This window comes from Centroberyx gerrardi, chromosome 19 (assembly GCF_048128805.1).
Source record: "Centroberyx gerrardi isolate f3 chromosome 19, fCenGer3.hap1.cur.20231027, whole genome shotgun sequence".
NCBI lineage: Eukaryota > Metazoa > Chordata > Actinopteri > Beryciformes > Berycidae > Centroberyx > Centroberyx gerrardi.
This window is the reverse complement of record NC_136015.1, coordinates 27,665,285-27,737,373: the sequence shown is the minus strand read 5'-3', so window position 1 is coordinate 27,737,373 and position 72,089 is coordinate 27,665,285. Positions and strand designations below refer to the sequence as shown.

At 41.6% G+C, this 72,089-nt stretch overlaps 4 protein-coding genes and 1 pseudogene across 4 annotated transcripts in view; 2 read left to right on the top strand and 3 right to left on the bottom strand.

Annotated features, from left to right (window-relative positions):
* The window catches only part of LOC139924983 (uncharacterized), a 10,117-nt gene extending 2,423 nt beyond the window's left edge, over positions 1-7,694 (top strand). Inside the window, exons 2-4 of the mRNA XM_071916223.2 lie at positions 1,995-3,027; positions 7,079-7,173; positions 7,342-7,694. Coding sequence (XP_071772324.2) covers positions 1,995-3,027; positions 7,079-7,173; positions 7,342-7,694 — 1,481 coding nt within the window. The remainder of the gene's footprint in view (positions 1-1,994; positions 3,028-7,078; positions 7,174-7,341) is intronic.
* Positions 1-20,767, top strand: part of LOC139921417 (uncharacterized) — a 37,683-nt gene extending 16,916 nt beyond the window's left edge. The window contains exons 2-7 of the mRNA XM_078290216.1: positions 12,775-13,076; positions 14,437-14,544; positions 14,701-14,769; positions 15,976-16,139; positions 17,378-17,574; positions 20,744-20,767. Of these exons, the coding sequence (XP_078146342.1) occupies positions 12,835-13,076; positions 14,437-14,544; positions 14,701-14,769; positions 15,976-16,139; positions 17,378-17,574; positions 20,744-20,767 (804 nt within the window). The 5' untranslated portion in view covers positions 12,775-12,834. The remainder of the gene's footprint in view (positions 1-12,774; positions 13,077-14,436; positions 14,545-14,700; positions 14,770-15,975; positions 16,140-17,377; positions 17,575-20,743) is intronic.
* Positions 20,768-31,060: 10,293 nt separating this feature from the next.
* On the bottom strand, positions 31,061-31,876 carry LOC144542910 (uncharacterized). The gene has a single exon (XM_078290510.1). It carries the CDS (start codon positions 31,859-31,861, stop codon positions 31,106-31,108), a length of 756 nt encoding a protein of 251 aa, XP_078146636.1. The 5' UTR covers positions 31,862-31,876; the 3' UTR covers positions 31,061-31,105.
* Positions 31,877-38,459: 6,583 nt separating this feature from the next.
* LOC144542915 (uncharacterized) lies at positions 38,460-42,057 on the bottom strand (annotated as a pseudogene).
* An 86-nt stretch (positions 42,058-42,143) lies between these two features.
* Positions 42,144-55,789, bottom strand: LOC139924985 (uncharacterized). The gene is made up of 7 exons (XM_078290525.1): positions 55,504-55,789; positions 54,113-54,187; positions 45,542-45,570; positions 44,860-45,022; positions 44,246-44,775; positions 43,690-43,714; positions 42,144-42,199 (listed from the first exon to the last, which is right to left on the bottom strand). The coding sequence occupies exons 1-7, from the start codon at positions 55,787-55,789 to the stop codon at positions 42,144-42,146; spliced, it is 1,164 nt and encodes a 387-aa protein (XP_078146651.1).
* Between the last annotated feature and the right edge of the window lie 16,300 nt (positions 55,790-72,089).

Below are 72,089 nucleotides of genomic sequence, written 5' to 3'. Positions count from 1 at the left end.
ATAGACTTTCTGTAATGTTCAAACATTTCATCTCCATTGTGAAACAAAGACAAACCTCTACTGCCGTTAATGTTTACGCAGGAGGATGAAAGCATCTGTTCATGTCACATGGCAGACAATTATCTTATTAATATTTTTGTGGGGTTTTCATTCGGTTGGTGTGGTTTTGCATGTGGTTTACTTTGATCATTTCCTTTTGGGGTGTTATCTGGCTGGATTATTGTTGCTGCTAAACTCTGGCCTAGAATGGGACTGGGTTTTCTCTATTTATCTTCGTCTCTTTATCTTGACCTTTTATCTTTATTTATTCTGTCGTTTTTAAGAGACAGTTGACAATTTTAATAAATTCTGTAGCTATCTACAGCTATCCCAGTCTCTGCCTTCCTTGGGGTTACAAACAGCTGCTCTCCACCTGATGGAGCCTGATTCAAAGTGTTTTCTATTTCTAAATGAAGTTTCTCCAAAACTAGGTGGCGTTGCTGCAACACTTAAAACCCTTTTAGTTCCCGGAGCCTCGGCCACTTGACATTCACGCATTTTCGCAAGTTGAGGTTGAAGCACCGAACGCCCCGGCCGCCTGGACGCTCACAGTGCTTTGAGCTTTTTGTGGTGTTTTTTATAACGGCCTCTGTGCTGTTCATTTCTCAGAGGCCTCCTCTTCCATTTGGGACTGGAGGAATCAACATGCAAACCAGTAATCTTGACTCTACTCTTATGACTCCTAGATCCAACTTATATTTCACCTTTGTAACATCCAGAAAACGTTTATCCTCAGAGTGCAGTAACCAGGTTCCCGCTGTGCTCACCGTAGCAAACGTACATTTCTCATTTCATTGTTGTCATTTTGTGTTACACTGTCACCATACTGCTGACACTTCCTGTTCGCGGTGCGTCTCCTCCTGCTAGCAGGGATGGGACGGTATTTTTATGCGATACGATTTGATAAGTGATATGTGGTTCACAGTTTGCCACAACCATGATGGGATGTAATACATAAACGTTCAATGACAACAAAGTCTGACTGTGCAGAATTCTGTTTATTTCTGAGACTCAAATCTTTCTAGCGATGCCATTGGCTGCTAGAATGTAAACAACAATTTAAAAATGTCAATACAAAGTGACAATAATAATATAATAATAAAAAAAATAATAATTTGGATGGAGAGCTTGTGAAATTGTGATGGTCAAGAGTCTCATTAGTGATTACTACAGCAGAATAACATGGAGCTGATATCACCATTCATGTTCCTGACAGCAGAATAACATGGAGCTGATATCACCATTCATGTTCCTGACAGCAGAATAACATGGAGCTGATATCACCATTCATGTTCCTGACAGCAGAATAACATGGAGCTGATATCACCATTCATGTTCCTGACAACAGACGGTTTGTCACATTTTTATATTGCGATATATTGAATTTAGATACCGGCCTGTCGTCCCATCCCTCGTAACGAGTTTCACTCCATTGAGAATGGGGCTCGGTGTCATTTGAAAATTGTTGGTACCGGTACCTTGAATTCGATACCAGGACCAAAACGGTACATTTTCCAGATACCTGTGTTGAATCAAAGCTTATTATGTGATACAAATTACAATAACTTTATTTTTTTTTTTTTACTGTAATCATATTATTTGTGTCATTTTCCCACCTAAAAGAGATAACATTTGGACTCTTAAGTTTGAAAATTTTATTTTTCTTCTTCACTTTAATAGTATAGCCTAAAAAAACATATTTATTTTTTTTAAATGAAATGTCACAATATAAAATAAAATCACACTTTTGTTAATTAAAACTGTCAGATTCAAGTTCATACTAAAACTATTGAAGCTATTTAATAGCATCATTTTTTAATATTTAGAACTATCTCAAAAATACTTAACATTTGTAGAAAAATGTGTAGAAAAGAAAATCAAGTGCTGGTAGGTTTTCTAGTTAACATGAAGTTTGGCATGACGTTCTCTTTAATGTCTGTGTCTTTGTATTTCAGCCTTATCTCCAGACGTCCAGCAGCTGATTGTCTGTGAAGAAGAGGTTCCCCCTGTGCAGCAGGTGTGGAGTCCCAGACTGGACCAGGAGGTCCAGTCTGGGACTCCACACATTAAAGAGGAACCAGAGGAAATCTGGACCAGTCAGGAGGGAGAGCAGCTTCAAGGGCCGGAGGAGGCCGATGTCACCGAGTTCCCGTTCACTCCTGTCCCTGTGAAGAGTGAAGATGATGAAGAGAAACCTCAGTCCTCACAGCTTCATCAAAGCCAAACTGAGGAGAACAGAGAGGCAGAGCCTCTAGCCAGCAGCTCAACTGAACAGATGAAAACAGAAGCTGATGGAGAGGACTGTGGAGTATCACAACCAGCCCTTGACTTGGATCTAGCTAGTTTTTTAAAAGCAAGTAGTGATGGCCAGTTCCTCTTTTCACAATGTTTTAAAACTGAGGCTGAAGACAGTGATGATGGTTGGAATGCGACAAAGGAACCTCAGTCAGGTTTTGACACCATGAACAACAATGTACGTCATAAGAGATCTCGTACCGGGGTGAAACACGTTAGTTGCTCAGTTTGTGGTAAAACATTTCGGCACAAAGGAATTCTGCAGAGACACATGACCAGTCACACCGGGGAGAAACCATTTGACTGTACAGTTTGTGGTAAAAAATTTGGGCAAAAGGGAAGTTTGCACACACACATGAGACAACACACTGGGGAGAAACCTTTTAGTTGCTTAGTTTGTGGTAAAAAATTTAGCCAGAGTGGAACATTAGGTTCACACATGAGAATTCATACAGGGGAAAAACCTTTCAGTTGCTCAGTTTGTAAGAATAGTTACAGTGAAAGGGGGGCATTAGTCAGACACATGAGAGTCCATACTGGAGAGAAACCATTTAGTTGCTCAGTTTGTGGTAAAAGTTTTAGCGAAAAGGGAAATCTGAATAAACACACGAGAGTCCACACAGGAGAAAAACCATTTAGTTGCAATGTTTGTGGGAAAAGTTTTCGTTTGCTTGCACATGTCAACACCCATAAGTGTTCTGGTGAGAGCAGCAGCAAGTGAAGCTGTTGAGCAGCAACAGAACAATAAACTAGAGACACATCATGATAGTCCATCATTCAGGAGGAAACCCAAACCCTTCTAGTCTATCATTGCGCTTACATGCACATAGTATCCCAGATATTAACGCACATCCTGTTTAAGGTCTTATTCAGGATGTTCACATGCACACAGAGTATCTCTAATGTCCCTGCACCCATACACATCTGTGAATAATCTGAATTCTCCACTTCCCTCTTCTGACTTGAGACTTAACACGTCATGCAAAAGCGCACCTGCACAAATTGCGACTTGAACTTGGGACTCGATCACATTAGACATTGGCTACACATCTTTTCAGTGTTACCATAAATTTGTACCTGGTTGGTTAACATTACAGGTCAACATGAAGACATGAACATTTATCTTGCAACAAAACCACTGATGGGGTGCTGTTCAACTATTAAACTGTTAAAATACAATAGCTTTATGTTATGCTAATTTTCTAATTTGCTTGTTCATTTCTGGTCTATTTTTGAAATGCAAATAAAAAAAAAAAAGAATTGACTGAAATGTAGTCACCATTCTAACTAATGAACTAGCTTTTAATGTGTTCAATGTAAATTTGTATGTTTTCTTTTTAAAGTAACACTGAAAGGAAAAATTACTTTTTCACTTTTTTTTCCGCATACCATACACCTATTTAACAATTAATTTCACTTATTGTATTTTTCAAATCAAGATTTCATTGCTTTTACTTCCTGGAAAACAGAAAATCTTTAGTCGTGACTTTGTGTACCAAAATATCCCATCAAACAAAACTGTTTCTCTCCCTAATTGATCTCCTATTGATTTACACTTTTGAATGATGCTGCCCCATGTTGATCCACATCGAGGAAGATGATGCTTTCATTGTGACTTAGATTTTGTTCTTGCATGGATTACTTGACTCGGACATGAACTTGGTGACTTGGATTCAAACAGTGCGGACTTGGGACTCGACTTGGACTAGAGGTTTAGTGACTCGACTACAACATTGGCTCATACACATCTTGTGTTAATGTAAGAGAGACAAAACGATCATTGTCACGCTTTGGCTCAAATAAAGGTTAATGGCAAACTGCTGTTTTCTTCTGTCAAACTAAATTCTTATACTGAAATAAATATACAAAAAAATAGATTTCATGTTTCAAGGTTATTGGACTTTAAAGTGCATGGAATACAAAAAGGACTTAAAACACACCTGGTATATAAGTACAACATTGAGATGTCATAAAACAACATATTTACTCCACATCCCCCTAAAGGAATCATTTCATTTCTGAGCACTGATTTGCTTAAAACGGCCAAAAAGGCTTTTATTTTGGAAACTGTAACCGGAAGTGGTATTCTACATTTTAGCTGACTAGACACTGCTGCTGCTAGCTTAGTAACGACGTCAACTCAGTCGCACAGTAGAAAACCATCAGTATTTAGTTTTCTACTCTGCCAGTGGAAAATGTTTCCGCTGCAGAGTCTGAAGCTGTCGGTCCAGCGGCGGCTGACGGCGGCCGTCGAGGAGATATTTGGGCTTTTGGAAAGAACTATAACGGAGTATGAAGAGGAGACGGACCGCCACCGCAAGCTGCTGGATCTCGTCCTGAAACCTGAAATTAAGCTGCGAAGAGCAGGTTAGTCCGCATGAAGCTCCGGAGCCGTCCGGTCCTCTGGTGATGCTGGAGAGAGTCAGTGAAGCTGAATCATCCTCCGCCTGTTGGCCTCAGCTCGCGCCTCCTCTCACCTGCTGAAGTGCGTTTCATGTTCGGTATTTGCCGGAAAGCACCGATTCTTCTCGGGTTAGTTTTGCTCGTGTGTAAAATTGGCGAACTGGTCTGTTAGTCCCGCCCACTTCTCTGACTGACAGGCGGGACCCAGCATCTCACAGACTATAATCTATAGGAAACCTCTTATTCAAGCTAATACTGACAACTCCACAGGCAGCGTGGCTTATTGCATAATTGCTCAGTTGTTGTCCTTGTTGACCTGCTGGGTCAAAATATCTGACAGACAAACAGCCTGAATACTGAATAAGATGTTTGCTGTAGATTTGTTTGTAAAACACTCAGATTGAATGTCCGCTCCATTATTTATTATTTATTGCAAAGACAAAATATAAAATGTACTACAACAGTAGTGCAAGTACAAATGTAAATCTGAATTGACAATATAAGGCAGTACAGAGGTAAAATAATATAGACAATAAACAAAACAGAATGGAAGATATACGTAAAGGCAAACAAATAGGAAATAAAACAAAATAAAATGACATCATGTGTGTTAAAAATGTTGTTGAAATACTTCAAATTAGATTTTTTTGTTGCTATGTAGTTTCCAGAATTGAGGAAAATTCAAAATTCATTTTAAAACATGGAATTTAGGTGAAGCCTTTGATAATAAAAATATGTGTGTGTAAAATTTAGTCATCAGTATCATTAAATTAACACTGACTTCCAAACTCTTGTTGTTGAAAAATGAAATCTTTGAAGTTCAGCGTAAACTGAATATTTCTTACAAAGTGTACCTGAAGATCTTTTCATTTAGAAATGAGAACATTGTTTGGATGAATGTGATGTAACATTTTAACGTGGACTTCTCCAACTTCTTCATCAGGAATACAGTGAAGATTTGTCCTTTAGGGATGACTTGTTTTTTATCCTGAAATACCTCTGTCACTTGTTTATTTCTACATTTAAGATCTTTAAACTACACTAGACTGTAGACTCCCAACTTTAAATTGATAATCAAGCTTTTGTTCTATTCCATGACTTAAATGACTTTTCATTAAAAAGAGCAGCAGTGATGGCTCTTACAACTGCTCCAAATCCTCTGTGTTTTCATGTTAGCATATTGTGTTATGAAACAGATCGCTCACATGGTCAATTCCACGTTCGTGCCAATTCTGTAAGAAGAGGGAATTATTTGTTATTCCAGGTGAGGTGATGTCATGTACAAATCATCATTTGTATGCTAAGAGAATTGGAAGAATTTGGGCAACTTTGATGGGCAATAACTACCTGAAAGAACAAATAATAAGCTACCTAGTTTTTTTAAACATGATGTGGAATAAAATACCAGATAGTCAGGTGATGTAATACATCTCTTTACCCAGTTTACTTTGAATGTAATATTCATATCAGAAAAGTCTAACATGTCAAAAAACCCTATACTTCTTCCCACAACTTCCATAGATGCGTTTTTTTGTTTTTAAAAAAGCATTGTTTATTTCTCCAGAGGAAATGTATGAAGATATTGTTATCTTATACTGTATATCTTTACAAAGAGAGAGCAGGGTAAACGAAGCGTGAATATGAGCTAAAGTTAACAGGTTTCTTTAACCTCTGATTGGATATTTGGTTTGTGCCGCCCATACTGTTACTACTGCAGTTCCAACATCATGCAGCCCTAATTAACAGGCTTATCCTGAACACTGTTGGGTACTGAAGAAAACCAATTGCATGTTAACTGTTATTGTTTTTCAGTCTTACCTCCAGACGTCCAGCAGCTGCTGGTCAGTGAAGAAGAGGTTCCCCCTGAGCAGCAGGACTGGAGCCCCAGTCTGGACCAGGAGGACCCAGAGCCCCCACACATTAAAGAGGAACAGGAGGAACTCTGGACCAGTCAGGAGGGAGAGCGGCTTCAATGGCCGGAGGAGGCCGATATCACCGAGTTCCCGTTCACTCCTGTCCCTGTGAAGAGTGAAGATGATGAAGAGAAACCTCAGTCCTCACAGCTTCATCAAAGCCAAACTGAGGAGAACAGAGAGGCAGAGCCTCTAGCCAGCAGCTCAACTGAACAGATGAAAACAGAAGCTGATGGAGAGGACTGTGGAGTATCAGAACCAGCCAGGAACTTAGATCCAGCTAGTCATTTACAACCAACTAGTGATGGCAAGACTTCAGACTCTTCTGAACCTGAGACTGAAGACAGTGATGATGAATGGAAGGAGACTAGAGAACCTCAGTCAGGTTTAGACTCACTGAAAAACAGTGAAGTCATACGTCATAAGAGGTTTCATACCGGGGATGAACAGTTAAGCTGCTCAGTTTGTGGTAAAATATTTGTCTGCAAGGGAAATTTGCGGAGACACATGAGAATCCACACAGGTGAGAAACCATTTAGCTGCTCAGTCTGCAAAAAAAGATTTAGCCAGAGTGGAGATGTAGGGAGACACATGCGAAGTCATACGATGGAAAAACCATTTAGCTGCAAAGTTTGTGGTCAAAGATTCAGCCAGAGTGGAGCGGTGATTAAACACATGAGACTCCACACAGGAGAGAAACCATTCAGTTGCTTGGTTTGTGGTAAAAGTTTTAGTGCAAAGGGAACTCTGAAAACCCATATGGGCTGCCATTCAAGAGAGAAACCATTTGGCTGCACATTTTGTGGTAAACGATTTGGCTGCAAGGAAGTTCTGCAGAAACACATGAGAAATCACACAGGGGACGAGCCGTCTGACTGCACAGTGTGTGGTGAGACATTTGGTGTGGGACTGCTGCAGACCCACATGAGACTGCATGCAGGGGAGAAACCGTTCAGCTGCTCCATCTGCAAAAAAAGATTTAGATGGGGTGAAGACATAGAGAGACACCTGAGGAGTCACACAGTGGAAAAACCGTTCAGCTGACCGTTCAGAGACGCATCACGATCGTCCATCATTCAGGAAGAAAAGCCAAGAATGCAAAATGAAATGAACATGAGATTGAGAATGAATTTAATTTTGTGTGCTACTGTCCGTGATTTACGTGTTAAATTGTTGTGCAAAACCTCAAAACTTGCTTCGGTTAAGTGATGCGGATAAAGTCAAACCGCTCTCTGGCAGTGAGATATTCACATTAGCAGAATTTTTATTGAAAGCGTGGAAGAAGCTTAAAGGAAACCTCCAAGTCCCATATGTTGATTTCGGATTTTTTTTCTTTTCTATTCTTTTGTTTCTTTTACCCATTATGAACGCAAAATAATGGAAGAGGAAGTCATTTTTTGTGAAGGAATAGTTTACCCAAAAATAAAAATTCGGTCATTATTTACTTTTTTTAATTTTCTGAGATCTCAAATATTTTGCCACTATGAGAACAGGTTTGCAGTGAAGGAGAGACTTTCACTTTGCCCCTACTTAGATGCTAAAAAAACACATCAGACCATCCAGTAGAGTTGTTTTTTTTGTTTTGATATTGAAATTTTGACTGCGATACCGATTTGAAGATGAACTTTGTACCTCGATATCGGTACCAAATCTATATCACAGTAAATGACTGCTAACCTAGAGGTTCTAATAAAATGAAACGTAAACTTAACATATCTTTTCAAAAGATATTAACACAATATCTGACTTTACAAAGGTTCAGATTTCTATCACAAAACCACACAGTGCAGCTTTAAACTGTGTGCACAAATACATGTTGATATATTTACTATTTATTATTAGAATTTTACAGAATCACAAGGAGGATCAGGCTTCAGCCATGAGGTTTGTATTCAGTTTAAAATGGGACCTGAATGAAGTCGTGTGTGTGAACAGCAGCACTGCGCTTGTTAAATCTTAAAAATCCCCTCACACACTCTGTTGTCACACCTGTCGGGATCCGGATGGTTCGGACAGATGCTTTGTTAAATTAGATGTGTTGCATCAGGTCATCAGCTGGGGGACTGAGCTGCACACACACACACACACACACACACACACACACACACACACACACACACACACACACACACACAGCTAGGCACGGCCGCCATGTTCCCTTCCCTTGAATCTTTAAAGGCATGGTCTTTATTTTCTAGTGGATTCAGAAAGTATTGAATTTAGCAAAATTCTAGTATAGTACTGTTTTACATTTTTGTACTATTCATGTCATTTGATTTACCGTAAATACAACCTGCCGATTTGCGGAAGTGCGTCGGCACAAGCATGCAACGGAAATATATTTTCCATGTATGTAGATCTAATATATTTACATTGTAGGTTTTTCATTATTTGTGTCAATTAAACAGTGTTCTGACAATATTTTCAGCTTGTAATTACACATTACACTGATATGAAGAGTTGACACAGGCATGTTTGAAAACAGTATCATCTTCATATGTATTGAAAAATATATTTAATAATGTAGTTGCAATGTATTACTGAATATATCAAATTATATATTTTCTATATATTGACAAATATACCAATTATTGCCGCTTTTCATGTATTGTAAAATATATTACCATATATTTTCCTAAATAAGATATATTTTAAGTAATATATTTTTAAATACATATCAGTATATTACCAATGTATTATCAAAATAACACATAATATATTATGTAAATATATCGTTTTATATTGTTCCCATATATTACACAATGTATGCATGTATATATTCCAATGTGCATTTTATATATTTACCAATATATTTAAAAATATCAGCAGCATATATTGCTAATATATTAACAAGATATTTTATGATGTATTGATTTATATGTATTACTACTTATTCCCAAATGTATGAGTTCATATATCAACTTATACATTTTGTCATATCTAGCACATTCACTCACTTGAATACCAGTTTCTTGAACACAAAGGAATAGAGATGTGACTGTAAATAAAAAATACTCGTAGTGCCAAATTCCAACTGTTCCAAGTTTATTTTACAAGTAGCCTACAGTACAAGCGCCATATTTAATCATTGTTAAAGGTCCCATATTGTGGAAAATGGGATTCCCCTTGCCTCTTTGAGTATAAAGGAGTCGGATGTGCTATCTAAACAAATTCCAGCGAGTTAAACACATGAACGCTTCCAAGTCGTAGCAACATGTCGGCTTTCCTAACGCTCCTTCCCACATGAAGTGAGCGCAGGTTTGATAACTGCGGCTCCATGAGGAACCGCGCCACCTGCTGGCTGAATGTCAATACGACGACTCGTTACCTCGAGGGCCTCGACCTCTACCGTAGCACTGCCAGAGAAATTAAGCAGCACTGGCCCTCGACACGCTGCGGTGCGTCACCAGACAGCCAAAGATGTCTTAAACCCCGCAGAATAAAGTTGGCCTCGGATTTCAGATGGCAAAGCCTGGCGGGTTTTTTAATTGAATCTAGTGGATTGGCCAGTTCTCATTTCCAGCTGGAGCGAGTCTGCAGGATGGAAGTTCAGCACAACTCTCCCATGTCACATAATACAGTTAAAAGTAGAATAGTTTATAATAAGTTTAATTCATTCATTTGATTTTTATCAGTATTATTTTATTGCCCCCCCCCCCCCCCCCCCCCTTAGTGTTTAAGTTATGCAAGTTCCCCTGATTCATACTCCGACACAGTTGGTAGCGGTAATACATCAAAAAGTTGTTTGCCAACCGCCATTAAAGAAGAAGAAGAAGAAGAAGAAGCAGCTGCGAAGCTAGCTACCAGAGACTTCCGTGTCCACTCATGTGAAAATGTCCAGAGTCCAGAAGCTGAGAGCGTCGGTGAAGCAGCGACTAACTGCGGCTGTTGAAGAGATATTTGGGCTGTTTGAAAGAACGATAGCAGAGTACGAAGAAGAGATTGATCGCCAACGCAGGCTGCTGGAAGATGTTCTGAAGCCTGAGATCCAGATCAACAAATCAGGTTTGTAGAAGGTTTTTCTACATTATACTTACTGCACTGATCTCAGTAAAGTGACAGATCACCGCTTTTACATTATTTTACAAGCTGCTGTCTTTAAACCAGCTGACTGAACAGGAGGGACAGAGTCCATCTTGTGTTTCCTTTCATTAGCTAACAGCTAACAGTTAGCTTCCCACAGCTACTCCAAGTTAGACAAAGTTAATCAGACCGAGACTGGAAGTCAAGCGACTCTGCCTTCAAAATAAAAGCTCAAAATCAGTCACTTTTAGAAAAAGAAAAGCAGATATTAGTATGTGCAGAATAACAAATACTGCTGTCACAGTTGCATTTGATATACATGTCATGCTTCTTTGTTGTTGTAAAGAGATGACCTCGTTAACTTCAATAAGTAGAAGAACGCTGAGATGGAACAGGAGCTAAAGGCTGAAATATATTTCCGTGTCCAAGTGATGCCGCAGCTTGCTTGCAGTGTGTAGAGTCTTGAACCAGGTCCCAGGGGGGCCGAGTGTGTGCAGGTGTCCGTTCCAGCAGACTACAGCAGGTGATTTCACTGATCAGCTCCTCCTCTCTGGTTGAAGATGTGCTAATCTTTGGTTGGAATGAAAAGCTGCAGACTCGGCCCTCCATGGCACACGGTTGAATAGCTCTGGTCTGTGGCATTTTATAGTTCTGCGTCGGTGGTTCTGTGCATAGACCGCCAAAACACTGGATGGCAAGTTTTTATTACGTTTTTAATTACAAAGTGGCTCAGCGGACCAATCGCAGCGCAGTGGTCTTGTGTCGCCTACAGAACTGGCAGGGGAAGTTGTGAAGTTCTGAAGTTGGACTGGCCTCCATGCACAGTGTTGGCTCTGGAGCCGAACTCCTCGATAAGCGGCGGTCTGTCTCCTCCTCAGGAGCCGTGCAGGGTGAGATGTGCAGGGTGAGATGTGCAGGGTGAGATGTGCAGGGTGAGATGTGCAGGATGAGATGTGCAGGGTGAGATGTGCAGGGTGAGATGTGCAGGGTGAGATGTGCAGGGTGGGATGTGCAAATTTCCCACTGGGATCAGTTTCATCCTGATCAGTTTTCATCGCCTGTAAACGGAAATGGAAAGTTGGAGAAACCATGGAGACGGAAGAAGAAATTGAGGTGTTGTTGTCGGGTGTGAGTGGAAAAGGAAATATAATTTTTAAAGGTTTCCAAGGGGGGAAAAAATAATGGCAAGAAATGACTGACGCTGTCGGTGTTGTAACATGAGACACGCGCCTTGGATGAGATTAAAAAGAAATGGTTTCACTTAAAGTTAACAGAACTGGAAACGGGAGCAGGAGATCCGCTGCAGGTGGAGGCGGGGGAACAACAGGAGACGCTGCGCTGTAACTAGTGTGGAAATCTATTTTTATTTTAGTCTGTTCTGCAGAATATGCAAATTTGATATAATGTAGAAACATTTGCAAGTACTTCTATCTGGAGTGACAACAAACAAACTCCAAACCTGTGACTGGCAGTGTGGATATAAAAAGTGATAATGAGAATACAGTTGCTATTCATCGCAAAATGTTGTTTTCACAGCAGACATTAGGCCTAAAACTCATATATAAACTCTACATATGTTTTGTAGTGAACCTGAAAGTAAAGGATCATACGGATTGAATGACGTTGCTACTACCTTTAATTATAGAATAGATGTTTATTGTCCTCAAAGAGGAAATTTGTTTCCACAGCCAGTACAGGTGGAACACAGATACACTGAAAACACCAACACAAGAAACACATTTACAACATTTAGCCACAACCAGGACGCTTTAGAAGGAAAAAAAGGTGACTCTGTATCTATACTGGAGCCTGTAGCGTATTAAAATTCATAAGGCGGACTGAGCACGAGCACTAAGAGAGACAATGTTTGACCTGCGCGTTTTCAGTTGAGGACAGAAAGAGAAAACAGCAGATTGTTTGTTGTTTTTAGTTGTTAGCTATGTATTATTATTTTTTATTCAATTATTAGCCTAATATAAATATTCATATTAATATTTTTTAAATTAGTAGTAGTAGTAGTATTCTATTTGTTTAGCCTACTTTACTTCATAACAATGTCCATTTACTCAGGAAATGATGCGTTTGACGTTTCCGGCAACAGGATGGAGTGTAACAGCGGTTCAGCCTGAGCGGAGCGGAGCGGAGCGGAGCGCGAGCCACCATGACCGACGAGACAAAGAACACACCGGTACTCATACACGCTCGAGCTCTGTCGCCAGAAATCTTTAGGAGAAAGAAACGGATTAACCGCTCGGAGGAAGGCAAGCGCGCGAAGAAGGAAAGCGACCGGATCCGAGCCAAGAGCAGAGTGAACATCGGCGGCGCGCTCCCGCGGTGGAAGGCTCTGAAAGACGAGAAGGGGCTGCGCAGGGACGCGGACGTGGCTCAGTTCCTGCTGGACTGGTGCGTGCTCACATCGATTATCATTCACTTTGTAACTTTATTATTATCACGTCGGCGCGGTGTCCAGAACAGCTCGCTGTTTCTGTTGCTGGGTGACGTCGCCAGGCCCTCGGTAACTTTTCGAGTCCATAGTCAAGCCAGCAGCAACGTTTTCGACTTCCGGTCTTCACATTTCAAAATAAAACTCGCAGTGTTCACTACTGTTCTTTAGCCCTGAAATGTCCTTAATTTCTCATTACATAAACATGAATTATCCATGAAAAATATCATAGCTTTAATAAAGTAAGGTTAGTATCATGGGTTTATAAGGGATTTATTCATGGGTTGATTCACAGAGACTCTAGAAATTAAGGGATTTTTCCTGTCTTTTGTGCAGGTTTACAGGTTATTAATGAGTTATTAATGGAAAGTTCCTGTCTCCCTGAATTTTATATTAAATTAAAAAGTAAGGAGTCAAAAATTAAGAGGTGTTTAAGGAGGTTTAGATGGAGTCTCCTCCATTAATAACTCCCTTAATTAATTTTAAGAGCATTTTGCATGAATTAAGGGGTGAATTAATGTAAATGTAAGGGTATTTTAAGGGATTACTGGTTCGTAGAGGTTATACAATTAGCCTACTGGATTACTTTCAAAGCTGACTAATGTAGGGAGTTGTGTTATATTCACAAATAAACAGAATCACTGAAATTGCTAAAAAAAAAGTGTTTTCCAGCAGTTTTTTTTCTGATTTTCACACTGAGGGTTTCTGCGAAATGTCGTTTCTAAAGCTTCGTAAAATGTTAAAAATGTCCCAATAGCGCAACACACATTATCCTGTACTCCTAAACTACAGATATTGAAACTAACGTCTTGAATACGTTAATGTGATGTTTCTGTTGATATATTTGTTTTATTTTTACACTATTAATTCCATAATGGCTTCTCAACAACTCAGAAAATACCTTGCATTTTAAAGACGACCAAGGGAGTATTCGGCCACTAGTAGGGGTAAAGGGGATTTTGCTCCACCTGGAGTTCATTACATTCACCTGCTGGGACAAATGTAATCAACTACCAGGCAAAACAGAAAACCAGCAGGGCTCAGACCTTTCAGTCCAATATTCATTTATTGTTTTTCTAATAAGAAACAATTTGTGTGCTTTTAATTTGAAGGCAAAGTCACTGAACTGGATGTGATGCTGCTGCGACCTGCTATAGAACTGACGGGGGGGGGGGGGGGGGGACGGTGAGGGCTTTACTTGGTGAAATTCAGTTTATAGCTAGTTAGCTGTGGCTGTGTTGTTTATTGTCCTACTTGCTTGCATCCTTAGCTGCACATATTGTGAACCACATCATCACTTTGTCCACAAACTCTGTTCAGTATTGACGGCAAGGCAGTTGAAGAGGGTTATGAAGACGGTCCTTTAGTCCTGCTGCAGCGCGGGGAGACGCCTGCTGCGCTGTCCAGCATCAACACCGAGTCTGAGAGGTAGGAAAGGCCTCCATGTTGTACATTTACTGACCGCCAACTGGAAAACAAATGCTCTGAACCTTCAGTCTGTTATGTCCTGTGAGGTAGAATGTAGTTTTACTTTGACAGACCGTGTATTTTATTCATTAGACAACATCTCTCCTTCACCTGCAGGGACGACGACGTCTCATCAGGCATTTGTGCTCTCGAGGAAAACCAAGAAGAAGCTGATGTGCAACAAAGGTAAACAAAAGATTTGTCCTGCTTTTGGAAAGTTGACTGCACAACGCACTTGTTCTTCTTGGTCTGGTAGCTTGTAATACTGTTTGGCTGAGATTATCATGTATTTAACATGCAGTGTGCAGTGACTGGCAGGGACACTGGGGACGTTACTGTAAGCAGTCACTGTTTGGGCGATACGACGTTATCACTTGAGAATTTATTTATGGCTGCCGACAGTAATTATTACTGTCTACAGAGACAGTAATATCTACAGTACTGTTTCTGTAGACAGTAATATCTACTGTAGATATTACTGTCTCTGCAGACATGGTCTGCAGGCTTTAGTTCTGGTTTTGCCGTTGCTTGTTGGTTTGGGGGTGAAGGTGCAGCTGCTGTGAGTCTAAATCATTGTCAGAAAGCTAATGTCTGAAATGTTTGCGTACTTCAACATTATAGAACTTCCATCCTTCAGTTGAAAATCCAGCTGAAAGAGAGAATAGCTACACCGTTGATTTTAAAACTACAATATGCAACTTTTTGACATTTGACAAAATAAGAATAAATGAATAAATAGCATATGTCATACCTTATGAGTCTGGGTCTGTGTGTGAGTGTGTATGTGCAATTTGTATGGAATGATTGAATATATTGAAGTTGAAACTGATTATAGAAATCAAACTCATGATGCTCTTACCAAGTTTTTATCCTATTAAAACCATATTGCATTGAAAAGTCCTAGATATTTAGTTTTCTTTAAGATATTAAATTGATACTGGACTCTTGATTTGTTCTGACTTGACTTGCTGTTCTACATTTAGACTTGAGACTTGACATTAATGACATGGACTTGACCTGGTAATCTACATTTAGACTTGAGACTTGTGCCTCAAGACTTGAGACTGACTTTTGACTTGAGCAAAGTTGACTTGGTCGCACCTCTGTGGACAAGAGTCAGAAAGAAACACTGGTGAATATCGGCATGGCTTTTTTAATTGCCGATTCCCTGCCTTCATTGTCTCCTCCAACAACAGCTTAGCATCAGGCTAGAAGGCGTTTCACGGAGGGCGGGACTAACGGTATACTTCCTGTCTCAAGACAAAAAGGTTGCTTATTGTATCCTAGACCGCAGAATCCCGCTTGACTTCCCTGCCTCCCTGTTTTAAGGGTTAGTGCTTCTGTAGCTGTTTCCTTTACTTCTGTTTCCTGTCGCTGTGTGAAAATGACCAGAGTCCAGCAGCTGAGGGCGTCGGTGAAGCAGCGACTAACTGCGGCTGTTGAAGAGATATTTGGGCTGTTTGAAAGAACGATAGCAGAGTACGAAGAAGAGATTGATCGCCAACGCAGGCTGCTGGAAGATGTTCTGAAGCCTGAGATCCAGATCAACAAAGCAGGTTTGTAGAAGGTTTTTCTACATTATACTTACTGCACTGATCTCAGTAAAGTGACAGATCACCGCTTTTACATTATTTTACAAGCTTTTAAACTAGCTGATTACAATAAATACAATAAACTTATTAAAATATCAATTACAAAAGTGATCCGAATGTTGTCCTCTTCATTCTGCCATCGCAGCACAAAGTAGCTCTAAAATAGTCACCAGAAAAGCTGCTTTTGTTTCAGGGTCTGTTTTGTTATTTCTGACTAAAAAATACTTGAATACATGACGAGTTACATCTGTCAAACTCTGAAGTACGAGCAGACGAGCGCATGAAGACAGCAAGATGGTTTCCCTTCTGTTGACTCAACGGTTAAAGCTCCATATTCTACTGTCCAGAGTTTTATTTTGTGTCTTTCTGTCCATTCAAAGCTGTGTGTGTGGTGTCATGAACCAAAAACACTCTCAATCCATTTCTCCACGTTCATTTTCCAGCATCTCTCTGAGCCTTACCAAGAACAGGCCGTTTCTGTCGCCGTGTCTTTAAGGCTCATTAATATTAACGACCCTCTGTTCCGATTGGCTAACCGTTTCGAGAGCGAAACGTGAGACGCCGCGGCCCGGCGGCTACAGGTAGGGAAAACTCTCCGGTAATAAACGATGACGACCGCTCGACCGCTTTGAAAAAAACACTTTGTTAGTCTATTATTTCTTACAGAAATGATAATGAGCGAACCTTTGTGACGCCACAAAGTTACGGAAGTCCAAACGGCTCGTTTAGAGGCTCGCTTTTCTAATATGGATTGTGTGGATTTAGTTTTGATACTTTCACCATGTTTAGATACACATCCAACTCCTTTATCATCACAGAGGCAAGGGGAGTCCTGCTGTACACCATGTGGACCTTTAATATAATGTGTTTGTTAGATCATTGCATTTGGTTTGTATTGTTTATTGCTATTGAATTTAATCTAGCCTATTTAAAACATGTGTCCAGTAAATGTTCTATTTGTCCGGGAGGTGACTGATGGGTGTTGCCCTACATTGCATCCCTCATGATGTCACTATTGCAAATGTGCACATCGCAATGACAGTGTTGAAGTAATACTGTATATCGTTCAGCCCAAAAGTATAATGTATCTTATTTATTTATTATTTATTTAATGTAAAAAAGTTGCATATTGCAGCTTTAAATGTAAAAGCAGCAACAACCTTATGTTAACTCATTTTATTATGTTTTGTCCTTCTTGTTAGATGCTCCACAGCTGCTGGTCAGTGAAGAAGAGGTTCCCCCTGAGCAGCAGGACTGGAGCCCCAGTCTGGACCAGGAGGACCCAGAGCCCCCACACATTAAAGAGGAACAGGAGGAACTCTGGACCAGTCAGGAGGGAGAGCAGCTTCAAGGGCCGGAGGAGGCCGATATCACAGAGTTCCCTTTCACTCCTGTCCCTGTGAAGAGTGAAGATGATGAAGAGAAACCTCAGTCCTCACAGCTTCATCAAAGCCAAACTGAGGAGAACAGAGAGGCAGAGCCTCTAGCCAGCAGCTCAACTGAACAGATGAAAACAGAAGCTGATGGAGAGGACTGTGGAGTATCAGAACCAGCCAGGAACTTAGATCCAGCTAGTCATTTACAACCAACTAGTGATGGCAAGACTTCAGACTCTTCTGAACCTGAGACTGAAGACAGTGATGATGATTGGAAGGAGACTAGAGAACCTCAGTCAGGTTTAGACTCTCTGACATCAAAGAAGAGACGGAGAGTTGAAGGACCAAGTTTGTCTGTCAGCAGAAAGTTCAGGAGAACAAGTTCCTATCGTTGTGTGAAAATAACTAGAGTCCAGATGCTGAGAGCGTTGGTCAACCAGCGACTAACTGCGGCTGTGGATGAGACATTTGGGCTGTTTGAAAGTGGAAGGACAAAGTTTATCTGACAGCAACAAGTCCAAGAGATTTATACAGTTGTCCCTTGAACTGAAATAATCAAAGCAGACTTCATCCCATGTTTACTGTAATTTGTTTTCCGACTCAGTCGTCTTTCATGGGATGTGTCAAAGTCCATTCCAGTGATCGTGATTTGTGTGGAAAATATTTAGAACATTTGAATAGGGGACCTTAAAAAGCACATGAGAACTCACTTTTTATTTGCAAAGACAAAGGACCTGTTCATAAGTCAAATTTAAACACGTGAGAAACGCTGCAGATTCCACACTGGAAAAACCGTTTGTGGGAAAAGCTTTCATTAATGTATTTCCTGTCATCTTCTTCCTTTCTAATACAACAGTACCTGTGTTTTCTTACTTGTAATGAACATTTGTTAAACTTTCATCATGTGTCACGGCTCAGAAACCATAAGTGTGTTGGTGAAGCTGCAGAGCTGCTGGTTGAGCTGAACTGTTCAGCAGTAACAGAACAATAAACTAGAGACACATCATGATAGTCCATCATTCAGGAGGAAACCCAAACCCTTCTAGTCAGTGTTGCGGTTCGGGATGCAGCCAGATCTGAATACTGCTCATACACATCTTGTGTTAATGTTGGCTAATGTGAGAGAGAGAGTTACTAATGCTGCTCTTTGGCTCAAATTCAGGTTTAACATTCCCATTCAGCTTCTGTTCACCATGCTTGGCTACCGTTGGTTTTTTATTCCCAAATACTCCAAAATGGTTTCTTTTGGTGTGAGAAATGGAGACGGTTCTCTTAAATTCTCTTACCTGCAATTAGTAACTTCCAGTTTTCTTTTATTATCAAAAAGTTAAACATGACAAAATCGTATAAATATTTGGGCATTTATGTTGACAAGCAAAATAATTTTATGAAGGTACCACAGTTCAACCATGTTGGCTTGTTTCTTGGCAGTTTCTGTACCTGCAGACGAAGTGCCGTGGGTTTTTCTTTCTTTGGGGAATTCATGCCTTTATTTCCTCATATGTAGCTTACATGACCGGCAAGGAATATCCCTCATAGGCCTATATGTTTTTAGGCATTGTACCTGCCTCTGATTCCCAGGTCACATGGGAAGAATTAGAACAGGATGATGTCTCCTTGCTAAAACTTAGAAGCATTCACCTGTTTAACTTGTTGGAATAGGCTACACACATTGAAAATAACTTTTACTTAGAAATTTAAAATCAACCATAAACAAAGTGCAGCTTCCATTACTCACTTCTTGTAAGTAGACTTGACTGTAGTACTGTGAAAGTAACCGCTGATGTTTGTCTTGGACTGCTGACAGCGATGGATTCACTGCAGTGTTTACTTGTGAAGACACACTGACACTAAAAGTGACACCAAGTGGGAGAAATCAGAGCTTACAAAAATCCAATTTATCCTACTTGTAATCACCATTAGGAGGCGGGTGTGAACAGTTTTTTTTTTTTCCAGTCGGCACGTCGATAAATCCGATATTCCATGAACGCAGCATGGGCCCCCACATGTTGTTGTGGGATGTCACGTGAGTAAATCAACATGGCGGCGTTCATGGTGAATGGTAAGAACAAGAGATCACTATGAAACCAAACCCCTCAATTTTATCCCTGAAATGTCCTTAATTTAATTACATAAACATTAATTATCCATTAAAATAACAGCTTTAATAAAGTAAGGTTAGTATCATGGGTTTATAAGGGATTTATTCATCGGTTGATTCACAGAGACTCTAGTAATTAAGGGATTTTTTTTTTTTATACCTGTTTGTACAGGTTTACAGGTTATTGAGTGGAAAAGTGTCTCCCTGAATTCTACATTAAATTAGAAAGTAAGCAGTCAAACATTAAGGAGAAGTTTAAGGTGTTTTTTTTTATGGGATCTCCTCCATTAATAACTCCCTTAACTCTTTAAGGGGATTTTGCATGAATTAAGGGGTGAATTAATGTAAATGTAAGGGTATTTTAAGGGACTATGGTTCGTTGAGGAAGCAATATGTTTCAAGCTTTTAAACAGACTGTCAAGTTTCTGTTTGTGTATAACATACTTTACATGTTTGCCCTTTATACCTTTTCTCCTCTTCACATGCCTTTGTGAGAGATGTATAGCAGTGATTCTCAACCTTTTCCATATCAAGGACCCCTAACTTAGTCCACATTAGGGCCATGGACCCCCAAATTGATGAGATTTTGTCTCGCGGACCCAAATCTGCGAAAATGTTTGTTAGATATGATTTTGTCCAGAATCCCATGACAATCTGTATTGTAGGTAAAGAGGTAACAGTGAAACTATGATCAAAATAGTCTATATTTGTTCTACATTCTCTAATTGTGCTTCTTGTAAATGAGTTTAACAATTCATACATTTCCTGGGGACCCCCTGGAACTCCCTCAAGGACCCCTGTTGGTCCCCGGACCCCACGTTGAGAACCACTGATGTATAGCAGCTATTCCAAAGCTTTTTCTGCTCCAAAAGCAGCCAAACAAACGCGACTTTCATCCGGGCGGCCATGTTGTTCCCACCTCAACCACTTGAACGCGCTGATGGCTCGTGGCTTCCAAGTGGGAAGTTTCCCAGTTCCCAGAACGCAGCATGAGCGCGAGCCAGAGGCGTGGCTACGCGACGGTTAATTTAAAACCAGTAAACTAAACTCAACTAGATCTCTTTTCTGTTCCTGTGTGAAAATGTCTGAAGTCCAGCAGCGGAGAGCGTCGGTGAAGCAGCGACTAACTGCGGCTGTTGAAGAGATATTTGGGCTGTTTGAAAGAACGATAGCAGAGTACGAGGAGGAAGTTTCTCGTTCAAAAGAGCAGAACGACCGACAACGAAAGCTACTGGACGCTGTTTTAAATCCTGAAGTGCGGTTACACAGAGCAGGTTGGTGACATTTAAATGTTATTTTCACATTTCTCTCACGCATTTTATGTTGTAAGTAACTGCAAAGGTAGCATCATTGATCTCATTAAATGACCAATGTCTGGCAGGACGCTACTGGACGCTTTTGAGTCTACAAACACAAGCTTGTAGGCTGCTGGATGCAACTTTCTGGTCTTTCTTACACACTTGATGTGATTTCTTTGATGACTGAAAATGTAGCGTCACCGATCTCATTGATGTTACGATGGTAACAATCGTAGATTAGCATACAGTCAGGGTTTTCTTTATGTGTGTATGCGGGTATCAGCTTTTGGTCACTAAAGCAAAGTGAACGGTGTTGGTTTCAGCACATTTACATGTTACAGCTTCATACCGGTTCTAGTTTCAGCCTCATGTAAAGCCAAGCTGGGAAAACAAGATGAGGCAGCGGCCGGCTAGTGGGTGAGCGAGCTAACTTTGGGCTTGAACAGTGTGTGATGTGACTATCAGCACGAGCTGAGTGGTGACTGGAGGCTGGGGAAGGCAATATTCGGCACCGTTTTATACCAATATTACAAAATACCGTTTTGTAATATTGGTTGAAATTCTCTTAACATCCGGTCAGCTAACAATGAATCAAATGCTCCAACAGAAACTCCAGTCTGTGTCCCAGGCTGGAATCAGACACTCATCTCAGAGCGCTTGAATCTTAACAACCAATCAGGACAGCTCTCTGCAAGGAGGCGTCCCGCCCCCACCTGTCAATCACACACGCACAGTCAGTCTAGTCCAGCGGTTCTCAACGTGGGGTCCGGGGTCTCTTGATGGGGTTCTAGGTGGTCCCCAGCAAATTGATGAATTGTTAAACTTCAACATTATTTCATTTACAAGAAGTTAAACAAAGAATGTAGAAGAATTATTATTTCGATCATAGTTTCTCTGTTATCTCTCTACCTGCAATACAGTCATGGAATTGTTGACAAAATCATATCTGACAATGAAAATATTGTCAGATTTGGGACAAATTCTCATTAAATGGGGGTCCGTGGCCCTAATGTGGACTAAACTGGGTCTTTGATATGAAAAAGGTTGAGAATCACTGGTTTAGTTCTGCAAACTGCAGAGAAAACAAGGAGATGAGGTGAAACAGTCAGAATCCAAACTGAATACTGGGACTGGAATAAACTTGATGTGTAAGAAGCCAGTTATTTCCCCCAGACTGTTCAACAGCAAGGAGCCACGTTCAGCTCAGTCAGCCTGTTAGGAGCGGAGGCTTTGACACTGTGGGAGATAATCTGTGGGACAAATTGCCCGTAGAGCTGAACAATTAATAAAATTTAAAAAAAATTTTAAATCGAAATCTCCGTATGAACATCTGAAATTTCCAAATTGCAGAGGCTAAATTGCTTAAGAGAGAGGGAGGAGTCCGAAATGGATTCTGAGTTTTAGAGCTGCAGGTAATCTTTGGTACAATATTGGTGAAAACTATTGGCTTATCACCAAAAGGTGCATAACTTCCTTGCGGGGTGTCAAGACACGGAGGAGGTCTGTCTCCACTGAGCACATTTTCTAGTTATGAATTGCAATTGCAGTTTAAATTGAAATTGCAATATTCTGTCAAATAATCGCAATTCAATATTTTTTTTGTCAATATCTTTCAGCTCTAGTTGCTGGTGAATATTTCAGTAACAACTAGACTGAGCTAGCAGAGCTTTGTTTTGTGTTAAAGGTTTGGATTTTATCAGGTTTGCCAATTAACCTATTATTTTCCAAGTGATTCGACAGCCTCTGCACCACTACACAAAAAAAAAATCCCTTTTACATTAACGAGACAAATAGGCTGAAACTGATTTATAAGTGTAGAGTTTTTCTCTCTGGGAATTAAAACCCCCCCCTGCTCTGTGAGCTAGGGATGAACTGCTTTTCCATGCTAGCTTCATTAGCTTCCATAGATATCTCAGTACATCTGGTGTTCTGTATAGACTCGGTACGGGACACCACTAGGCCCCGGGGCTGAAGAAGCCCTTGCATGTCTTACTACATTTTGCACCTTGCCCCACTTTGGCGCGCTGACATCTATTTGATCATCTATTGCCCCGGTGGGTGGGATATCGCTCTACCCTCTCCCTGTCTGTATAAACCTTGTCTAAGTCTTCTAGCTCCTGCCGTGTTGCTTTCAAGCTGCCACTCTTGTCTTTACTAAGTAGGGCCTTAACAAATTGTATGGATCTTTATAAAATGCTCTCCTAGCTTGTTCTTTCTTTTTTCTGTTTTTCTGCTAAACAATCCCCTAGCGCTGTCTGAACGACATTGATGCCGTCTTTCTCGCTATCGCTGCCTCCTTTCTTGGATAAATCCATCAGTCTCCTGTTGTCACCTAACTAGAGTTAACTGGTCCTGAAACTACTGTCTTCCTTTTCTCAAATGCCAGACCATAAATCATTATAAGTAAATAGACTGTCTGTGTTCACATTACAACTATAACTATAAAAACATCCAAAAGGACAACTATAACTATATTCTTCTCAGAGCGATTTCTTTTTTTTTTTTTGGATGTGGAGACAACGATAAAACATTTTCAACCAATCAAAATAAAGTTCTACAAAGGAAGGAGGCGGAGAATTAGTTCGCTGCAGTGATGGAGCTGCTGAGGAACCGATGACAGAAGTCCAGAGGAACCCGGCACTGTCTGACTCTAAACGTGTTGAAGAGAAACGTGACAAACCGGTCGGGGTCAGAAGAACTCTTGGGATCACCGGACAGGCTGTTAACTGACCAGGGCCCTCATTTATCAACACTGCGTAGAAAAGGTTCGAAATTCTGTCTTTAATTTAGAATGTGCATAAGTACAAAAAAATCTGTATTTATCAAACGTGCGTATGCACAGCTGTAAGTAACCTGCCTTGATAAATACCACACTTCCTAAACCACCATCATGCTCGTGCACAGCCACTCATTAACATAAATTTACGGCCCCAATTGACCATATATGGTGACAACCTTCCCTTTAAATGCAGCAGGAAATGTCATTGATATCTTTTCTGTGCTGAGCACGGCTCAGACAAAGAACGCAGGAGGAAGAATTTACAGACGCAGACATTGAATTATTAAAAATTGGTAATTGAGGTTGTGGCACCACAAAGTACTTTCTGGAACACTCGATGGTAGATTGATAAACAAGCAAAAACATACAGTCTGTCAGCAGGTGTGAGCGGCGGTAAACAGTTTTATCAGCAGAGCAGTGGCAGGAAAAAAGAAAAGTTTTGACCTGAATCAAAATAATTATAGTCAACAAGAGGGACATTGCTGCAACAGGCGGAGGACAGACTGAGACCAGCCTGTCCGATGTGGACCGGACACTCCGGACACCGGATTGTGATAATTTTCATTTTAATATATTTCTCTAAGCCTGCAGGTCCTCCCTGAAGGAGAAGGTGGGGCAGAGGTCCAATAAAACAAAATCTACTGAGTCGCCCCTCATCGCTTTCAATTGAAAAGTTGGTGCACAACTCAACTCAATTACTGAAGCCTAAGGAATTTTATATTAATAATTATGAAAATGCCTATTCATTTGATTGTCTGTTCCTGTCGTTCTTGGTGGTCTTTTCAACCGCTTGGTGCTGCGTAAGCAGATCAGAGCTGTGCTTAAATTTGCGCACGTTCTCAAGCATGAGTACAAATTGATAAATCCGACTCTTTGCATGGTTTACACACATATTTGTACTACTTGATAAATGAGGGCCCTGGAAGCTAGTTAACTCGCTAACTGCTGTATTTGCTAGTGTGGAGGAATAAAATAGACCTATAACCTTTTTGTAACAAATGATTCATTAAAGTAATAGTCAAAACAAATCATTAGTAGTAATCACACCATTTTATTATATACAATGCATGTACATCTAATCAAGGTAGAACTAGCTAAAAGACTAATTACTGTGAAAGCAATCTTCAGCTCAGGGACTCAAACAGCAAACTAATGTCTCTGTGTTAATCATAAAAATATGGACAATTTGTTAGATATAGTCCAGACCTTGGCTATCTAGGAAATTTGTGTGACTGGACCTGCTAGAATTGTATTTGAATACCCCTGCTGTATGGAGGCAATGCACTGTAGGGAAGCTTGTTAACACTGTTATAGCTGAAGGTGAATTGTATCTCATTTGTCCAATTTCCTAATTTGAGAGTAAAAGAGAGACATTGTAAATTAATGTGAAATAGCTGACCATTATTATATGTAAAACACCATTTTCTATATCTTTGTAAATAGTCAATGTAGCATTTTTTTCTCCCTCCCATTAGATGTTCCACAGTTGCTGGTCAGTGAAGAAGAGGTTCCCCCTGAGCAGCAGGACTGGAGCCCCAGTCTGGACCAGGAGGACCCAGAGCCCCCACACATTAAAGAGGAACAGGAGGAACTCTGGACCAGTCAGGAGGGAGAGCGGCTTCAAGGGCCGGAGGAGGCCGATATCACCGAGTTCCCGTTCACTCCTGTCCCTGTGAAGAGTGAAGATGATGAAGAGAAACCTCAGTCCTCACAGCTTCATCAAAGCCAAACTGAGGAGAACAGAGAGGCAGAGCCTCTAGCCAGCAGCTCAACTGAACAGATGAAAACAGAAGCTGATGGAGAGGACTGTGGAGTATCACAACCAGCCAGGAACTTAGATCCAGCTAGTCATTTACAACCAACTAGTGATGGCAAGACTTCAGACTCTTCTGAACCTAAGACTGAAGACAGAGATGATGATTGGAAGGAGACTAGAGAACCTCAGTCAGGTTTAGACTCAGTGGAAAACAGTGAAGTCCTTGTACGTGAGAGGAGATCTCAGACCAGGGAGAAACGCTGTAGTTGTTCAGTTTGTGGTAAAAGCTTTGTTTATCAAGCAGACTTCAAGAGACACATGAGAATCCACACAGGGGAGAAACCATTTAGTTGCTCAGTTTGTGGTAAAATGTTCGCCCGGAATGAAGCATTAAGGGCACACATGCTAATTCACACAGGGGAAAAACCTTTCCCCTGTTCATTTTGTAAAAAAGTTTTTGCTTACAGGGCAGCACTGGTTAAACACACGAAAGTCCACACAGGAGAGAAACCATTTAGTTGCTCCGTTTGTGGTAAAAGCTTTCTTTATAAAGCTCTTCTGAATATACACATGAGAATCCACACAGGGGAGAAACCATTTTGTTGCTCAGTTTGTGGTAAAATATTCAGGACGAGTGGAATACTAAGGTCACATATGAGAACTCATACAGGGGAAAAACCTTTCAGCTGTTCGATTTGTAAAAAACATTTTAGCCAGGGAGGAATATTGTTTAGACACATGAGAGTCCATACTGGAGAGAACCCATTTAGTTCTCAGACCAGGGAGAAATGCTGTAGTTGCTCAATCTGTAGTAAAAGTTTTTTTAATGCAGGAGACTTGAAGAGGCACATGAGACACCACACAGGAGAGAAACCATTTACTTGCTCAATCTGTAGTAAAGCTTTTCGTAGTGCATCAGACTTGAAGAGACACATGAGAATGCACACAGGGGAGAAACCATTTAGTTGCTCAGTTTGTGGTAAAGTATTCAGCCGGAATGAAGCATTAGGTTTTCACATGAGAATTCATACAGGGGAGAAACCTTACAGCTGTTCAGTTTGTAATGACCGATTTACTCGGAGAGCGATATTGCTTCAACACATGCGCAGGCATACTAGGGAGAAATCCTTTCGTTGCTCAACATGTGGGAAAAGTTTTAGCGAAAAAGTTTATTTGAAGGGACACATGTCAGTCCACACAGGAGAGAAACCCTACGGCTGCAGTGTTTGCGGGAGACGCTTTCGGCGGCATTCACATGTCGCAAACCACAATTGTGCCGATGAAGGCAGCAGCCGAGTAATTGTTCAGCAGTAACAGAACAATGATGCTGCATTCAATTGCACTCGGAAATCTGAGAAAAACGATTTCCGACACGGAAAAGTGCAACAGAGCGATTGTTCAAGTCTAAGTTCCCAGTCGGAAATTCAGGCAAGATCCATTCCGCCCGAGTTCTCCGATATAAACGCAGCTGACGTCACAGCAGTACGGTGTCGCATCAATTTGTACTAGTAAAACTTTATTCTACATTATGTAGTTTTTGTGTTCTGAAAATGTGTTGGAAAAACTTTGTAGTTTCCATTTGTAACGTGATTCCGTTGACTTGTGCTTCGTTACTGGATAGAAGTCTTTGTTGTATGAACTAGCCTGCCGGTTAAAAGATGAGAGATTTAGAAAAGTGGAGGCTGTTCAGGATGGTTGGAAGATGGAGGTCATCAGATCACATGAAAAACTGTCAGAATTACAGAATCTGACATCAAGACTTTCACTGATAGGAGAAAGTTCTGACTCAACAAATTAAATGGCAAATCTGTCTGTTTGCTGGACTTCAGTATCTTTCAGAAGATTCTTCAGGAGTTAGTCGGCTCTGCTCTGTCGTGTCTGTTGACAAAGATAAAGGAAAATATAAACTTTTACCTGATTATAAACTGAAGAGTCTATTGCAGTGAAACAAAGTAGAACTCAAGTTGCTCCTTAGTAGCGCACAGTTAATTACAATCAGTAATGGAGAATTGATTTTATACTTAGATGGAATTCCTGTCATGTTTAATTCAGTGTGCTCATATTCATTGTGAATTTAAACTGTAATTGGACTGGTACTTGTTGAGTTATAGAGTTGTTAGTGTTCTTCCCAAACACTTTTATTGTTTTCTTGTTCTTTCTTTAAATCAGGCTGAATAATTGTATATTAAGCCAGTGGTCACATGACAGCTGAATAACTGTTCTACCATACGGAGCACAAAAACACAAGCCTTTTCTTTTTACTTTACTTTTTTTTTTAAACTTTTGTACTTGGTCTGGTTTCACTTGTTTTAAATGTTAAATTCGCTGAGCCTCATTTCCAGTCAGTTTATTCATTTAACATTAATCGTTTCAAATTGACCTATATTAAATGTTTAAACTATCACATTATACATTTAGGTGAAGTTTGAAAAGGCCTGTACAAATAAAGGTTATGATGGTGCTGATGATAATTATTGTTATTGTTATCAAATTGATGTATATGGTCTGCCTGTTCACACAACAGAAATCAGTGATGAGAGTAAATTCTTGGTACAACAGAGAGAACGTTCCTCACTGTGTTGTTACTGTTGACAGAAACAGACGCGTTGACGTCACTGTGTTCTGCATCAACATGTAAATTTGTCTTCTCTCTCTCTACCTGCCGTGAAATACACTGTTAGCTACGTTTGTATCAGGCTTTATAAGAGACTCCTAAGTCGTCTCTTACAAAATAAAAATTCTGCCTATCACACTTGATCCCGGGACTGTTTCCTTCTTTAGACACTGAATCAGAAGTGAACAGGGAAAACTTGTTATTTCACATGGAATGAATTACAGAGCACCGGAGGCTAAAATCTCTTCTCACAGTTTCTATCAGTTATTGGATCAAATATGCTTGATGTGTGTGCTTGATTTCAGTAATGGTGCCACTGTATCATTGTTGCACCATTGCTGTTTTACATGCTATTTTTTATTTTATTGTTTATTTTTACAGCAACAATGCACAATTTAAAAAGAAATTGCACCAGAGTTGCATTTGCATCTGTTGTCCCTGATGTATTTGCTTGTAATCAATCTCATTGTTAGGTAGAATAATTATGATCATTCATATCCTGCTGTTACAGACAGCTGGTTAAGTATAACACTCTACAGGCACATGGGCAATATGCAGAAGTTATGACACTTTGATTCAGTTTTAAATTTTTATCAAATCACAGAGCTTGTTGTGTTTGTTGTGTTCTTTTATTTTTCTATTTTACTTGATTTGATTCTTTTAATGCAATATATGAATTTTATCTTTTTCACTTTGTCTCGATGCTTTTAATGTTTTATATAAAGCACTTTGAATTGCCTTGTTGCTGAAATGTGCTATATAAATAAACTTCCCTTGCCTTGCCTAACTAATCACACTGTTCTGGTCAAATTCATGTAGTTGATTATTCATGACAGATTTTGTACTTGCAGTGAGAAAATGAACAAACGCTTTGTTTAGTAAAAGATGTGTATGAGCAGTATTCAGATCTGGCTGCATCCCGAACCACAACACTGACTAGAAGGGTTTGGGTTTCCTCCTGAATGATGGACTATCATGATGTGTCTCTAGTTTATTGTTCTGTTACTGCTGAACAGTTCAGCTCAACCAGCAGCTCTGCAGCTTCACCTGCTGCTGCTCTCACCACAACACTTATGCTTTTTGACATGTGAATGCTGGCGGAAACTTCTCCCACAAACACTACAACTGTAGGGTTTCTCTCCAGTATGGACTTTCATATGCAAAACCAGTTTTCCTCTGTGGGTAAATTGTTTTTTACAAACTGAACAGCTGAAAGGTTTTTCTCCTGTATGAATTCTTATGTGTGTCCTTAATGTTCCACTCCGGCTGAATATTTTACCACAAACTGAGCAACTAAATGGTTTCTCCCCTGTGTGGATTCTCATGCGTCTCTTCAAGTCTCCTTTATGACCAAAACTTTGACCACAGTCTGAGCAACTAAATGGTTTCTCCCCAGTATAAGATCTCTTATGACTTATAAGGACTTCATTGTGTTTCACTGAGTCTAAACCTGACTGAGGTTCTCTAGTCTCCTTCCTTTTTGTCTCAGTGTGCTCATAACAGAACATTAACAGCAGGGACCACAAGCATAATATAACATGAAAACATGAACAAGCGCATAAGGCACATGATAAAATACATGACAAAAACCGCGCCCCACCCCACCGGCCACCAGCCATACGGCTTCTAAAACATACATCGTTAAAAAAATGTGTTACAGGTACATCTGCTGTTTATTTATCTCATCTCATACCCATGTTGGTCAGAATACACAGGCGAGACTAAAAGACCTGTGAAAACACGGATTATAGAACATGAGAACACAAAAGTGCCATTCGCAGAAACAATGTCAAATCACCTACAGCCAAACATTTCCATGATGCCGGTCATTCTGTCTCAAACCTCCTACTGTGTCACAGAGCAGATCAGCAAGACAGGTAGGGGTGGGAATATAGAACAGAGGTTACTTGGGGGCACAACGCAAATGGTAATGATAATTGTCTGTATTCATGCAATTGTATAGACCTCCTATGGCCTCAGCTGCCTTATTGACTAATTGTTTGCACTCCCCATTTGCCACAAGTCTCTTTGATTGGCTCACACTGAATTTGAGTCTATAAATAAGTCTTTGTGAAGTGAGTCTTTGTACGGTGCTGAGGAAACTTTCACCTTTTGTCTGTTCTCTGCACATTTGACACATTTTAGTTGGGCATAATGTAAACAAATGTTTTGTTTTGTTTTGTTTTTTATTTTTACATGTGAGCAGCTTCTTGTGTTTTTTGTCATAATGTACAGGATACATTCTTCAAACCATAACATTTTTTAGACAATTTTTTGGGGCATTTTTACCTTTATGAGACACTTCAAGGTAGAGAGACAGGAAAGACTGGCAGAGAGAAGGGGAAGACATGTGACAAAGGTCCTGGGACAGATTGGAACCCAGCAGGACGACACGTTTACATGGTGCTGAGCCACCAGGACACCCCTTCTTCAACACATTCTATATAAAACATTTTCAAATAACATTTTCCAATTTGTGTCAGATCTCATTTTGTGATAGATTTCAATTAGTATTTGCTTTTTATCATTAATTTATACGACAGAATTGTGTATCACAATAGCTTGTTCGCTGTGTATCAGGATATGATTCTACTGAAAGCCAATAAATAACAATGAATTACTGCCCAGCCTGATATTAAGGAGCCTGTAACAGTGAAATAAAACTCACATGGGAATGTTGAACCTGAATTTGAGCCAAAGAGCAGCAACAGTAATTCTCTCTCACACATTAGCCAACATTAACACAAGATGTGTATGAGCAGTATTCAGATCTGGCTGCATCCCGAACCACAACACTGACTAGAAGGGTTTGGGTTTCCTCCTGAATGATGGACTATCATGATGTGTCTCTAGTTTATTGTTCTGTTACTGCTGAACAGTTCAGCTCAACCAGCAGCTTCACCTGCTGCTGCTCTCACCACAACACTTATGGTTTCTGACATGTGAGTTGACGAGAATTTCTCCCACAAACACTGCAACTGTAGAGTTTCTCCCCAGTACGGGCTCTCATATGCAAAACCAGTTCTCCTCTGTGGGTGAACTTTTTTTTACTGAGCAACTAAACAGTTTCTCCCCTGTATGAATTCTCATGTGTCGACTTAATGCTCCACTCTGGCTGAATATTTTACCACAAACTGAGCAACTAAATGGTTTCTCTCCTGTGTGGACTCTCATGTGTGTCTTCAAGTCTCTTTTATCACCAAAACTTTTAGCACAGTCTGAGCAACTAAATGGTTTCTCACCAGTGTGGATGCTCATGTGTCTCTTCAAGTCTCTTTTATCAGCAAAACTTTTAGCACAGTCTGAGCAACTAAATGGTTTCTCACCAGTGTGTATTATCATGTGTGTGCTCAACTGTCCTCTAAGACGAAAACTTTCAGCACAGGCTGAGCAACTAAATGGTTTCTCCCCTGTATGGATTCTCATGTGTGTCCTCAACTCTCCTTTATGACAAAAACGTTTAGCACAGTCTGAGCAACTAAATGGTTTCTCCCCTGTGTGGATTCTCATGTGTCTCTTCAAGTATCCTTTATCACCAAAACTTTTAGCACAGTCTGAGCAACTAAATGGTTTCTCCCCTGTGTGGACTCTCATGTGTCTCTTCAAGTCTCCTTTATCACGAAAACCTTTAGCACAGTCTGAGCAACTAATTGGTTTCTCACCAGTGTGGATTCTCATGTGTGTCGTCAAGTTTCCTTTATGACAAAAACTTTTAGCACAGTCTGAGCAACTAAATGGTTTCTCTCCTGTGTGGATTCTCATGTGTCTCTTCAAGTATCCTTTATCACCAAAACTTTTACCACAATCTGAGCAACTAAAGACTTTCTCCGCAGTATAAGATCTCTTATGACTTATAAGGACTTCATTGTGTTTCACTGAGTCTAAACCTGACTGAGGTTCCCTAGTCTCCTTCCAATCACCATCACTGTCTTCAGTCTCAGGTTCAGAAGAGTCTGAAGTCTTGCCATCACTAGTTGGTTGTAAATGACTAGCTGGATCTAAGTTCCTGGCTGGTTCTGATACTCCACAGTCCTCTCCATCAGCTTCTGTTTTCATCTGTTCAGTTGAGCTGCTGGCTAGAGGCTCTGCCTCTCTGTTCTCCTCAGTTTGGCTTTGATGAAGCTGTGAGGACTGAGGTTTCTCTTCATCATCTTCACTCTTCACAGGGACAGGAGTGAACGGGAACTCGGTGATATCGGCCTCCTCCGGCCCTTGAAGCTGCTCTCCCTCCTGACTGGTCCAGAGTTCCTCCTGTTCCTCTTTAATGTGTGGGGGCTCTGGGTCCTCCTGGTCCAGACTGGGGCTCCAGTCCTGCTGCTCAGGGGGAACCTCTTCTTCACTGACCAGCAGCTGCTGGACGTCTGGAGGCAAGGCTGAAATACACACATACACACATTAAGGAAGAGCGTCACTATAAGTTAACCTAAGCTTGTTACCATTACTTCATAATGTTAATGAGATCAATGATGCTAGCATTGCAGTTACTCACAACAGAAATATGATAAAATTTGCTACTTTTTCAATATGAGCTTTGCATCTAGCCAGACCCCAAAAAATGTGAATGTTTTAACTTTGTCCAATGTGACAAACCAACCAATTAAACCAAAAATCCTGTACTTTGTCTTAGAGGATGAGATTTTAACCTCCATCTTGAAGCCGCTTCTCAACCCAGCAGGGGTTGTAGCCAGTTCAGTGGTCTGTCCTCGGACCATGGTCGCTAACCCAGACCGCTGGTTACTACCACAGGCTGGTCGTCGGGGTTGCGCAATAAATATAATGTTATTTATGATAGTGTTGGGGAAATTATTCCGAAAAATACCACCACACTCTCTCCGATGCGTATGTACGCCTACTCGTATTCAATAAAATTTTGTCACTTTATGACTTTTGTAAACACTCTAAGCTCTGAAGCAAAAATTTTTGAATACGAGTAGGCGTACATACGCATCGGAGCTAAGAGTGTGCGGCGGTATTTTTCTGAATAATTTTCCCAAGACTATCATTTACGGTTCATTGTAATAACTTTGAGTCAGTTATTAGTGTGTGAATCACTGTTTATGGTACTTGATATTTTCTTAGAAATCAAACTGTTTATTGGCCAAAATGTAGCTGTTTAATTTGATTATCTGGATATTTGTTTGTTGAAATGTTGTTTGTTTAAAAAATATTTACTGCAATATGATTTTCTTTAAACTCCAAGAACAATAGCAACAACATTCAATCTTTAATAAACAATCAACAGAACTGTGATGACAGATGCCTGTGATTTTGTGGCTCTAGAGCTGAACTGTTCTGTCCAACACTTTGTTTTTTTTTTTGTTTTTTTCCAGTGGGCGATAATTATATCGTCATGGGATACCTTCGTTAGGTATCCCATACCTGACGAAACTTTGTGTCATTTAATAAATTCTTGTTAAGTGAAGATAGTGTGCGGGAGTCTACTGATTTTACTGATTTTACTATTTATTTTCTCTGTGTTAGATCCACACACATCTTTGAAAGTTTGGATCATCAAGAGTGGTTGCCCTTAATACTGTTTTGGCTGGCATTTGATGGAATAAATCTTTCAGTGATTGGACATGAATGAGTTCTGATGTACAGGTATAAGGGTGCTCCGATCGATCGGCCACCGATCGTTATCGGCCGATATTCGTTCTAAATAGTTTGATCGGTGGTCTCTATAAAGGCCGATCAGAAGCGCCGATCAGATGACGCAAAACACGTGAGACAATTTCTCTACGCGCCGCTAAAATGGCTTCACCGGTCTGGCAGTTCTACCAGGTGTCTGAAAAAGACAATAAATTTGCAAAAATGTTAGGGAGAGACGAGTTGGGAAGAGATCCAAACAGAAGTAGTCTCTTTGTGCGGTCTGTCTCTCGCTCTCTGTCTCTCTCTCTCTTGCTCGCTCACTCTCTCTCTCACCGGACCGGACCCGTCTGTTCGCCTTCCATTGCACATGCGGGCGTGAGGGATATTTTTTTTTCCATGCCAAGAAGACGACCGGCTGAATTCCCAAAAAGAAGAACTAAGGGTTATTAACGTTATTCGGAATACAGCTGGGTTTCCGAGACTAGCAGGTTAGCTGTATACAGGCTACTGTAGGTGCTAGTCAGTATCCACTGAGTGACTGAAAATGTTAATATTTACTTTTTAACTCTGACTGAATGTTTGCTCCCTCAATCCAGATTAATATTGAAAAATATTTTGTTATGTTGCAGTTTTTATAGTCTCTAAAGTTGGAGTAAATTGATAAAGGCCCTGTGTTTTCCGTCTATTGGAATTGATTTTTGTTGCCTCAGTAGGCCTATATATAATTTATTGTTCTAACTTGGTGTGTTGTGCACATTTAGCTTTTATTCTAATTTTTATTTTATAAAATTGTATTTATTTTATTCCACAGGAAAGCTATATTTGTTAAGATCTAAGCTGCTGCCAATAACCAAGCGTAGGCTGCTGTGGTTTAAGTTGTGTCTCTAAGAGAGAGAGTGGAATATGTTGCACATGTTGCTGCCAATAAACAGTTGTCAATTCATGATACTTTCTCATCTCTTAATTTTAATACTTAATATACAATGTTGTTAAGAATAGTTAAATAAATAAATAATGCTACACGGTGAATAGGAGGCTTCAAATAGACCCCGTGATCGGTATCGGCCCCAAAAATCCTGATCGGAGCACCCTTATACAGGTATATAGTACAGATATAGTTGTGGTTGCACTTTCTGCCTATTTGCTTTGGCTCTACCTCTTGATTATCAAAATGTCTCAGGAATCTGACACTGAGGCGTTACAGACAATAATTATTGGTGATAAATGATATTGTCTCTGTCCTGAAGGGAAACAGTGTGCAGCACTTTTTACTGACCAATCTAAAGCATTCGACACTGTTGATCATTCCTTGTTTTTTGTAACGGTTGTGTGATTTTGGCTTTGACCCTAATGCATGTAACACGTTTACCTATTTGTTATGGTCTTGATTTATCAAAACGTCTCAAGAATCTGACACTGAAGCATTACAGACAATATAACAGAGTATCAAAATCCTTAATTATGATGAATAGTTCAATAAAATTGAATAAAAATGAATATTTATCAAGTGCACATTTATAAAAGCTATGTTTTTAAAAGAGACTTCAATGACTTCTGCTGGTTTAATGTGTAAAGGTAGACGATTGCAAAATTTGGGGGCCCTGATAGTGAAAGCTGTATTACCTTTGGGGCAGAAAGGGAAAAGGCCTCTGGTAGAAACACACCGGGAGGCAGAGAGGACCAAGACCTCGTAACACAACATTTAAATGTCACCAACCTGCTCTGTGTAACCGCACTTCAGGATTTAAAACAGCGTCCAGTAGCTTTCGTTGTCGGTCGTTCTGCTCTTTTGAACGAGAAACTTCCTCCTCGTACTCTGCTATCGTTCTTTCAAACAGCCCAAATATCTCTTCAACAGCCGCAGTTAGTCGCTGCTTCACCGACGCTCTCAGCTTCTGGACTTTAGACATTATACAATAACGCTGCTTACTGAGTCAAAACACAACCTGGTCGATATCAAACGGTCTCTTTAGCTAGCTAGCGTTGTGTTGCTAAGCTCCGTCCCTGTCTGTCTGTTAGCAGCTAGCTAGCTATGCTAACTTAAAAAGCTTTGTAGGCTACCGGGAGAAGAGTCTGAGGTAAAACCTTAAGAAAGAAGAGCGAAGGGCGCGAGCTCCATTCAGATAGAGTTATCCATACACACACAGTCTTCTGCTGCTTCATTAAACATGGAAACTACACTTTAGAAAGGAAAACAACGGAAAGTAATCCTCCGCTCACGAAAGTTTACAGACACCGGCCGCCATCTTGTGCGGCGTCACGTTTCTTCTTCTTCTTCTTCTTCTTCTTCTTATAGAAGTTGCGGCAGTTTAGATGCAGCTAGGCATAGCACCGCCCTCCACAGGATGATTTAAACTCCAATATCATCAGTCTTGATTATACAGGCCGGCATGTAGAAAAAAGCTTCTATTGTAATTATTGTAATGTCTGGTAATTCAGCATGAGGAAAAATGATCCTCTCGATCTCTTCTGCAGAATAGGAGTACTTTAGTATCTGTAATGCCTTGAATCTCAGCAAAAGTAGCCATGATAAACCACTCAAAGCTCAGGGAATGGGGGCAGCAAACATGCACTAAAATCCACAAGTCCAGTAGGGGTGTTTGGGATCTTAACACAAAGGCACAAAAAGGGAAAACATTTATTTACATAATGCCCAACTAAAAAGTGTCAAAAGTGCAGCGAACAGACTAAAGGTGGGAGAAGGTTTCTCTGGGAGAATGGATAGGGAAACAGTTCTGTCTTTGAGTAGGATGAACAGTCTGGTCTGTAAACCTGGGCTTGGCCCTCATGAACAAAGAATGTGACGATCAGGAAATTCATTCCCAATTTGCAGACACTGCTTTCTCTGTCAAACTAGAAGCGGATCCTACTAGGACACCCAAACAAGAGATGGACTCTTCTCTTACATTTCAGTCAGAATTTAAGTTTTAACAAAAGATCATCCTACTGTACCTGTAGTGTTTGCCTTACCTAAAGTACACATCTCTAGGTTGCCCAATTGTTGCCTCTAATGAAAGTCTATTGGAACCTCCATCTATCTTGACAGGTGCCTGCACCCCCTTGTGGTACAACTACACTCTTATTATTTACCTACAGTCTCATGGTGTATCCATGGGTTCTAGCTTTGGCCCTGATTTTGCCAACTGTTTATGGGCTATTGGGAATATAAGTTCCTCCTTAAACATAAAACCTTTCTCCAGTCATATTCTCATGTGCAAAAGATATATTGATGATTGTTTCCTTCTGTGGCGGGCTCCATTGGAGAAATTAGATGAAATCACTTTATACTTCAACATGAACCCCACAATAAGGTTTAATGTTGAACACAGTGATCATGAGATTCCCTTTTTGGACACTAGGGTCTGCTTTCAGGACAGTCTGATCACCACCACCCTTTACACTAAACCCACTGATAAAAACAGCATTCTACATACTGCTAGATTTCATCCTACCTCCTTAAAGACGGGTCTGCCCTATTCTCAATTCTTGAGATTAAATTGTATGTGTGCTACCAGTGAAGATTGTGAAATACAGGCCCAGAAAATGTACTTAAACTTTAGGCAGAGAGTATATCCTACAACATGGCTTGACAAAGCCCCTAAAAAGGTCTGTGAGATGGATGTGAATCCGTCCACAAACCAAAGATCTGAGAGAAAATATTCATGTGTGTCACTACTTATTCTCCCCTTAATGGTGAGATCAGGGACATCATTGAGAAACACTGGGATGTGTTGTGTTTGGATCCAATCTGTACAAAACCTTTGTCTGACGGTCCTCTCTTCTCCTATTACAGGTCTAGAGATGTAAGAGATTTCCTTGTACATGCAGACAGCTTGATCCCCTCTGTATTTATCCAGAGACGTTTGGACAGCCTGACCAGATTCTTCCCCTGCCGCAACTGTACGGCTTGTGAGAAGAAAAACACTTTCAAGATTCACGATTCAATACTTTATTGCCATACAACCTTAGTTGTAAGGAATTTGTCTCGGTGTGCTCACAACAGAACATTAACAGCAGGGACCACAAGCATAATATAACATGAAAACATGAACAAGCGCATAAGGCACATGATAAAATACATGACAAAAACCGCGCCCCACCCCACCGGCCACCAGCCATACGGCTTCTAAAACATACATCGTTAAAAAAATGTGTTACAGGTACATCTGCTGTTTATTTATCTCATCTCATACCCATATGGGTTAGAATACATAGGCGAGACTAAAAGACCTGTGAAAACACGGATTATAGAACATGAGAACACAAAAGTGCCATTCGCAGAAACAATGTCAAATCACCTACAGCCAAACATTTCCATGATGCCGGTCATTCTGTCTCAAACCTCCTACTGTGTCACAGAGCAGATCAGCAAGACAGGTAGGGGTGGGAATATAGAACAGAGGTTACTTGGGGGCACAACGCAAATGGTAATGATAATTGTCTGTATTCATGCAATTGTATAGACCTCCTATGGCCTCAGCTGCCTTACTGACTAATTGTTTGCACTCCCCATTTGCCACAAGTCTCTTTGATTGGCTCACACTGAATTTGAGTCTATAAATAAGTCTTTGTGAAGTGAGTCTTTGTACGGTGCTGAGGAAACTTTCACCTTTTGTCTGTTCACGGCACATTTGACACATTTTAGTTGGGCACAATGTAAACAAATGTTTTTTTTTTTAATTTTTTTTATTTTTACATGTGAGCAGCTTCTTGTGTTTTTTTGTCATAATGTACAGGATACATTCTTCAAACCATTACATTTTTTAGACAATTTTTTGGGGCATTTTTACCTTTATTAGACAGTTCAAAGTTGAGAGACAGGAAAGACTGGCAGAGAGAAGGGGAAGACATGTGACAAAGGTCCTGGGACAGATTGGAACCCAGCAGGACGACACGTTTACATGGTGCTGAGCCACCAGGACGCCCCTTCTTCAATACATTCAATATAAAACATTTTCAAATAACATTTTCCAATTTGTGTCAGATCTCATTTTGTGATAGATTTCAATTAGTATTTGCTTTTTATCATTAATTTATACGACAGAATTGTGTATCACAATAGCTTGTTCGCTGTGTATCAGGATATGATTCTACTGAAAGCCAATAAATAACACTGAATTACTGCCCAGCCTGATATTAAGGAGCCTGTAACAGTGAAATAAAACTCACATGGGAATGTTGAACCTGAATTTGAGCCAAAGAGCAGCAACAGTAATTCTCTCTCTCACATTAGCCAACATTAACACAAGATGTGTATGAGCAGTATTCAGATCTGGCTGCATCCCGAACCACAACACTGACTAGAAGGGTTTGGGTTTCCTCCTGAATGATGGACTATCATGATGTGTCTCTAGTTTATTGTTCTGTTACTGCTGAACAGTTCAGCTCAACCAGCAGCTTCACCTGCTGCTGCTCTCACCACAACACTTATGGTTTCTGACATGTGAGTTGACGAGAATTTCTCCCCCAAACACTGCAACTGTAGGGTTTCTCCCCAGTACGGGCTCTCATATGCAAAACCAGTTCTCCTCTGTGGGTGAACTGTTTTTTACTGAGCAACTAAATGGTTTCTCCCCTGTATGAATTCTAATGTGTCGACTTAATGCTCCACTCTGGCTGAATATTTTACCACAAACTGAGCAACTAAATGGTTTCTCTCCTGTGTGGACTCTCATGTGTGTCTTCAAGTCTCTTTTATCACCAAAACTTTTAGCACAGTCTGAGCAACTAAATGGTTTCTCACCAGTGTGGACGCTCATGTGTCTCTTCAAGTCTCTTTTATCACCAAAACGTTTAGCACAGTCTGAGCAACTAAATGGTTTCTCACCAGTGTGTATTATCATGTGTGTCTTCAACTGTCCTTTAAGACGAAAACTTTTAGCACAGGCTGAGCAACTAAATGGTTTCTCACCAGTGTGGACTCTCATGTGTCTCTTCAAGTCTCCTTTATCACGAAAACCTTTAGCACAGGCTGAGCAACTAAATGGTTTCTCACCAGTGTGGACTCTCATGTGTCTCTTCAAGTCTCCTTTATCACGAAAACCTTTAGCACAGTCTGAGCAACTAATTGGTTTCTCACCAGTGTGGATTCTCATGTGTGTCTTCAACTGTCCTTTATGACAAAAACTTTTAGCACAGTCTGAGCAACTAAATGGTTTCTCACCAATGTGGACTCTCATGTGTCTCTGCAGACTTCCCTTGTGGTCAAATCTTTTACCACAATCTGAGCAACTAAAGACTTTCTCCGCAGTATAAGATCTCTTATGACTTACACAGACTTCATTGTGTTTCACTGAGTCTAAACCTGACTGAGGTTCTCTAGTCTCCTTCCATTCATCATCACTGTCTTCAGTCTCAGGTTCAGAAGAGTCTGAAGTCTTGCCATCACTAGTTGGTTGTAAATGACTAGCTGGATCCAAGTTCCTGGCTGGTTCTGATACTCCACAGTCCTCTCCATCAGCTTCTGTTTTCATCTGTTCAGTTGAGCTGCTGGCTAGAGGCTCTGCCTCTCTGTTCTCCTCAGTTTGGCTTTGATGAAGCTGTGAGGACTGAGGTTTCTCTTCATCATCTTCACTCTTCACAGGGACAGGAGTGAAAGGGAACTCTGTGATATCGGCCTCCTCCGGCCCTTGAAGCTGCTCTCCCTCCTGACTGGTCCAGAGTTCCTCCTGTTCCTCTTTAATGTGTGGGGGCTCTGGGTCCTCCTGGTCCAGACTGGGGCTCCACTCCTGCTGTTCAGGGGGAACCTCTTCTTTACAGACCAACAGCTGCTGGACGTCTGGAGGGAAGACTGAAATACACACATACACACAGAGTGAGCATAAATCAAATAATCTCATTCCAATAAAACCAATTTAAGAAGAAGGTTTCCACTGCATTGGTCAATAACTCCACCATTTATTTGACCGATTCCCTAGTTACTTTAAAACAAAGCAAAGTCTAAGAAGCCTGCATACTAAATTTTGTGTCATTCTGACTTGTTCATAAGAGCACCCAAGGAATTATGGGAAATAGAGTCTTTGTTATAATATAGCAACAACTTCAAAGGGCTGTAATTTGCTCAAATGTCAACATATTATTATGTGTTTTGACAGGTCGTTTTATTATGATGTTTCTGACCACTCTTACATGTTTCAAGCTGATTGATTACTGTGGCATGATTTTACAATCATTTGAACTTTTTGTGCCAAAGTTGAAAAATCCAATGGTCAATAACTCTGCCATTTTTGACAGATTGCTTAGCTACTTTCAAACAAAGTAAATGCAGGTCCAATGAGCCTGCATACCAAATTTGACGTCATTCTGATTTACGGTTCATGCGAAGAAGATTTTTCAAGATTTTTCAAAAAATCAAAAATGTCGGAACTTATGGGTCCCATCGGCAAAATTGTTCACCATGATCAGATACATATGAATACCAAGTTTCAGAACTCTACGACTAACGGGACGGCGGGTATGAGCCTTAGACTTTGGGAGCTTATTATAGCGCCCCCTATGGGCTAATCGGTGCCATTATTTGTATCCCAGCAGCGGTTAACCGGGACTGTCTATATGCCAAAATGGACAAAAGGTTATCAATGTATGGCCGAGTTATTGGCTAAAATACAGGGGGGGGGAAATACAAATAAAATAATAATAATAATAATAATAATAGGAATTCCACAAATTACAATAGGTATCCCTGCTTCGCAGTGGAAACCTACATATACAAACCTATCCAATAAAAGTCCCACAGCAGACTAGGTGACTTAAAACAGCATCATGTCAGCTAGAGTTAACAAGAATAACTCCAGAAGTAATGTGAGTTCCCCTTCACCAGCGTAAAGCTTGTCATTTTTGGAAAAGCATTGGGGTGGACAGAACAGTGACGTTTCCCTTTAGAGGAACCAACAAAGTTTACTACTTTCATTTACTACAGCTTCATCTTCAACATATTCCTTATTTTCACTTTAATAGTTACCCAAAAAACCTTGCAACATATTTTCGTCGATAGGGTTTTATTTAGAAAGCTGTGACCGGAAGTCATCCCTTCTTAATGTGGCTAGTTTGACGCTGCTCCTAGCTACGGTCCGGACTGACTAACCTGCTCTGTGCAGCTTCACTTCGGGTTTCAACACGACATCGAGCAGCTTCCTCTGGCGGCGGATCTCCTGCTCTGACCGGTGAACTTTGTCTTCGTACTCCGCCACGGTTTTCTCAAACAGCCCGAAAATCTCCTCCGCAGCCGCCGTTAGCCGCTCGGTGAGCAGCGCTCTCAGCTCCGGGATTTCAGCCGTTTCTTTTCCTTTTTCCACCAGCAGCAGAAAGTCTACAGCAGCGGCACTGATCCGCTCCTGTACAGACACCCTCAGCAGCTGCACGGCGCACATTTTACTCCTTTTCTGCGCACTTTAGCCTTCCGACAAACAAAGACAGGCAGCAAGCGGGAAAGTAAATAGAGCCGCTGACTTCCGGATCAACGTGGTTCATGTTTGAGTGAAGCGGAAAGAGCAGAGCGCGCCTCCTGCCGGCCTGGAGGGGCACGAGAAGATTCAACTTTAGAGTCACACACTGAAATGAAAAATGACCTTTTCGCCTTTTTAGATTCAACAGATTCCAATACTCAAGGGGCCCCACAAAAAATATTTAGGCCTATATTTTAAAATAGAGATAATAATGTCAAAAGCGGCAGTTTTATAAATTAAATTATATTTAACACGAATAGTCATGAAATAGCGACTATTTAAAAGAGCCTACAATGTTAATTGTCAAGCGCACATATTGCTACAAAATATAGCAAGGCGATGTTACACTAAGCATGTAAATGCAGGTTCAAAGCAGTAGACCTACAACTTCCACAGACCAGAGACACATCAAAATAACCTCAATATTCCCTCAAAAGTGGCTCAACTTCCTCCTGCTAGAGGAAACATGACATGACAAAAAAGTCAACGCTCAAAATATCATCCATTAATATTTATTATGGGTGAATGGTCTGGGTGAATATTTGATTCTGATTGGCTGGAGGGGTGATACCATGGAAACGCTGAGGAAAGCCAAGGGCTGAAACGCGTACGTACTATTTTATTTTTTATTTATCCTTTATTTAACCAGGTGAGTCCCATTGAGATCGAAATCTCTTTTTCAAGGGAGCCCTGGAGCAAGTCAAAAAGCAGCCAATATACAACAAAGAGCAACAAGACAAAGACACAACAATAAATACATAATAATAATACATACAGTAAGTACAACAACTGTATCACATTATGCAGTATCCATTTAGCGTGACCTATTGTAGTAAAATGAGGAGGAAGGGAAAGAGAAAGCTAGGGGAAGGGGGGGGAGGAGTAAGAAAACTCCTCTCCCTGCATCTGACTCCCGCTTAGAAGAGCAGGAGACAGACAGAGCAGGAGACAGACAGAGAGCAGGAGACAGACAGAGCAGGAGACAGACACAGAGCAGGAGACAGACACAGAGCAGGAGACAGACAGAGCAGGAGACAGACACAGAGCAGGAGACAGACACAGAGCAGGAGACAGACACAGAGCAGGAGACAGACACAGAGCAGGAGACAGACAGAGAGCAGGAGACAGACAGAGCAGGAGACAGACAGAATAGAATGGGAGAACTAGGGATGAGGATTGTTGAAACGTGTGCAGCTTTCAGACTTAATTGATTGAACCTTTAAAGTCACCTATGGGAATGAGAGCATCTAACTTGGCATCTTTCTGAAGCAACAGTCTGAAATGCTGAAACGAGACTTTATTGATCTGTTGAACACAGCCAGCTCTCTGTATGCTGAGGTGTTTATCAGTGGCCCTCTACAGCCAGTCAGAAGAGGAGTTGAGAGATTCAGCAGATTGTTGGCACTGAACACATGGCTTTCAACTGCATGTACCGTCCATTCAGTGCATTTTATTGACAATTTCAACTTTTTCTGGGACCGCAGACATCTTTTTAAGGCAGATGGACTTCGCCTTAACAAGTCAGGAGTAAAATTGTTCACTTCTAACCTATTTTACTTCCTGGGTCACCCATCTGTTCCCTCTGCCAAGGACAAGAGACAAGAGGAATCAAAACAGGAGGAGAACATAACACAGCACGGCAGAAGCCTTGAAGGAGAGCCGCCTCGGCCCCCGCCTGAAGAGAGCTTTAATCATGAGAGACATCAGAGCCGAGGGGAAGAGTCTCTACCCCCCCTTCACCGGCAACCGCCTGTGAGGATCCACCTCCTTCACCCCCCCAGGCCCCATCCAGGTCTCCCTCCTCTCCAGTCACTCTTTCTCCCTCCTCCCCCCTCTTGGAGTTCACTGACCAGATGAAAGAGCTGGTCACTGCTGGGACCAAACTTACCCCCCGCCCTACTCTCATTTTCTCTCCCCTAAACCCCCCTCGGCGTCTACCTCCACCACTGGCTTAAAGTCCTCAGCCAGTTTTGACACGATCGCCACAGTTACGGCGCCCACCACCTCCCCCCCCCCCCCTCCATGACGGCATCGGAGTCATCCTCTGTCTCCCCAGCCTGATAAAAGCACAGCACGTCCAGTTGTTTGTGTACAAAATGCAGCAAGCTCTAACTGATATCTGCTGGGTCCAGGCTGCAAGGATAACGGCACTCATGATTCTTCCCAGTTTTCCTTTGTGGGTAAATTGTTTTTTACAAACTGAGCAACTAAATGGTTTCTCCCCTGTGTGGACTCTCATGTGTTTCTTCAAGTCTCCTTTATGACCAAAACTTTTTCCACAGTCTGAGCAACTAAATGGTTTCTCCCCTGTGTGGACTCTCGTGTGTGTCTTCAAGTCTCCTTTATAACCAAATGTTTTCCCACAGTCTGAGCAACTAAATGGTTTCTCCCCTGTGTGGACTCTCATGTGTGTCTTCAAGTCTCCTTTATAACCAAATGTTTTCCCACAGTCTGAACAACTAAATGGTTTCTCCCCTGTGTGGACTCTCATGTGTATCTTCACGTGTTCTTTATGACGAAAACTTTTAGCACAGTCTGAGCAACTAAATGGTTTCTCCCCTGTGTGGACTCTCATGTGTGTCGTCAAGTTTCCTTTATGACAAAAACTTTTACCACAGTCTGAGCAACTAAATGGTTTCTCCCCTGTGTGAACTCTCATGTGTGTTTTCAAGTTTCCTTTTTGACGAAAACTTTTAGCACCGTCTGAGCAACTAAATGGTTTCTCACCAGTGTGGACTCTCATGTGTGTCTTCAAGGATCCTTTATCACCAAAACGTTTACCACAGTCTGAGCAACTAAATGGTTTCTCACCAGTGTGGACTCTCATGTGTTGCTGCAGACTTCCCTTGCGGTCAAATCTTTTACCACAATCTGAGCAACTAAAGAGTTTCTCCCCAGTATAAGATCTCTTATGACTTATAAGGACTTCATTGTGTTTCACTGAGTCTAAACCTGATTGAGGTTCTCTAGTCTCCTTCCATTCATCATCACTGTCTTCAGTCTCAGGTTCAGAAGAGTCTGAAGTCTTGCCATCACTAGTTGGTTGTAAATGACTAGCTGGATCCAAGTTCCTGGCTGGTTCTGATACTCCACAGTCCTCTCCATCAGCTTCTGTTTTCATCTGTTCAGTTGAGCTGCTGGCTAGAGGCTCTGCCTCTCTGTTCTCCTCAGTTTGGCTTTGATGAAGCTGTGAGGACTGAGGTTTCTCTTCATCATCTTCACTCTTCACAGGGACAGGAGTGAACGGGAACTCGGTGATATCGGCCTCCTCTGCCCCTTGAAGCTGCTCTCCCTCCTGACTGGTCCAGAGTTCCTCCTGTTCCTCTTTAATGTGTGGGGGCTCTGGGTCCTCCTGGTCCAGACTGGGGCTCCAGTCCTGCTGCTAAGGGGGAACCTCTTCTTCATTGACCAGCAGCTGCTGGACGTCTGGAGGGAAGACTGAAATACACACATACACACATTAAGGAAGAGCGTCACTATAAGTTAACCTAAGCTTGTTACCATTACTTCATAATGTTAATGAGATCAATGATGCTAGCATTGCAGTTACTCACAACAGAAATATGATAAAATTTGCTACTTTTTCAATATGAGCTTTGCATCTAGCCAGACCCCAAAAAATGTGAATGTTTTAACTTTGTCCAATGTGACAAACCAACCAATTAAACCAAAAATCCTGTACTTTGTCTTAGAGGATGAGATTTTAACCTCCATCTTGAAGCCGCTTCTCAACCCAGCAGGGGTTGTAGCCAGTTCAGTGGTCTGTCCTCGGACCATGGTCGCTAACCCAGACCGCTGGTTACTACCACAGGCTGGTCGTCGGGGTTGCGCAATAAATATAATGTTATTTATGATAGTGTTGGGGAAATTATTCCGAAAAATACCACCACACTCTCTCCGATGCGTATGTACGCCTACTCGTATTCAATAAAATTTTGTCACTTTATGACTTTTGTAAACACTCTAAGCTCTGAAGCAAAAATTTTTGAATACGAGTAGGCGTACATACGCATCGGAGCTAAGAGTGTGCGGCGGTATTTTTCTGAATAATTTTCCCAAGACTATCATTTACGGTTCATTGTAATAACTTTGAGTCAGTTATTAGTGTGTGAATCACTGTTTATGGTACTTGATATTTTCTTAGAAATCAAACTGTTTATTGGCCAAAATGTAGCTGTTTAATTTGATTATCTGGATATTTGTTTGTTGAAATGTTGTTTGATTGTTTAAAAAATATTTACTGCAATATGATTTTCTTTAAACTCCAAGAACAATAGCAACAACATTCAATCTTTAATAAACAATCAACAGAACTGTGATGACAGATGCCTGTGATTTTGTGGCTCTAGAGCTGAACTCTTCTGTCCAACACTTTGTTTTTTTTGTTTTTTTTCCAGTGGGCGATAATTATATCGTCATGGGATACCTTCGTCAGGTATCCCATACCTGACGAAGGTCGCTTGACTGAAACTTTGTGTCATTTAATAAATTCTTGTTAAGTGAAGACAGTGATTCTACTGATTTTACTATTTATTTTCTCTGTGTTAGATCCACACACATCTTTGAAAGTTTGGATCATCAAGAGTGGTTGCCCTTAATACTGTTTTGGCTGGCATTTGATGGAATAAATCTTTCAGTGATTGGACATGAATGAGTTCTGATGTACAGGTATAAGGGTGCTCCGATCGATCGGCCACCGATCGTTATCGGCCGATATTCGTTCTAAATAGTTTGATCGGTGGTCTCTATAAAGGCCGATCAGAAGCGCCGATCAGATGACGCAGAACACGTGAGACAATTTCTCTACGCGCCGCTAAAATGGCTTCACCGGTCTGGCAGTTCTACCAGGTGTCTGAAAAAGACAATAAATTTGCAAAAATGTTAGGGAGAGACGAGTTGGGAAGAGATCCAAACAGAAGTAGTCTCTTTGTGCGGTCTGTCTCTCGCTCTCTGTCTCTCTCTCTCTCGCTCGCTCACTCTCTCTCTCACCGGACCGGACCCGTCTGTTCGCCTTCCATTGCACATGCGGGCGTGAGGGATATTTTTTTTTCCATGCCAAGAAGACGACCGGCTGAATTCCCAAAAAGAAGAACTAAGGGTTATTAACGTTATTCGGAATACAGCTGGGTTTCCGAGACTAGCAGGTTAGCTGTATACAGGCTACTGTAGGTGCTAGTCAGTATCCACTGAGTGACTGAAAATGTTAATATTTACTTTTTAACTCTGACTGAATGTTTGCTCCCTCAATCCAGATTAATATTGAAAAATATTTTGTTATGTTGCAGTTTTTATAGTCTCTAAAGTTGGAGTAAATTGATAAAGGCCCTGTGTTTTCCGTCTATTGGAATTGATTTTTGTTGCCTCAGTAGGCCTATATATAATTTATTGTTCTAACTTGGTGTGTTGTGCACATTTAGCTTTTATTCTAATTTTCATTTTATAAAATTGTATTTATTTTATTCCACAGGAAAGCTATATTTGTTAAGATCTAAGCTGCTGCCAATAACCAAGCGTAGGCTGCTGTGGTTTAAGTTGTGTCTCTAAGAGAGAGAGTGGAATATGTTGCACATGTTGCTGCCAATAAACAGTTGTCAGTTCATGATACTTTCTCATCTCTTAATTTTAATACTTAATATACAATGTTGTTAAGAATAGTTAAATAAATAAATAATGCTACACGGTGAATAGGAGGCTTCAAATAGACCCCGTGATCGGTATCGGCCCCAAAAATCCTGATCGGAGCACCCTTATACAGGTATATAGTACAGATATAGTTGTGGTTGCACTTTCTGCCTATTTGCTTTGGCTCTACCTCTTGATTATCAAAATGTCTCAGGAATCTGACACTGAGGCGTTACAGACAATAATTATTGGTGATAAATGATATTGTCTCTGTCCTGAAGGGAAACAGTGTGCAGCACTTTTTACTGACCAATCTAAAGCATTCGACACTGTTGATCATTCCTTGTTTTTTGTAACGGTTGTGTGATTTTGGCTTTGACCCTAATGCATGTAACACGTTTACCTATTTGTTATGGTCTTGATTTATCAAAACGTCTCAAGAATCTGACACTGAAGCATTACAGACAATATAACAGAGTATCAAAATCCTTAATTATGATGAATAGTTCAATAAAATTGAATAAAAATGAATATTTATCAAGTGCACATTTATAAAAGCTATGTTTTTAAAAGAGACTTCAATGACTTCTGCTGGTTTAATGTGTAAAGGTAGACGATTGCAAAATTTGGGGGCCCTGATAGTGAAAGCTGTATTACCTTTGGGGCAGAAAGGGAAAAGGCCTCTGGTAGAAACACACCGGGAGGCAGAGAGGACCAAGACCTCGTAACACAACATTTAAATGTCACCAACCTGCTCTGTGTAACCGCACTTCAGGATTTAAAACAGCGTCCAGTAGCTTTCGTTGTCGGTCGTTCTGCTCTTTTGAACGAGAAACTTCCTCCTCGTACTCTGCTATCGTTCTTTCAAACAGCCCAAATATCTCTTCAACAGCCGCAGTTAGTCGCTGCTTCACCGACGCTCTCAGCTTCTGGACTTTAGACATTATACAATAACGCTGCTTACTGAGTCAAAACACAACCTGGTCGATATCAAACGGTCTCTTTAGCTAGCTAGCGTTGTGTTGCTAAGCTCCGTCCCTGTCTGTCTGTTAGCAGCTAGCTAGCTATGCTAACTTAAAAAGCTTTGTAGGCTACCGGGAGAAGAGTCTGAGGTAAAACCTTAAGAAAGAAGCATGAGGAAAAATGATCCTCTCGATCTCTTCTGCAGAATAGGAGTCTGTACTTTAGTATCTGTAATGCCTTGAATCTCAGCAAAAGTAGCCATGATAAACCACTCAAAGCTCAGGGAATGGGGGCAGCAAACATGCACTAAAATCCACAAGTCCAGTAGGGGTGTTTGGGATCTTAACACAAAGGCACAAAAAGGGAAAACATTTATTTACATAATGCCCAACTAAAATGTGTCAAAGGTGCAGCGAACAGACTAAAGGTGAGAGAAGGTTTCTCTGGGAGAATGGATAGGGAAACAGTTCTGTCTTTGAGTAGGATGAACAGTCTGGTCTGTAAACCTGGGCTTGGCCCTCATGAACAAAGAATGTGACGATCAGGAAATTCATTCCCAATTTGCAGACGCTGCTTTCTCTGTCAAACTAGAAGCGGATCCTACTAGGACACCCAAACAAGAGATGGACTCTTCTCTTACATTTCAGTCAGAATTTAAGTTTTAACAAAAGATCATCCTACTGTACCTGTAGTGTTTGCCTTACCTAAAGTACACATCTCTAGGTTGCCCAATTGTTGCCTCTAATGAAAGTCTATTGGAACCTCCATCTATCTTGACAGGTGCCTGCACCCCCTTGTGGTACAACTACACTCTTATTATTTACCTACAGTCTCATGGTGTATCCATGGGTTCTAGCTTTGGCCCTGATTTTGCCAACTGTTTATGGGCTATTGGGAATATAAGTTCCTCCTTAAACATAAAACCTTTCTCCAGTCATATTCTCATGTGCAAAAGATATATTGATGATTGTTTCCTTCTGTGGCGGGCTCCATTGGAGAAAATAGATGAAATCACTTTATACTTCAACATGAACCCCACAATAAGGTATAATGTTGAACACAGTGATCATGAGATTCACTTTTTGGACACTAGGGTCTGCTTTCAGGACAGTCTGATCACCACCACCCTTTACACTAAACCCACTGATAAAAACAGCATTCTACATACTGCTAGATTTCATCCTACCTCCTTAAAGACGGGTCTGCCCTATTCTCAATTCTTGAGATTAAATCGTATGTGTGCTACCAGTGAAGATTGTGAAATACAGGCCCAGAAAATGTACTTAAACTTTATGGAGAGAGTATATCCTACAACATGGCTTGACAAAGCCCCTAAAAAGGTCTGTGAGATGGATGTGAATCCGTCCACAAACCAAAGATCTGAGAGAAAATATTCATGTGTGTCACTACTTATTCTCCCCTTAATGGTGAGATCAGGGACATCATTGAGAAACACTGGGATGTGTTGTGTTTGGATCCAATCTGTACAAAACCTTTGTCTGACGGTCCTCTCCTCTCCTATTACAGGTCTAGAGATGAAAGATATTTCCTTGTACATGCAGACAGCTTGATCCCCTCTGTATTTATCCAGAGACGTTTGGACAGCCTGACCAGATTCTTCCCCTGCCGCAACTGTACGGCTTGTGAGAAGAAAAACACTTTCAAGATTCACGATTCAATACTTTATTGCCATACAACATTAGTTGTAAGGAATTTGTCTCGGTGTGCTCATAACAGAACATTAACAGCAGGGACCACAAGCATAATATAACATGAAAACATGAACAAGCGCATAAGGCACATGATAAAATACATGACAAAAACCCCGCCCCATCCCACCGGCCACCAGCCATACGGCTTCTAAAACATACATCATAAAACAATGTGTTACAGGTACATCTGCTGTTTATTTATCTCATCTCATACCCATGTGGGTTAGTAGGCGAGACTAAAAGACCTGTGAAAACACGGATTATAGAACATGAGAAGACAAAAGTGCCATTCGCAGAAACAATGTCAAATCACCTACAGCCAAACATTTCCATGATGCCGGTCATTCTGTCTCAAACCTCCTACTGTGTCACAGAGCAGATCAGCAAGACAGGTAGGGGTGGGAATATAGAACAGAGGTTACTTGGGGGCACAACGCAAATGGTAATGATAATTGTCTGTATTCATGCAATTGTATAGACCTCCTATGGCCTCAGCTGCCTTATTGACTAATTGTTTGCACTCCCCATTTGCCACAAGTCTCTTTGATTGGCTCACACTGAATTTGAGTCTATAAATAAGTCTTTGTGAAGTGAGTCTTTGTACGGTGCTGAGGAAACTTTCACCTTTTGTCTGTTCACGGTACATTTGACACATTTTAGTTGGGCACAATGTAAACAAATGTTTTGCTTTGGGTTTTTTTTTATTTTATCTTTTTTACATGTGAGGAGCCTCTTGTGTTTTTTGTCATAATGTACAGGATACATTCTTCAAACCATTACATTTTTTAGACAATTTTTTGGGGCATTTTTACCTTTATTAGACAGTTCAAAGAAGAGAGACAGGAAAGACTGGCAGAGAGAAGGGGAAGACATGTGACAAAGGTCCTGGGACAGATTGGAACCCAGCAGGACGTCGCGTTTACATGGTGCTGAGCCACCAGGACACCCCTTCTTCAACACATTCAATATAAAACATTTTCAAATAACATTTTCCAATTTGTGTCAGATCTCATTTTGTGATAGATTTCAATTAGTATTTGCTTTTTATCATTAATTTATACGACAGAATTGTGTATCACAATAGCTTGTTCGCTGTGTATCAGGATATGATTCTACTGAAAGCCAATAAATAACAATGAATTACTGCCCAGCCTGATATTAAGGAGCCTGTAACAGTGCAATAAAACTCACATGGGAATGTTGAACCTGAATTTGAGCCAAAGAGCAGCAACAGTAATTCTCTCTCACACATTAGCCAACATTAACACAAGATGTGTATGAGCAGTATTCAGATCTGGCTGCATCCCGAACCACAACACTGACTAGAAGGGTTTGGGTTTCCTCCTGAATGATGGACTATCATGATGTGTCTCTAGTTTATTGTTCTGTTACTGCTGAACAGTTCAGCTCAACCAGCAGCTCTGCAGCTTCACCTGCTGCTGCTCTCACCACAACACTTATGGTTTCTGACATGTGAATGCCGGCGAAAACTTCTCCCACAAACACTACAACTGTAGGGTTTCTCCCCAGTATGGACTTTCATATGCAAAACCAGTTTTCCTCTGTGGGTGAACTGTTTTTTACAAAGTGAACATCTGAAAGGTTTTTCCCCTGTATGAATTATCGTGTGTGACCTTAATGTTCCACTCCGGGTGAATATTTTACCACAAACTGAGCAACTAAATGGTTTCTCTCCTGTATTAGTCTCGCATAGCCAAACCTATCTCCACACTTCGTTATAGCGCTGTGCCAGCGCTGGAGAAAGGTCTGGCTGCACCCATTATCATTCTGGTATAGGGGAAAAAAACGCTCTGTCTTGTTTGTATTTCTTTAAACCAATCACAATCATCTTGGGCGGCGCTAAGCCCAGGATGCAGCGACGGTGCCCTTGCAAAATAGTGTCGGCGGGGAACTTGTTTTGGTGGAACATTTGCACGTGGGGAGGCAAGTCCCGGCATTAAAATGGCTAAATCCCAGCAAAAGAAAACACCACATAAAACAGTAAAACACGTATGTCGACTATGTGATACGACTTTTAGTAGCTAGCTCGGAGGTTGTTGTTGTTTCACGTAGCAACAGGGACTTTGAAAATGGTAACACGCAGATAGCGGAAGCAGAAGGGGAGGAGAATTCCGTCTGAAATAGACGGCCAATGGCAGATTTATACCCACAGCCTACTTCCGTTGAGTCAGACTACTCCTATGAATTCGTATGAATTCTCATGTGTCGACTTAATGCTCCACTACAGCTGAATATTTTACTACAAACTGAGCAACTAAATGGTTTCTCCCCAGTGTGGACTCTCATGTGTGTCTTCAAGTGTTCTTTATTACGAAAACTTTTAGCACAGTCTGAGCAACTAAATGGTTTCTCCCCTGTGTGGACTCTCATGTGTATCTTCAAGTGTTCTTTATGACGAAAACTTTTAGCACAGTCTGAGCAACTAAATGGTTTCTCCCCTGTGTGGACTCTCATGTGTGTCTTCAAGTTTCCTTTATGATAAAAACTTTTAGCACAGTCTGAGCAACTAAATGGTTTCTCCCCTGTGTGGACTCTCATGTGTGTCTTCAAGTGTTCTTTATGACGAAAACTTTTAGCACAGTCTGAGCAACTAAATGGTTTCTCCCCTGTGTGGACTCTCATGTGTATCTTCACGTGTTCTTTATGACGAAAACTTTTAGCACAGTCTGAGCAACTAAATGGTTTCTCTCCTGTGTGGACTCTCATGTGTTTCTTCAAGTTTCCTTTATGACCAAAACTTTTAGCACAGTCTGAGCAACTAAATGGTTTCTCCCCTGTGTGGATTCTCATGTGTGTCGTCAAGTGTCCTTTATGACAAAAACTTTTACTACAGTCTGAGCAACTAAATGGTTTCTCCCCTGTGTGGACTCTCATATGTGCCTTCAAGGATCCTTTATCACCAAAACTTTTAGCACAGTCTGAGCAACTAAATGGTTTCTCTCCTGTGTGAACTCTCATGTGTGTCTTCAAGTTTCCTTTTTGACGAAAACTTTTAGCACCGTCTGAGCAACTAAATGGTTTCTCCCCTGTGTGGACTCTCATATGTGTCTTCAAGGATCCTTTATCACCAAACCTTTTACCACAGTCTGAGCAACTAAATGGTTTCTCACCAGTGTGGACTCTCATGTGTCTCTGCAGATTTCCCTTGCGGTCAAATCTTTTACCACAATCTGAGCAAATAAAGAGTTTCTCCCCAGTATAAGATGTCTTATGACTTATAAGGACTTCATTGTGTTTCACTGAGTCTAAACCTGACTGAGGTTCTCTAGTCTCCTTCCATTCATCATCACTGTGTTCAGTCTCAGGTTCAGAAGAGTCTGACGTCTTGCCATCACTAGTTGGTTGTAAATGACTAGCTGGATCCAAGTTCCTGGCTGGTTCTGATACTCCACAGTCCTCTCCATCAGCTTCTGTTTTCATCTGTTCAGTTGAGCTGCTGGCTAGAGGCTCTGCCTCTCTGTTCTCCTCAGTTTGGCTTTGATGAAGCTGTGAGGACTGAGGTTTCTCTTCATCATCTTCACTCTTCACAGGGACAGGAATGAACGGGAACTCAGTGATATCGGCCTCCTCCGGCCCTTGAAGCTGCTCTCCCTCCTGACTGGTCCAGAGTTCCTCCTGTTCCTCTTTAATGTGTGGGGGCTCTGGGTCCTCCTGGTCCAGACTGGGACTCCACTCCTGTTGTTCAGGGGGAACCTCTTCTTTACAGACCAGCAGCTGCTGGACGTCTGGAGGCAAGGCTGAAATACACACATACACACAGAGTGAGCATAAATCAAATAATCTCATTCCAATAAAACCAATTTAAGAAGAAGGTTTCCACTGCATTGGTCAATAACTCCACCATTTTTTGACCGATTCCCTAGTTACTTTAAAACAAAGCAAAGTCTAAGAAGCCTGCATACTAAATTTTGTGTCATTCTGACTTGTTCATAAGAGCACCCAAGGAATTATGGGAAATAGAGTCTTTGTTATAATATAGCAACAACTTCAAAGGGCTGTAATTTGCTCAAATGTCAACATATTATTATGTGTTTTGACAGGTCGTTTTATTATGATGTTTCTGAACACTCTTACATGTTTCAAGCTGATTGATTACTGTGGCATGATTTTACAATCATTTGAACTTTTTGTGCCAAAGTTGAAAAATCCAATGGTCAATAACTCTGCCATTTTTGACTGATTGCTTAGCTACTTTCAAACAAAGTAAATGCAGGTCCAATGAGCCTGCATACCAAATTTGACGTCATTCTGATTTACGGTTCATGCGAAGAAGATTTTTCAAAAAATCAAAAATGGCGGCTATCATTTTTAGAGGCGGAGCTTATGGGTCCCATTGGCAAAATTGTTTACCGTGATCAGATACATATGAATACCAAGTTTCAGAACTCTACGACTAACGGGACGGCTGGGTTTGAGCCTTAGACTTTGGGAGCTTATTATAGCGCCCCCTATGGGCTAATCGGTGCCATTTTTTGTATCCCAGTAATGGTTGACCGGGACTGTCTATATGACAAAATGGACAAAAGGTTATCAATGTATGGCTGAGTTATTGGCTAAAATAGAGGGGTAAAAAATACAAATAAAATAATAATAATAATAATAATAATAATAATAATAATAATAGGAATTCCAGCAATTACAATAGGTATCCCTGCTTCGCAGTGGAAACCTACATATACAAACCTATCCAATAAAGGTCCCACAGCAGACTAGGTGACTTAAAACAGCATCATGTCAGCTAGAGTTAACAAGAATAACCCCAGAAGTACGGTGAGTTCCCCTTCACCAGCGTAAAGCTTGTCATTTTTGGAAAAGCATTGGGGTGGACAGAACAGTGACGTTTCCCTTTAGAGGAACCAACAAAGTTTACTACTTTCATTTACTACAGCTTCATCTTCAACATATTCCTTATTTTCACTTTAATAGTTACCCAAAAAACCTTGCAACATATTTTCGTTGATAGGGTTTTATTTTGAAAGCTGTGACCGGAAGTCATCCCTTTTTATTGTGGCTAGTTTGACGCTGCTCCTAGCTACGGTCCGGACTGACTAACCTGCTCTGTGCAGCTTCACTTCGGGTTTCAACACGACATCGAGCAGCTTCCTCTGGCGGCGGATCTCCTGCTCTGACCGGTGAACTTTGTCTTCGTACTCCGCCACGGTTCTCTCAAACAGCCCGAAAATCTCCTCCGCAGCCGCCGTTAGCCGCTCGGTGAGCAGCGCTCTCAGCTCCGGGATTTCAGCCGTTTCTTTTCCTTTTTCCACCAGCAGCAGAAAGTCTTCAGCAGCGGCGCTGATCCGCTCCTGTACAGACACCCTCAGCAGCTGCACGGCGCACATTTTACTCCTTTTCTGCGCACTTTAGCCTTCCGACAAACAAAGACAGGCAGCAAGCGGGAAAGTAAATAGAGCCGCTGACTTCCGGATCAACGTGGTTCGTGTTTGTTGAGAGAAGCGGAAAGAGCAGAGCGCGCCTCCTGCCGGCCTGGAGGGGCACGAGAAGATTCAACTTTAGAGTCACACACTGAAATGAAAAATGACCTTTTCGCCTTTTTAGATTCAACAGATTCCAATACTCAAGGGGCCCCACAAAAAATATTTAGGCCTATATTTTAAAATTGAGATAATAATGTCAAAAGTGCCAGTTTTATAAATTAAATTATATTTAACATGAATAGTCATGAAATAGCGACTATTTAAAAGAGCCTACAATGTTAATTGTCAAGCGCACATATTGCTACAAAATATAGCAAGGCGATGTTACACTAAGCATGTAAATGCAGGTTCAAAGCAGTAGACCTACAACTTCCACAGACCAGAGACACATCAAAATAACCTCAATATTCCCTCAAAAGTGGCTCAACTTCCTCCTGCTAGAGGAAACATGACATGACAAAAAAGTCAACGCTCAAAATATCATCTATTAATATTTATTATGGGTGAATGGTCTGGGTGAATATTTGATTATGATTGGCTGGAGATACCATGCAAACGCTGAGGAAGGCCAAGGGCTGAAACGCGTACGACGTACTATTTTATTTTTTATTTATCCTTTATTTAACCAGGTGAGTCTCATTGAGATCGAAATCTCTTTTTCAAGGGAGCCCTGGAGCAAGTCAAAAAGCAGCCAATATACAACAAAGAGCAACAAGACAAAGACATAACAATAAATACATAATAATAATACATACAGTAAGTACAACAACTGTATCACATTATGCAGTATCCATTTAGCGTGACCTATTGTAGTAAAATGAGGAGGAAGGGAAAGAGAAAGCTAGGGCAAGGGGGGGGAGGAGTAAGAAAACTCCTCTCCCTGCATCTGACGCCCGCTTAGAAGAGCAGGAGACAGATAGAGAGCAGGAGACAGACAGAGAGCAGGAGACAGACACAGAGCAGGAGACAGACAGAGAGCAGGAGACAGACAGCAGGAGACAGACAGAGAGCAGGAGACAGACAGAGAGCAGGAGACAGACAGAGAGCAGGAGACAGACAGAGAGCAGGAGACAGACACAGAGCAGGAGACAGACAGAGCAGGAGACAGACAGAGAGCAGGAGACAGACAGAGCAGGAGACAGACAGAGCAGGAGACAGACACAGAGCAGGAGACAGACAGAGCAGGAGACAGACAGAGCAGGAGACAGACAGAGAGCAGGAGACAGACACAGAGCAGGAGACAGACAGAGAGCAGGAGACAGACAGAGAGCAGGAGACAGACAGAGCAGGAGACAGACACAGAGCAGGAGACAGACAGAGCAGGAGACAGACAGAGCAGGAGACAGACACAGAGCAGGAGACAGACAGAGCAGGAGACAGACAGAGCAGGAGACAGACACAGAGCAGGAGACAGACAGAGCAGGAGACAGACAGAGCAGGAGACAGACAGAGAGCAGGAGACAGACAGAGCAGGAGACAGACAGAATAGAATGGGAGAACTAGGGATGAGGATTGTTGAAACATGTGCAGCTTTCAGACTTAATTGATTGAACCTTTAAAGTCACCTATGGGAATGAGAGCATCTAACTTGGCATCTTTCTGAAGCAACAGTCTGAAATGCTGAAACGAGACTTTATTGATCTGTTGAACACAGCCAGCTCTCTGTATGCTGAGGTGTTTATCAGTGGCCCTCTACCGCCAGTCAGAAGAGGAGTTGAGAGATTCAGCAGATTGTTGGCACTGAACACATGGCTTTCAACTGCATGTACCGTCCATTCAGTGCATTTTATTGACAATTTCAACTTTTTCTGGGACCGCAGACATCTTTTTAAGGCAGATGGACTTCGCCTTAACAAGTCAGGAGTAAAATTGTTCACTTCTAACCTATTTTACTTCCTGGGTCACCCATCTGTTCCCTCTGCCAAGGACAAGAGACAAGAGGAATCAAAACAGGAGGAGAACATAACACAGCGCAGCAGAAGCCTTGAAGGAGAGCCGCCTCGGCCCCCGCCTGAAGAGAGCTTTAATCATGAGAGACATCAGAGCCGAGGGGAAGAGTCTCTACCCCCCCTTCACCGGCAACCGCCTGTGAGGATCCACCTCCTTCACCCCCCCAGGCCCCATCCAGGTCTCCCTCCTCTCCAGTCACTCTTTCTCCCTCCTCCCCCCTCTTGGAGTTCACTGACCAGATGAAAGAGCTGGTCACTGCTGGGACCAAACTTACCCCCCGCCCTACTCCCATTTTCTCTCCCCTAAACCCCCCTCGGCGTCTACCTCCACCACTGGCTTAAAGTCCTCAGCCAGTTTTGACACGATCGCCACAGTTACGGCGCCCACCACCCCCCCCCCCCCCCCCCCCCTCCACGACGGCATCGGAGTCATCCTCTGTCTCCCCAGCCTGATAAAAGCACAGCACGTCCAGTTGTTTGTGTACAAAATGCAGCAAGCTCTAACTGATATCTGCTGGGTCCAGGCTGCAAGGATAACGGCACTCATGATTCTTCCCAGGTAAAGCAGGGGCCCGTGTGCCAATAGCTTCCTCAATTTCTGTCTTGATAGGTAATAGAAAAAGAATGGTGAATCTGCTAAGAAACAGGAAGCACTCAACCGATTCTGCAAATTTAGCATCCATTCCTCGTCAGCCACAGCCTGTCCCAAAAGATTGGGCAGATAATGCTTTTACCACACTAAATCCAGCTTTATTAAAAGTCAGGTCTCTGGCAGGAAAAACATTTTTAATCAATGATTTTATTGTCAAGCACAATCTTGATTTTATTTTTTTAACTGAAACTTGGTTAGACCAAGATAACAGTGCAGTTGTTGAATGATTCCCTCCAATGCAAGCAGATATCTTATGGAAATTTTGCTTCTTTTGAATATGTGGCTCTTCAGTTGAATTCCTCTTCTCGAGCTATGTTCCTAAATATCTACAGGCCACCTAAATACTGTGCAACCTTTTTTGACGACTTTACTGAACTGCTGTCTATAATCTGTATTGACTTTGACTGTGTAGTTATTGTTGGTGATTTTAACATCCATGTTGACAACCCCCAGGACAAAGGGACTAAAGAACTGTGTTCTTGATAACGATGGACTGACTCAGCATGTGACAGAGCCCACACACAACAAGGGGCACACTCTGGACTTAATTATCTCCAAGGGTCTGAACATTTCTAAGGTTGTGGTGACTGATGTTGCTCTCTGATCATTCCTGTGTTTTCTTTGAGAGTACTATCTCCATGAACACAAATGTTCAAACAGAGGTAATCACAAAACGGTATATCACTGAAAACACCAGTGAATTATTTATTCAGGCTTTCTCCTCCACACCCGCCCTCTCTTGGGTCTCAGTCAATGAGCTTGTAGATAATTTCAATTCTAAAATTACAAATGTTATTGATGCCATTAATGCCACCCACTAAGGTGAAGGTTGTCTCTGGTAAGAAAAGATCTCCATGGAGAAATGCCACGCTGGTAAGAATAGAAAAAAGAGAGTGTCGAAAGGCTGAACGCAGGTGGCGAAAAACAAATCTCCAGGTTCTGCTGCCTTGATATTCTGCCAACAGGCTTTTTCAAAAATGTTTCAAATTGCATGGCCTCAGACCTACAAATTGTAAACATGTCTCTTCTCTCAGGTGTCTTTCCACAGGCCCTGAAAACTGCAGTCATCAAGCCACTCTTAAAAAAGAACAATCTAGACACGTCACTAATGAACAATTACAGGCCCATATCAAACCTCCTGTTTTTAAGTAAAATCATTGAAAAAGCTGTTTTTCAACAGCTGAACAACTTCTTGGCACTAAACAACTGTTCTGATGTCTTCCAGTCAGGATTTCGACCACAGCACTGAGACTGCCCTTGTTAAGTTCTTCAATGACATCCACTTAAACACAGACAGCGGCAGAATTTCAGTCTTAGTATTACTGGATCTCAGTGCTGCATTCGACACGGTCAACCACAACATATTACTAGACCGACTGGAAAACTGGGTGGGCCTTTCTGGCACAGTACTAAATTGGTTTGAATCCTACTTAAAGGACAGGGACTACTTGAAAGAAAAACTTATGGGTTCACTCACAATGTGCATCTAAAAGTGAGAGTATTTGATTGTTGTGTTCTATTTTACTTGATTTGATTCTTTTAATGCAATATATGAATTTTATCTTTTTCACTTTGTGTCAATGCTTTTAATGTTTTATGTAAAGCACTTTGAATTGCCTTGTTGCTGAAATGTGCTATATAAATAAACTTGCCTTGCCTAACTAATCACACTGTTCAAGTTCAAGTTCAAGTTTATTTATTTATATAGCCCTTTATCACAAGCATGTCTCAGAGGGCTTTACAGAGAGTGTGTCTAGCTAGGTCTAACTAAACACAATCAGTGGTAAACAAAATTTTGTAGGACAGCATGATGAAAAACACAAGGTAGGTAGGAGCAGATTTAGTGAGACAAACAATCTACCTATTCTATATAGCCTAACCTACCCGGCACCCCAGCCTTAGACCCTAAATGCACACAAGGAAAAACTCCCAGGAAAAAATTTGGAAGAAACCTTGGGTGGGCTGAGGCAGATAGGGATCCCCCCCCCGGGACGGCTTAGCGTGCAATAGGTGCCGGGCAAAACATTGACAGAGTCATGGGCAACAATGATGACAAGAGAAAACAGAGAGAGACAAAAGAAGGGGAGGAGCATGCGGCGGTGGGGGGGGGCTGAGGCCAGCAGTAAAGGAGCGAGGGCAGCAGCGTCCAGGAGGGAGCAGCGGAAAGGAAGAGCAAGGCAGCACTGACGACGAAGAGCCAGGGCAGCACCCGTCACTGCCAGGTAGAACACTGACCTGGAGTCAGAGAGGAGGAGAGAGAGGAAGCCGCGTACACACACACAACACACCCAGACACACACACACGTAAAGAAGAAGGGGGGAAACAGCTGCAAACAGAACACACAGGGTCAGAGACACACGGGGGGCAGCAGCATCAGGGATGTGGAAGGGACCGAGGCCGGCGCTGACGACCACTGGACTGCACCGGAGTCTGAAGGGGGGAGAGAGTAAGGGGAGAAGCAGCAGCAGCAGAACACAAGACAGACACGTTGGGTGGGAGCAGGACCAAGGCCGGCGCCAACGACCGGCGGGAGCAACACCTGTCCACTGGCAGGTGGAGCACTGGACCGGAGTCTGAGGAAGGGGAGAGAAGACAGCTGCACACAGAACACACAGAGTCAGAGCACATCGGGTGGGAGCGGCAGCAGGGATGGGACTATGGCATGCACTGGCGACCACTGCACTGCACTGGAGTCTGAGAAAGGGGGAGGAGACAGGTACACACAAAGACAACGAACACACGGAGAGAGGGAGATCCAGGTGGGAGCAGCGTCGGGGATGGGACTAAGGCCAGCACCGAAGACCATCAGGGTCAGAGGAATCTGAGAAAGGGAGGAGAAAACCAGCCGCGCACACACACACACACAGAGCTGTGCAGAAGCAGCACAAGACCCGGACGTATTTGGGCACAGACACGCTCATACAGACAGCAGATAGGAAGTGATTAGACACAGTGTAGCCAGAGGGCATCCCTATGCTTATGTTCCCAACGGCAAATTTCTATATAAATACTGTCTAGGCTAGGGTAAGAGAGAAGACTGTGACGAGCCCAGGCCAGCGGTGCTAAGGTAGGTCGTAAGATTGCGAGAAAAGATAGGTTTTGAGTCTAGATTTGAAGATTTCGACAGAATTAGCTTCCCTGACTGTAAGAGGTAGCTGGTTCCAGAGATAGGGAGCTCGGTAGGAGAAAGCTCTACTGCCTGCTGATTTTTTCTTGATTCTAGGGACAATAAGGTAGCCAGCGTCCTGCGAACGGAGGGCACGAGATGGAATATAAGGGATGATGAGGTCGGATAGATATGATGGTGCAAGCCCATGTAACGATTTATAAGCTAACAGAAGCACCTTAAAGTCAGATCTGGCTTGAATTGGGAGCCAGTGAAGGGAGGTTAGGATAGGAGTGATGTGGTCAAATTTTCTAGTTCTGGTTAGTATTCTGGCAGCAGCATTTTGCACAAGTTGTAGTTTTTTAATACTACAGTTAGGTAGGCCAGAGAGTAAAACATTACAATAATCGAGTCTTGATGAAACAAAAGCGTGAATTAAGGTTTCAGCATCCGCCGTGTTTAGTAGGGAGCGAATTTTCGAGATATTACGAAGATGGAAAAATGCTATCTTAGTGATTTCCTTAATGTGAGCATCGAATGAGAGAGCTGAGTCGAACGTAACGCCAAGGTTTTTAACTGTGGGACTCTGGGTAATTAAGCAATCCCCAAAATTTAGAGTAAGGTCTGAAACAAGAGGTAGTTGGGTTTTTGGGCCAACAACTAGCATCTCAGTTTTGTTGGCGTTTAGTCGCAAGAAGTTTAGTGACATCCAATTGGTGACAGCGATTAGGCATAATTCTAGGTTTGAAAGTTGTAAGCGGTCGTCAGGTCTAATTGGTATGTAAATTTGAGTATCGTCCGCGTAACAGTGAAATTTAATACCATAACTGCGGAAGATTTCACCAAGAGGTAGCATGTAAATGGAGAAAAGCAAAGGTCCGAGCACGGAGCCCTGCGGTACGCCAAAGTTAACTTTAGAGTAATCAGATATAGTATTTTTATGTGAGACACAATGTGTTCTGTCAGATAGGTAGGAATTTAGCCAGGAAAGCGCAGAGTCGCGGATGCCAACGTCGCTCGCTAGGCGATTTAAGAGAATATTATGATCGACTGTATCAAATGCCGCACTCAAATCAAGTAAGATAAGAACAGAAGAAGAATCGGAATCTGAGGCGAGTAGTAGGTCGTTTACCACTTTTGTGAGAGCCGTCTCAGTGCTATGGAGAGACCTAAAACCAGATTGAAAGGGTTCGAAGAGACTATTACACGAGAGGTAGTCAGTTAGTTGGGTAGAAACTATTCTTTCCAAGACTTTAGAGAGGAAGGGGAGATTGGAGATTGGTCTAAAGTTATTAAGATCATCCGGATCAAGGTTGGATTTTTTGAGCAGAGGTTTAATTATGGCTGATTTGAAGGACGAGGGCACAATGCCAGAGGAGAGAGAGGTGTTAATGATATTGAGTAGGGAGGGGCCTAATATTGGGAGAAGTTCCTTAACCAATTTAGCAGGAAGAGGGTCAGATAAGCTGGTTGTGGATTTAGAGGAAAGTACTAATTTAGAGAAGGTGTCTAAGGAGACAGTCTCAAATTGCGAGAGTACGGCGGTGGTCTCTAATGGAGCTAATGCACGATTAGGAGAGGGATCAACGCCCTCGGTGGGTAAAGAATTGCTAATTTCATCTCTAATAGAGTCAATTTTGTGATTGAAGAAATTAAGAAAGTCATTCGCGGTAAATTGAGAGCTCGCTACAGGGGAGGGTTTACGAGTAAGTTTTGCTACCGTGTCAAATAGAAACTTCGGGTTATTTTTATTAGTGTTAATAAGATCTGAGTAGTAGGAGGCCCTAGCGGCGGAGAGCGTACGCTTGTAAGTCAATAGGCTATCGCTCCAAGCTAGTCGAAAGACCTCGAGTTTGGATAACCGCCATTTGCGTTCTAGCTTTCTACACGCCTGTTTTTGTGCACGAGTTTCATCAGTGAACCAGGGCGACAATTTCTTTAGACGGCGGGTTTTTATGAGTAGGGGCGCAACAGAGTCAAGCGAGTCAGTTAGAATAGAGTTGAAGTTATCCGTGAACTCGTCGAGGGAACCAATTCGTTCAGGGAGAGAGGCAAGAGTTTTAGGTAGGAGATCAGCGAGTTTTGTAGTTGTCGAAGTATCAATACGGCGGATGCTGTAGGTATCAACTGGATTGGAATGCCGACAGGGCAGAGCAATTTGAAATTTAATGAGATAATGATCTGATAATGCCGGTGGATAAGGCAAAACTTCTAAGTCTGACACGTTAATACCACGAACGAGGACCAGATCAAGAGTGTTGTCGCTAGAGTGGGTCTGTTCGTGAACCAACTGAGTAAAGCCAAAAGTGTCAATTAGGGACGAAAAAGCTTTGCTAAGTGGATTAGTTTTACAATTTAGATGAATATTGAAATCACCGATAATTAGGATGTTATCCGTACGAATTACAAGGTCAGAGAGGAAATTGGAAAATTCTTCTAAAAAAGATGAATAGGGCCCAGGAGGGCGATAAAGGATGATTAGGTAGAAGGGCAGGATACCAGAGTGGTTGAGGCCCATGCTAACTGGAATGGACGGGCGCATAGTGAGCATCTCACAAGATGAGAGTTTGTTACTTAGATCTGGAGAAAGGTTCAGACTCGAATTTAAGATTAGGCCAACGCCCCCACCTTTCTTAGATGTCCGAGCGACATGCGAGTTGGTGAAGTTAGAGGGGGAAGCTTCAATTAATGGAAGAGCATCATTTGGCTTTAGCCAGGTTTCACATAATCCCATTATGTCAATACTATGTTCTTTAATTAAGTCATTGACCAGCAGGGCTTTGTTAGCGAGTGATCTGATATTGATGAATCTGAGACATATGCGCTTTGTGTTGCTAGTAGGTTCGGGACGCTCAGCAATGCGAATAGGTTTAATCTCAATTACATTACTATTTTTTGTTCCATGCGGCGGCCGAGGACGACGGTAGGAGAGACGAGGAAGGGATACAGTGCTGATTTGCGAGTACGCAATAGAGTTCGTTGTAGCGTCAATGCTGCAGCCAGAAGGGTTGATATGAATAAGGTTATGCTGAGAACGTTTGGCTCGGCGATGGCAAAAGGTGGCATGGCGAGGGCGGGACACAGTCAAGATTGGATACACTAAGCTACCTGAGCTATCAGACTCCAAACCCGCACTAGGTGAAATCCTAGCAGGCTGTCTAACAACCTGCGACCCAACATGCTTTAGGGGAGTGTGTCATGCCTGCCTCAAGCACCTGTCCATGTTCCTAGACAAAATGTGGGCACCCAACCCAGTAGGGTGTATGCCATCAGTCTTAAGCATGCCAGGTTTACCCCAGAAGGAGGGCCAGTTATCTAAAAACATAAAACCCTGTTACTCACAGTACTTGGCCAGCCAGCGGTTAAGGGCGACTAATCTGCTGTAGATATCATCATTAAGCGTAACGGGGAGGGGACCAGAGACAATTAAGCGATGCCGACTCATCTTGCTGGCGAGGTCACATGTCCTAATTATGCTGTGTTTAGTGACCTCCGACTGCTTCATCCTAGTGTTGTTGGTGCCGACATGTACTACGATGTTATCATGAGTAGCCTGGTTAGCCTGGTTGTTGTGTGCCTTATCCACATGTCTATGCCTGTTTGTCAGCACCCTAAGAGTAGCCTCTATGTCGGGAACTCTGGCCCCTGGTAGACAGACTATTTCGGCTGGCGCTTCTAGCCTAATGTTATGGGTTATGGAGTCACCTATAACTAGGATGCGTGGTTTAGAGCGGGGCCGAGGAGCCGGGGCGGCAGGCCGGCCACAGGGACTACCAAGCGGAGCAAAACGATTCTCAACCGGGGGCGGCGGTTGAAAATCGGGCCGTACAACAGACGGCTGGCTCATGCGGGCGCTCCGACGCCTCGGGACCGGGATAAACTCATCACCCGTTGCCGAAGGGGCTACGCTATCTGGGGAGTCCTGGCTAACGCTAACACTAGCAGGGCTGCTAGCCAGCCCGGACCGTAAACTATCTGGAGTGCCCGTCGTATCTAACGTGACTAATCTATCATCCTCAAGCTGACGGACACGACTCTCTAATAGAGTGAGCTTATCTAAAAGTAAGGAACAGACAGAACAGGAAGCCATACTTACCAACGTTGATGAGGGTAGCAGAGGAGATTAAATAAAGGCTTAGCTGAGGCTAGGAGCTTAGGCTATGCTAGCGGCTACCAGAAGCTATTACACTAGTCAAGCTAGGATACAAAGCTAGGCTAAGTAACGTTATGTAAAAGGCTAGAGGGTGCTGGGCTGTGCTAACGGCTACCAGACACTATAGTATAGGGCTAGACTGAATAGCTTTAGGCAAAAGGCTATCTAGCACAGGGTGCTAGCTTGCTGCGGGTAACTAAGTAAGCAGGAATTACTAACTAGCAGGAAACAAGCCCACAAGACAGGGCTAATAGCGAAAACTGCTAACTAGCTGCGGCTAGGTAAACAAGCAAGGCTAACAGATGATACAAAATTGCTACAGATAAACCAACAGAAATCGAGAGGGGAGATGCAGTTCACAGGTTGAAAGGGAGGAATTAAGGTTAGGAGGTTAGAGGGAAAAAACGAATAATAAGAAAAAAATGAATAAAACTCCGGGACGACGTTGGGAAGATGCTAGCAGCGTGCTGAAGAAAAACTTATTCTGTTCAGCTCACAAATACCCAAAAATGAGGCGATGCGACCTGTTCTGGTCAAATTCATGTAGTTGATTATTCATGACAGATTTTGTACTTGCAGTGAGAAAATGAACAAACGCTTTGTTTAGTAGGGATGGGAATTGATAAGATTTTATTGATACCAATGCCATTATCGATTCTGCTTATCGGTCCGGTTCTTTATCGATTCCCTTATCGATTCCCAATCAATTTTCTGTGTGGAAAAAAAAGTAGGCCTACACAGGTTTTCAGCGGCAACGCAGCTGTTTTATTATCTCTTGAGTCTGAACACAGTGTAGAATGTCTGCCTAATAACATTTGAACATGTTAAAATAAATTACAATGCTCCTTTTCTTAAAATGATATAATTTGGAAAACAAATAAGATGGTTAGATGGTTACCCAAAGAGGTTTCAACATATTGCTGGTGTTTCCACCTTAAGGCTGCGTTCACACAGCGTGTGAACTGCCAGCGGCCTTTTCTCATTAAAAGCAATGGGAAGCGGCCGCAAGGCGCACAAAAGGCGGCATTTTTTTCGTCAGAGCGGAGCGCTTTCAAAAGTTGAGAAATGTTCAACTTTTCAGAAAAGCGCCGGGTGACGTGAAACGCTTTTTCCCAGCCGACCAATCGCGATGACAGAGACGCTGGCCGTTTCCCATAGCAACAACAAATATGGAGAACGTGAAAGTGCCGGTGGAGAAATGGGACGTTGTAATAAGTGAATTTCCGTTACTGCAACAGCGATCATAAAGGCAGTATGGATTATACTGGACATGTATTGGAAATATCTGGTAAGCCTTTGCTTGTTGCACAACACTGTATTGTCTGCTAGAAGTGCTAACCAGCTGGTTAGTGAGCTAGCAGCCGCTCAGCTAACGTCAGGTGACGTTGCCGTGATCCGCTTAGTTCTCCTCACAAAAAGCGCTCCAGGCAGCGCTTTTTCCACATCAAAAAACGCGATGTGTGAACACAGAAATTATAATTTTACAGACCTTACAAGTAGCACTCTTTCTTGTGGCAACGCATGAGTTTTTGCAATGCGCATGCGCAACTGACAGAAAAACATGCCGGCATCAATAAAAGGAATTGATAAGCTCGGAGGCATACGATTCCGATGGATCAGACAATTTGGAACCGGTTCTCAACTTTAACCGGTTCTCGATTCCCATCCCTATTGTTTAGTAAAAGATGTATATGAGCAGTATTCAGATCTGGCTGCATCCCGAACCACAACACTGACTAGAAGGGTTTGGGTTTCCTCCTGAATGATGGACTATCATGATGTGTCTCTAGTTTATTGTTCTGTTACTGCTGAACAGTTCAGCTCAACCAGCAGCTTCACCTGCTGCTGCTCTCACCACAACACTTATGGTTTCTGACATGTGAGTTGACGAGAATTTCTCCCCCAAACACTGCAACTGTAGGGTTTCTCCCCAGTACGGGCTCTCATATGCAAAACCAGTTCTCCTCTGTGGGTGAACTTTTTTTTACTGAGCAACTAAACAGTTTCTCCCCTGTATGAATTCTCATGTGTCGACTTAATGCTCCACTGGCTGAATATTTCACCACAAACTGAGCAACTAAATGGTTTCTCTCCTGTGTGGACTCTCATGTGTGTCTTCAAGTCTCTTTTATCACCAAAACTTTTAGCACAGTCTGAGCAACTAAATGGTTTCTCACCAGTGTGGACTCTCATGTGTCTCTTCAAGTCTCTTTTATCACCAAAACTTTTAGCACAGGCTGAGCAACTAAATGGTTTCTCCCCTGTGTGGATTCTCATGTGTGTCTTCAACTGTCCTTCATGACAAAAACGTTTAGCACAGTCTGAGCAACTAATTGGTTTCTCCCCTGTATGAATTCTCATGTGTCGACTTAATGCTCCACTCTGGCTGAATATTTTACCACAAACTGAGCAACTAAATGGTTTCTCTCCTGTGTGGACTCTCATGTGTCTTCAAGTGTCCTTTATGACGAAAACTTTTAGCACAGTCTGAGCAACTAAATGGTTTCTCCCCTGTGTGGATTCTCCCCTGTATGGATTCTCATGTGTGTCTTCAAGTCTCTTTTATCACCAAAACTTTTAGCACAGTCTGAGCAACTAAATGGTTTCTCACCAGTGTGGACTCTCATGTGTCTCTTCAAGTCTCCTTCATCACGAAAACCTTTAGCACAGTCTGAGCAACTAAATGGTTTCTCACCAGTGTGTATTCTCATGTGTGTCTTCAACTGTCCTTTATCACGAAAACTTTTAGCACAGGCTGAGCAACTAAATGGTTTCTCCCCTGTGTGGATTCTCATGTGTGTCTTCAACTGTCCTTCATGACAAAAACTTTTAGCACAGTCTGAGCAACTAAATGGTTTCTCCCCTGTGTGGATTCTCATGTGTCTCTTCAAGTATCCTTTATCACCAAAACTTTTAGCACAGTCTGAGCAACTAAATGGTTTCTCCCCTGTGTGGATTCTCATGTGTCTCTTCAAGTCTCCTTTATCACCAAAATGTTTAGCACAGTCTGAGCAACTAAATGGTTTCTCCCCTGTGTGGACTCTCATGTGTCTCTTCAAGTGTCCTTTATCACCAAAATGTTTAGCACAGTCTGAGCAACTAAATGGTTTCTCCCCTGTGTGGACTCTCATGTGTCTCTTCAAGTGTCCTTTATCTCGAAAACCTTTAGCACAGTCTGAGCAACTAATTGGTTTCTCACCAGTGTGGATTCTCATGTGTGTCTTCAACTGTCCTTTATGACAAAAACTTTTAGCACAGTCTGAGCAACTAAATGGTTTCTCACCAATGTGGACTCTCATGTGTCTCTGCAGACTTCCCTTGTGGTCAAATCTTTTACCACAATCTGAGCAAATAAAGAGTTTCTCCCCAGTATAAGATCTCTTATGACTTATAAGGATTTCATTTTGTTTCACTGAGTCTAAACCTGACTGAGTTTCTCTAGTCTCCTTCCATTCATCATCACTGTCTTCAGTCTCAGGTTCAGAAGAGTCAGAAGTCTTGCCATCACTAGTTGGTTGTAAATGACTAGCTGGATCTAAGTTCCTGGCTGGTTCTGATACTCCACAGTCCTCTCCATCAGCTTCTGTTTTCATCTGTTCAGTTGAGCTGCTGGCTAGAGGCTCTGCCTCTCTGTTCTCCTCAGTTTGGCTTTGATGAAGCTGTGAGGACTGAGGTTTCTCTTCATCATCTTCACTCTTCACAGGGACAGGAGTGAACGGGAACTCGGTGATATCGGCCTCCTCCGGCCCTTGAAGCTGCTCTCCCTCCTGACTGGTCCAGAGTTCCTCCTGTTCCTCTTTAATGTGTGGGGGCTCTGGGTCCTCCTGGTCCAGACTGGGGCTCCAGTCCTGCTGTTCAGGGGGAACCTCTTCTTTACAGACCAGCAGCTGCTGGACGTCTGGAGGGAAGACTGAAATACACACATACACACAGAGTGAGCATAAATCAAATAATCTCATTCCAATAAAACCAATTTAAGAAGATGGTTTCCACTGCATTGGTCAATAACTGCACCATTTATTTGACCGATTCCCTAGTTACTTTAAAACAAAGTAAAGGCAAGTCTAAGAAGCCTGCATACTAAATTTTGTGTCATTCTGACACAAAAAAAAGAGCACCCAAGGAATTATGGGAAATTGAAGTTGTTGCTATATTATAACAAAGACTCTAAGGGCTGTAATTTGCTCAAATGTCAACATATGATTATGTGTTTTGACAGGTCGTTTTATTATGATGTTTCTGACCACTCTTACATGTTTCAAGCTGATTGATTACTGTGGCATGATTTTACAATCATTTGAACTTTTTGTGCCAAAGTTGAAAAATCCAATGGTCAATAACTCTGCCATTTTTGACAGATTGCTTAGCTACTTTCAAACAAAGTAAATGCAGGTCCAATGAGCCTGCATACCAAATTTGACGTCATTCTGATTTACGGTTCATGCGAAGAAGATTTTTAAAAAAATCAAAAATGGCGGCTATCATTTACGAAAAGACTATCATTTACGGTTCATTGTAATAACTTTGAGTCAGTTATTAGTGTGTGAATCACTGTTTATGGTACTTGATATTTTCTTAGAAATCAAACTGTTTATTGGCCAAAATGTAGCTGTTTAATTTGATTATCTGGATATTTGTTTGTTGAAATGTTGTTTGATTGTTTAAAAAATATTTACTGTAATATGATTTTCTTTAAACTCCAAAAACAATAGCAACAACATTCAATCTTTAATAAACAATTAACAGAACTGTGATGACAGATGCCTGTGATTTTGTGGCTCTAGAGCTGAACTGTTCTGTCCAACACTTTGTTTTTTTGTTTTTTTCCAGTGGGCGATAATTATATCGTCATGGGATACCTTCGTCAGGTATCCCATACCTGACGAAGGTCGCTTGACTGAAACTTTGTGTCATTTAATAAATTCTTGTTAAGTGAAGACAGTGATTCTACTGATTTTACTATTTATTTTCTCTGTGTTAGATCCACACACATCTTTGAAAGTTTGGATCATCAAGAGTGGTTGCCCTTAATACTGTTTTGGCTGGCATTTGATGGAATAAATCTTTCAGTGATTGGACATGAATGAGTTCTGATGTACAGGTATAAGGGTGCTCCGATCGATCGGCCACCGATCGTTATCGGCCGATATTCGTTCTAAATAGTTTGATCGGTGGTCTCTATAAAGGCCGATCAGAAGCGCCGATCAGATGACGCAAAACATGCGAGACAATTTCTCTACGCGCCGCTAAAATGGCTTCACCGGTCTGGCAGTTCTACCAGGTGTCTGAAAAAGACAATAAATTTGCAAAAATGTTAGGGAGAGACGAGTTGGGAAGAGATCCAAACAGATTTTTCCATGCCAAGAAGACGACCGGCTGAATTCCCAAAAAGAAGAACTAAGGGTTATTAACGTTATTCGGAATACAGCTGGGTTTCCGAGACTAGCAGGTTAGCTGTATATAGGCTACTGTAGGTGCTAGTCAGTATCCACTGAGTGACTGAAAATGTTAATATTTACTTTTTAACTGACTGAATGTTTGCTCCCTCAATCCAGATTAATATTGAAAAATATTTTGTTATGTTGCAGTTTTTATAGTCTCTAAAGTTGGAGTAAATTGATAAAGGCCTTGTGTTTTCCGTCTATTGGAATTGATTTTTGTTGCCTCAGTAGGCCTATATATAATTTATTGTTCTAACTTGGTGTGTTGTGCACATTTAGCTTTTATTCTAATTTTTATTTTATAAAATTGTATTTATTTTATTCCACAGGAAAGCTATATTTGTTAAGATCTAAGCTGCTGCCAATAACCAAGCGTAGGCTGCTGTGGTTTAAGTTGTGTCTCTAAGAGAGAGAGTGGAATATGTTGCACATGTTGCTGCCAATAAACAGTTGTCAATTCATGATACTTTCTCATCTCTTAATTTTAATACTTAATATACAATGTTGTTAAGAATAGTTAAATAAATAAATAATGCTACACGGTGAATAGGAGGCTTCAAATAGACCCCGTGATCGGTATCGGCCCCAAAAATCCTGATCGGAGCACCCTTATACAGGTATATAGTACAGATATAGTTGTGGTTGCACTTTCTGCCTATTTGCTTTGGCTCTACCTCTTGATTATCAAAATGTCTCAGGAATCTGACACTGAGGCGTTACAGACAATAATTATTGGTGATAAATGATATTGTCTCTGTCCTGAAGGGAAACAGTGTGCAGCACTTTTTACTGACCAATCTAAAGCATTCGACACTGTTGATCATTCCTTGTTTTTTGTAACGGTTGTGTGATTTTGGCTTTGACCCTAATGCATGTAACACGTTTACCTATTTGTTATGGTC

Coding starts and splice junctions, on each gene's coding strand:
- LOC144542910 (XM_078290510.1), bottom strand. CDS start 31,861: ATGAGAATCCACACAGGAGAGAAACCATTTAGTTGCTCAGACTGTGCT.
- LOC139924985 (XM_078290525.1), bottom strand. CDS start 55,789: ATGTGCGCCGTGCAGCTGCTGAGGGTGTCTGTACAGGAGCGGATCAGC. Junction 54,188..55,503: donor AGTGAAGCTGCACAGAGCAG/GTTAGTCAGTCC, acceptor TGTGTATTTCAG/CCTTGCCTCCAGACGTCCAG. Junction 43,715..44,245: donor CCTGGACCCAGCAGATATCA/GTTAGAGCTTGC, acceptor TGTCCTTGGCAG/AGGGAACAGATGGGTGACCC.